The 72,089-nt window shown below is 46.2% G+C and overlaps 3 non-coding genes across 3 annotated transcripts; all 3 read left to right on the top strand.

Moving 5' to 3' along the window:
* The first annotated feature begins 28,920 nt into the window (after positions 1-28,920).
* Trnai-aau (transfer RNA isoleucine (anticodon AAU)) lies at positions 28,921-28,992 on the top strand. Its single transcript has one exon. It is a non-coding gene; the product is annotated as a tRNA-Ile (tRNA).
* A 7,518-nt stretch (positions 28,993-36,510) lies between these two features.
* On the top strand, positions 36,511-36,582 carry Trnai-aau (transfer RNA isoleucine (anticodon AAU)). The gene has a single exon. It is a non-coding gene; the product is annotated as a tRNA-Ile (tRNA).
* A 7,517-nt stretch (positions 36,583-44,099) lies between these two features.
* Positions 44,100-44,171, top strand: Trnai-aau (transfer RNA isoleucine (anticodon AAU)). The gene has a single exon. It is a non-coding gene; the product is annotated as a tRNA-Ile (tRNA).
* Positions 44,172-72,089: the final 27,918 nt, after the last annotated feature.

Below are 72,089 nucleotides of genomic sequence, written 5' to 3' on the forward strand. Positions count from 1 at the left end.
AAACGAAACATACCGTTTTAATGTAGCAATTGAGCAGTACGAAACCGTCTGAATGTTGCTGTTGACCATTTTTTGCTTGGAGATGCTCTTGAGCTTGAAACACACACAGCAAGACCGGTGTTAACTAGCGAAATGGTCGGCAGAGTGCCGACACAGCGAGTTTTGACTATCACTTGCACATCTAAAACAACGTCGGAAAGTAACTCGTTCGGCTTTTGAGTCACATAAAGTATGTGTGTTAATTTTGAAGCCACTAGCTCTGCTTGTTGTCATGCAATTTCTTTGCCTCTCAGAAATGATTATGACATATAAGTGAAGTATGTGACGAGTGTGACGTTAGGAAAACATTAGGCAGCATGGAGAGATTCTGTATGGGACCACCCAACCCAAACGAGTACTGTGTGACGTGCTACCCGGCAGGTATTCATCGAGGTAGCCGGCTAGCTCAGTCGGTAGAGCGTCAGACTCTTAATCCCAGGGTCGTGGGTTCGAGCCAGACGCTGGGCGGAACGGAATTTTGTTCCGCTGCAGGTGTAAATTACCGTTTTTCTGATTAACGAGATTTAATGGAAATAGCAACTTTAAACTTTGCCTACGTCTCTGTCAGTCGCAAGGAAACTGTATTTGAAGGTGAAGGTGATTTTGTAGACATGTGTGAAAGACATGTTCTGAAATGCAAGTGTTGTTGTTTGGAGAGCACATCGGTTACGTGTCAGATGTGTAGCCAAGCAGTAATTTGTCGCCATAGCTGCAAATATTAGCCGGTAATATGAAGTGTTGTCAGCTAAGGTCTGATGATGCTGACGACCGTAAGGACGAAGTACCCAATAGTACCGCCAGGCCCCCCTCTTTAGCTCAGTGGTAGAGCATTGGTCTAATAACCCAGGGGTCGTAAGTTCCATCCACACAGGAGAAAGATGAATTTTGGAAATCAGTTGCGCGTCGTGGCCGTATAGCAATCATTACCTGTGATGACGAACAATTAGCGACAGGCGTTTTTTTAAGAATTACTCTCAGATGCGATTAAGGCGAATGGCGCAGATAAAGCATTTGCCAAAGCGGTACAGCATAAGGTGGGACGAGGCAGTCTGAATTACATTTTATAGATGTATTTCTCACATATCTCAGAGCCTCTCGCGATATTCGTCGTCGTCGCCGCCGCCGCTTCTGCAGAAGTAGCAAATGGCCATCGTAGCAAATGCGGCGAGGGACGCCCTGCCTTCGATTCCGAATGCACAAAGTGTGTGGTCTTGTTTCTCAGTCTATATTTGGTCGGTCTCGTCAGAGGTTGAATGTAACGAATGGGTGGGAAAGAGCAAGGGGCAGCGGCTGTGTAGAACGAAAACACAAATCCTCAGGGGTGTGAGCGTTTCGAGATGAGTCGTATACATGTAAATGTTGGTCGTCAGTGACCGTGTGGCCTAATGGATAAGGCGTCGGACTTCGGATCTGAAGATTACAGGCTCGAATGCTGTCACGCTTGTGTTTTTCTAGTTCTGAAAAAGAAACATACCGTTTTAATGTAGCAATTGAGCAGTACGAAACCGTCTGAATGTTGCTGTTGACCATTTTTTGCTTGGAGATGCTCTTGAGCTTGAAACACACACAACAAGACCGGTGTTAACTAGCGAAATGGTCGGCAGAGTGCCGACACAGCGAGTTTTGACTATCACTTGCACATCTAAAACAACGTCGGAAAGTAACTCGTTCGGCTTTTGAGTCACATAAAGTATGTGTGTTAATTTTGAAGCCACTAGCTCTGCTTGTTGTCATGCAATTTCTTTGCCTCTCAGAAATGATTATGACATATAAGTGAAGTATGTGACGAGTGTGACGTTAGGAAAACATTAGGCAGCATGGAGAGATTCTGTATGGGACCACCCAACCCAAACGAGTTCTGTGTGACGTGCTACCCGGCAGGTATTCATCGAGGTAGCCGGCTAGCTCAGTCGGTAGAGCGTCAGACTCTTAATCCCAGGGTCGTGGGTTCGAGCCAGACGCTGGGCGGAACGGAATTTTGTTTCGCTGCAGATGTAAATTACCGTTTTTCTGATTATCGAGATTTAATGGAAATAGCAACTTTAAACTTTGCCTACGTCTCTGTCAGTCGCAAGGAAACTGTATTTGAAGGTGAAGGTAATTTTGTAGACATGTGTGAAAGACATGTTCTGAAATGCAAGTGTTGTTGTTTGGAGAGCACGTCGGTTACGTGTCAGAAGTGTAGCCAAGCAGTAATTTGTCGCCATAGCTGTAAATATTAGCCGGTAATATGAAGTGTTGTCAGCTAAAGTCTGATGATGCAGACGACCGTAAGGACGAAGTACCCAAGAGTACCGCTAGGCCGCGCCTCTTTAGCTCAGTGGTAGAGCACTGGTCTAATAAACCAGGGGTCGTAAGTTCCATCCTCACAGGAGAAAGATGAATTTTGGAAATCAGTTGCGCGTCGTGGCCGTATAGCAAACAGTACCTGTGATGACGAACAATTAGCGACAGGCGTTTATTTAAGAATTACTCTCAGATGTGATTAAGGCGAATGGCGCAGATAAAGCATTTGCCAAAGCGGTACAGCATAAGGTGGGACGAGGCAGTCTGAATTACATTTTATAGATGTATTTCTCACACATCTCAGAGCCTCTCGCGATATTCGTCGTCGTCGCCGCTGCCGCTTCTGCAGAAGTAGCAAATGGCCATCGTAGCAAATGCGGCGAGGGACGCCCTGCCTTCGATTCCGAATGCACAAAGTGTGTGGTCTTGTTTCTCAGTCTATATTTGGTTGGTCTCGTCAGAGGTTGAATGTAACGAATGGGTGGGAAAGAGCAAGGGGCAGCGGCTGTGTAGAACGAAAACACAAATCCTCAGGGGTGTGAGCGTTTCGAGATGAGTCGTATACGTGTAAATGTTTGTTGTCAGTGACCGTGTGGTCTAATGGATAAGGCGTCGGACTTCGGATCTGAATAATACAGGTTCGATGCTGTCTCACTCGTGTTTTCCAGTTCTGAAAAAGAAACATACCTTTTTAATGTAGCAATTGAGCAGTACGAAACCGTCTGAATGTTGCTGTTGACCATTTTTTGCTTGGAGATGCTCTTGAGCTTGAAACACACACAGCAAGACCGGTGTTAACTAGCGAAATGGTCGGCAGAGTGCCGACACCGCGAGTTTTTGACTGGCACTTACACATCTAAAACAACGTCGGAAAGTAACTCGTTCGGCTTTTGAGTCACATAAAGTATGTGTGTTAATTTTGACTTGCTCTGCTTGTTGTCATGCAATTTCTTTGCCTCTCAGAAATGATTATGACATAAAAGTGAAGTACGTGACGAGTGTGACGTTAGGAAAACATTAGGCAGCATGGAGAGATTCTGTATGGGACCACCCAACCCAAACGAGTACTGTGTGACGTGCTACCCGGCAGGTATTCATCGAGGTAGCCGGCTAGCTCAGTCGGTAGAGCGTCAGACTCTTAATCCCAGGGTCGTGGGTTCGAGCCAGACGCTGGGCGGAACGGAATTTTGTTCCGCTGCAGATGTAAATTACCGTTTTCTGATTAACGTGATTTAATAGAAATAGCAACATTAAACTTTGCCTACGTCTCTGTCAGTCGCAAGGAAACTGTATTTGAAGGTGAAGGTGATTTTGTAGACATGTGTGAAAGACATGTTCTGAAATGCAAGTGTTGTTGTTTGGAGAGCACATCGGTTACGTGTCAGATGTGTAGCCAAGCAGTAATTTGTCGCCATAGCTGCAAATATTAGCCGGTAATATGAAGTGTTGTCAGCTAAAGTCTGATGATGCAGACGACCGTAAGGACGAAGTACTCAAGAGTACCACTAGGCCGCGCCTATTTAGCTCAGTGGTTGAGCACTGGTCTAATAAACCAGGGGTCGTAAGTTCCATCCTCACAGGAGAAAGATGAATTTTGGAAATCAGTTGCGCGTCGTGGCCGTATAGCAAACAGTACCTGTGATGACGAACAATTAGAGACAGGCGTTTTTTTAAGAATTACTCTCAGATGTGATTAAGGCGAATGGCGCCGATAAAGCATTTGCCAAAGCGGTACAGCATAAGGTGGGACGATGGCCTAATGGATAAGGCGTCGGACTTAAGACTTGAAGATTACAGGTTCGAATGCTCTCACGCTTGTGTTTTTCCAGTTCTGAAAAAGAAACATACCGTTTTAATGTAGCAATTGAGCAGTACGAAACCGTCTGAATGTTGCTGTTGACCATTTTTTGCTTGGAGATGCTCTTGAGCTTGAAACACACACAACAAGACCGGTGTTAACTAGCGAAATGGTCGGCAGAGTCCCGACACAGCGAGTTTTGACTATCACTTGCACATCTAAAACAACGTCGGAAAGTAACTCGTTCGGCTTTTGAGTCACATAAAGTATGTGTGTTAATTTTGACGCCACTAGCTCTGCTTGTTGTCATGCAATTTCTTTGCCTCTCAGAAATGATTATGACATAAAAGTGAAGTACGTGACGAGTGTGACGATAGGAAAACATTAGGCAGCATGGAGAGATTCTGTATGGGACCACCCAACCCAAACGAGTTCTGTGTGACGTGCTACCCGGCAGGTATTCATCGAGGTAGCCGGCTAGCTCAGTCGGTAGAGCGTCAGACTCTTAATCCCAGGGTCGTGGGTTCGAGCCAGATGCTGGGCGGAACGGAATTTTGTTTCGCTGCAGATGTAAATTACCGTTTTTCTGATTATCGAGATTTAATGGAAATAGCAACTTTAAACTTTGCCTACGTCTCTGTCAGTCGCAAGGAAACTGTATTTGAAGGTGAAGGTAATTTTGTAGACATGTGTGAAAGACATGTTCTGAAATGCAAGTGTTGTTGTTTGGAGAGCACGTCGGTTACGTGTCAGATGTGTAGCCAAGCAGTAATTTGTCGCCATAGCTGTAAATATTAGCCGGTAATATGAAGTGTTGTCAGCTAAAGTCTGATGATGCAGACGACCGTAAGGACGAAGTACCCAAGAGTACCGCTAGGCCGCGCCTCTTTAGCTCAGTGGTAGAGCACTAGTCTAATAAACCAGGGGTCGTAAGTTCCATCCACACAGGAGAAAGATGAATTTTGGAAATCAGTTGCGCGTCGTGGCCGTATAGCAAACAGTACCTGTGATGACGAACAATTAGCGACAGGCTTTTTTTTAAGAATTACTCTCAGATGTGATTAAGGCGAATGGCGCAGATAAAGCATTTGCCAAAGCGGTACAGCATAAGGTGGGACGAGGCAGTCTGAATTACATTTTATAGATGTATTTCTCACACATCTCAGAGCCTCTCGCGATATTCGTCGTCGTCGCCGCTGCCGCTTCTGCAGAAGTAGCAAATGGCCATCGTAGCAAATGCGGCGAGGGACGCCCTGCCTTCGATTCCGAATGCACAAAGTGTGTGGTCTTGTTTCTCAGTCTATATTTGGTCGGTCTCGTCAGAGGTTGAATGTAACGAATGGGTGGGAAAGAGCAAGGGGCAGCGGCTGTGTAGAACGAAAACACAAATCCTCAGGGGTGTGAGCGTTTCGAGATGAGTCGTATACGTGTAAATGTTTGTTGTCAGTGACCGTGTGGCCTAATGGATAAGGCGTCGGACTTCGGATCTGAAGACTACAGGTTAGAATGCTGTCACGCTCGTGTTCTCCAGTTCTGAAAAAGAAACATACCGTTTTAATGTAGCAATTGAGCAGTACGAAACCGTCTGAATGTTGCTGTTGACCATTTTTTGCTTGGAGATGCTCTTGAGCTTGAAACACACACAGAAAGACCGGTGTTAACTAGCGAAATGGTCGGCAGAGTGCCGACACCGCGAAATTTGACTGGCACTTGCATATCTAAAACAACGTCGGAAAGTAAATCGTTCGGCTTTTGAGTCACATAAAGTATGTGTGGTAATTTTGACGCCACTAGCTCTGCTTGTTGTCATGCAATTTCTTTGCCTCTCAGAAATGATTATGACATAAAAGTGAAGTACGTGACGAGTGTGACGTTAGGAAAACATTAGGCAGCATGGAGAGATTCTGTATGAGACCACCCAACCCAAGCGAGTACTGTGTGACGTGCTACCCGGCAGGTATTCATCGAGGTAGCAGGCTAGCTCAGTCGGTAGAGCGTCAGACTGTTAGTCCCAGGGTCGGAGGTTCGAGGCAGACGCTGGGCGGAACGGAATTTTGTTCCGCTGCAGATTTAAATTACCGTTTTTCTGATTAACGAGATTTAATGGAAATAGCAACATTAAACTTTGCCTACGTCTCTGTCAGTCGCAAGGAAACTGTATTTGAAGGTGAAGGTGATTTTGTAGACATGTGTGAAAGACATGTTCTGAAATGCAAGTGTTGTTGTTTGGAGAGCACGTCGGTTACGTGTCAGAAGTGTAGCCAAGCAGTAATTTGTCGCCATAGCTGTAAATATTAGCCGGTAATATGAAGTGTTGTCAGCTAAAGTCTGATGATGCAGACGACCGTAAGGACGAAGTACCCAAGAGTACCGCTAGGCCGCGCCTCTTTAGCTCAGTGGTAGAGCACTGGTCTAATAAACCAGGGGTCGTAAGTTCCATCCTCACAGGAGAAAGATGAATTTTGGAAATCAGTTGCGCGTCGTGGCCGTATAGCAAACAGTACCTGTGATGACGAACAATTAGCGACAGGCGTTTATTTAAGAATTACTCTCAGATGTGATTAAGACGAATGGCGCAGATAAAGCATTTGCCAAAGCGGTACAGCATAAGGTGGGACGAGGCAGTCTGAATTACATTTTATAGATGTATTTCTCACACATCTCAGAGCCTCTCGCGATATTCGTCGTCGTCGCCGCTGCCGCTTCTGCAGAAGTAGCAAATGGCCATCGTAGCAAATGCGGCGAGGGACGCCCTGCCTTCGATTCCGAATGCACAAAGTGTGTGGTCTTGTTTCTCAGTCTATATTTGGTCGGTCTCGTCAGAGGTTGAATGTAACGAATGGGTGGGAAAGAGCAAGGGGCAGCGGCTGTGTAGAACGAAAACACAAATCCTCAGGGGTGTGAGCGTTTCGAGATAAGTCGTATACCTGTAAATGTTTGTTGTCAGTGACCGTGTGGTCTAATGGATAAGGCGTCGGACTTCGGATCTGCATAATACAGGTTCGATGCTGTCTCACTCGTGTTTTCCAGTTCTGAAAAAGGAACATACCGTTTTAATGTAGCAATTGAGCAGTACGAAACCGTCTGAATGTTGCTGTTGACCATTTTTTGCTTGGAGATGCTCTTGAGCTTGAAACACACACAGCAAGACCGGTGTTAACTAGCGAAATGGTCGGCAGAGTGCCGACACCGCGAGTTTTTGACTGGCACTTACACATCTAAAACAACGTCGGAAAGTAACTCGTTCGGCTTTTGAGTCACATAAAGTATGTGTGTTAATTTTGACGCCACTAGCTCTGCTTGTTGTCATGCAATTTCTTTGCCTCTCAGAAATGATTATGACATAAAAGTGAAGTACGTGACGAGTGTGACGTTAGGAAAACATTAGGCAGCATGGAGAGATTCTGTATGGGACCACCCAACCCAAACGAGTACTGTGTGACGTGCTACCCGGCAGGTATTCGTCGAGGTAGCCGGCTAGCTCAGTCGGTAGAGCGTCAGACTCTTAATCCCAGGGTCGTGGGTTCGAGCCAGACGCTGGGCGGAACGGAATTTTGTTCCGCTGCAGATGTAAATTACCGTTTTCTGATTAACGTGATTTAATAGAAATAGCAACATTAAACTTTGCCTACGTCTCTGTCAGTCGCAAGGAAACTGTATTTGAAGGTGAAGGTGATTTTGTAGACATGTGTGAAAGACATGTTCTGAAATGCAAGTGTTGTTGTTTGGAGAGCACATCGGTTACGTGTCAGATGTGTAGCCAAGCAGTAATTTGTCGCCATAGCTGCAAATATTAGCCGGTAATATGAAGTGTTGTCAGCTAAAGTCTGATGATGCAGACGACCGTAAGGACGAAGTACTCAAGAGTACCACTAGGCCGCGCCTATTTAGCTCAGTGGTAGAGCACTGGTCTAATAAACCAGGGGTCGTAAGTTCCATCCTCACAGGAGAAAGATGAATTTTGGAAATCAGTTGCGCGTCGTGGCCGTATAGCAAACAGTACCTGTGATGACGAACAATTAGAGACAGGCGTTTTTTTAAGAATTACTCTCAGATGTGATTAAGGCGAATGGCGCCGATAAAGCATTTGCCAAAGCGGTACAGCATAAGGTGGGACGATGGCCTAATGGATAAGGCGTCGGACTTAAGACTTGAAGATTACAGGTTCGAATGCTCTCACGCTTGTGTTTTTCCAGTTCTGAAAAAGAAACATACCGTTTTAATGTAGCAATTGAGCAGTACGAAACCGTCTGAATGTTGCTGTTGACCATTTTTTGCTTGGAGATGCTCTTGAGCTTGAAACACACACAACAAGACCGGTGTTAACTAGCGAAATGGTCGGCAGAGTCCCGACACAGCGAGTTTTGACTATCACTTGCACATCTAAAACAACGTCGGAAAGTAACTCGTTCGGCTTTTGAGTCACATAAAGTATGTGTGTTAATTTTGACTCCACTAGCTCTGCTTGTTGTCATGCAATTTCTTTGCCTCTCAGAAATGATTATGACATAAAAGTGAAGTACGTGACGAGTGTGACGTTAGGAAAATATTAGGCAGCATGGAGAGATTCTGTATGGGACCACCCAACCCAAACGAGTACTGTGTGACGTGCTACCCGGCAGGTATTCATCGAGGTAGCCGGCTAGCTCAGTCGGTAGAGCGTCAGACTCTTACTCCCAGGGTCGTGGGTTCGAGCCAGACGCTGGGCGGAACGGAATTTTGTTCCGCTGCAGATGTAAATTACCGTTTTCTGATTAACGTGATTTAATAGAAATAGCAACATTAAACTTTGCCTACGTCTCTGTCAGTCGCAAGGAAACTGTATTTGAAGGTGAAGGTGATTTTGTAGACATGTGTGAAAGACATGTTCTGAAATGCAAGTGTTGTTGTTTGGAGAGCACATCGGTTACGTGTCAGATGTGTAGCCAAGCAGTAATTTGTCGCCATAGCTGCAAATATTAGCCGGTAATATGAAGTGTTGTCAGCTAAAGTCTGATGATGCAGACGACCGTAAGGACGAAGTACTCAAGAGTACCACTAGGCCGCGCCTATTTAGCTCAGTGGTAGAGCACTGGTCTTATAAACCAGGGGTCGTAAGTTCCATCCTCACAGGAGAAAGATGAATTTTGGAAATCAGTTGCGCGTCGTGGCCGTATAGCAAACAGTACCTGTGATGACGAACAATTAGCAACAGGCGTTTTTTTAAGAATTACTCTCAGATGCGATTAAGGCGAATGGCGCAGATAAAGCATTTGCCAAAGCGGTACAGCATAAGGTGGGACGAGGCAGTCTGAATTACATTTTATAGATGTATTTCTCACATATCTCAAAGCCTCTCGCGATATTCGTCGTCGTCGTCGCCGCCGCCGCCGCTTTTGCAGAAGTAGCAAATGGCCATCATAGCAAATGCGGCGAGGGACGCCCTGCCTTCGATTCCGAATGCACAAAAGTGTGTGGTCTGGTTTCTCAGTCTATATTTGGTCGGTCTCGTCAGAGGTTGAATGTAAGGAATAAGTGGGAAAGAGCAAGGGGCAGCGGCTGTGTAGAACGAAAACACAAATCCTCAGGGGTGTGAGCGTTTCGAGATGAGTCGTATACATGTAAATGTTGGTCGTCAGTGACCGTGTGGCCTAATGGATAAGGCGTCGGACTTCGGCTCTGAAGATTAAAGGTTCGAATGCTGTCACGCTTGTGTTTTTCCAGTTCTGAAAAAGAAACATACCGTTTTAATGTAGCAATTGAGCAGTACGAAACCGTCTGAATGTTGCTGTTGACCATTTTTTGCTTGGAGATGCTCTTGAGGTTGAAACACACACAGCAAGACCGGTGTTAACTAGCGAAATGGTCGGCAGAGTGCCGACACCGCGAGTTTTGACTGGCACTTGCACATCTAAAACAACGTCGGAAAGTAACTCGTTCTGCTTTTGAGTCACATAAAGTATGTGTGTTAATTTTGACGCCACTAGCTCTGCTTGTTGTCATGCAATTTCTTTGCCTCTCAGAAATGATTATGACATAAAAGTGAAGTTCGTGACGAGTGTGACGTTAGGAAAACATTAGGCAGCATGGAGAGATGCTGTATGGGACCACCCAACCCAAACGAGTACTGTGTGACGTGCTACCCGGCAAGTATTCACCGAGGTAGCCGGCTATCTCAGTCGGTAGAGCGTCAGACACTTAATCCCATGGTCGTGGGTTCCAGCCAGACGCTGGGCGAAACGGAATTTTGTTCCGCTGCAGGTGTAAATTACCGTTTTTCTGATTAACGAGATTTAATGGAAATAGCAACTTTAAACTTTGCCTACGTCTCTGTCAGTCGCAAGGAAACTGTATTTGAAGGTGAAGGTGATTTTGTAGACATGTGTAAAAGACATGTTCTGAAATGCAAGTGTTGTGGTTTGGAGAGCACATCGGTTACGTGTCAGATGTGTAGCCAAGCAGTAATTTGTCGCCATAGCTGCAAATATTAGCCGATAATATGAATTGTTGTCAGCTAAAGTCTGATGATGCAGACGACCGTAAGGACGAAGTACCCAAGAGTACCGCTAGGCCGCGCCTCTTTAGCTCAGTGGTAGAGCACTGGTCTAATAAACCAGGGGTCGTAAGTTCCATCCTCACAGGAGAAAGATGAATTTTGGAAATCAGTTGCGCGTCGTGGCCGTATAGCAAACAGTACCTGTGATGACGAACAATTAGCGACAGGCGTTTTTTTAAGATTTACTCTCAGATGTGATTAAGGCGAATGGCGCAGATAAAGCATTTGCCAAAGCGGTACAGCATAAGGTGGGACGAGGCAGTCTGAATTACATTTTATAGATGAATTTCTCACATATCTCAGAGTCTCTCGCGATCTTCGTCGTCGTCGTCGTCGTCGTCGTCGTCGTCGTCGCCGCCGGAGCTTCTGCAGAAGTAGCAAATGGCAATCGTAGCAAATGCGGCGAGGGACGCCCTGCCTTCGATTCCGAATGCACAAAGTGTGTGGTCTTGTTTCTCAGTCTATATTTGGTCGGTCTCGTCAGAGGTTGAATGTAACGAATAAGTGGGAAAGAGCAAGGGGCAGCGGCTGTGTAGAACGAAAACACAAATCCTCAGGGGTGTGAGCGTTTCGAGATGAGTCGTATACATGTAAATGTTGGTCGTCAGTGACCGTGTGGCCTAATGGATAAGGCGTCGGACTTCGGCTCTGAAGATTACAGGTTCGAATGCTGTCACGGTTGTGTTTTTCCAGTTCTGAAAAAGAAACATACCGTTTTAATGTAGCAATTGAGCAGTACGAAACCGTCTGAATGTTGCTGTTGACCATTTTTTGCTTGGAGATGCTCTTGAGCTTGAAACACACACAGCAAGACCGGTGTTAACTAGCGAAATGGTCGGCAGAGTGCCGACACCGCGAGTTTTGACTGGCACTTGCACATCTAAAACAACGTCGGAAAGTAACTCGTTCGGCTTTTGAGTCACATAAAGTATGTGTGTTAATTTTGACGCCACTAGCTCTGCTTGTTGTCATGCAATTTCTTTGCCTCTCAGAAATGATTATGACATAAAAGTGAAGTACGTGACGAGTGTGACGTTAGGAAAACATTAGGCAGCATGGAGAGATGCTGTATGGGACCACCCAACCCAAACGAGTACTGTGTGACGTGCTACCCGGCAAGTATTCACCGAGGTAGCCGGCTATCTCAGTCGGTAGAGCGTCAGACACTTAATCCCATGGTCGTGGGTTCCAGCCAGACGCTGGGCGAAACGGAATTTTGTTCCGCTGCAGGTGTAAATTACCGTTTTTCTGATTAACGAGATTTAATGGAAATAGCAACTTTAAACTTTGCCTACGTCTCTGTCAGTCGCAAGGAAACTGTATTTGAAGGTGAAGGTGATTTTGTAGACATGTGTAAAAGACATGTTCTGAAATGCAAGTGTTGTGGTTTGGAGAGCACATCGGTTACGTGTCAGATGTGTAGCCAAGCAGTAATTTGTCGCCATAGCTGCAAATATTAGCCGATAATATGAATTGTTGTCAGCTAAAGTCTGATGATGCAGACGACCGTAAGGACGAACAACCCAAGAGTACCACTACGCCGCACCTCTTTAGCTCAGTGGTAGAGCACTGGTCTAATAAACCAGGGGTTGTAAGTTCCATCCTCACAGGAGAAAGATGAATTTTGGAAATCAGTTGGGCGTCGTGGCCGTATAGCAAACAGTACCTGTGATGACGAACAGTTAGCGACAGGCGTTTTTTTAAGATTTACTCTCAGATGTGATTAAGGCGAATGGCGCAGATAAAGCATTTGCCAAAGCGGTACAGCATAAGGTGGGACGAGGCAGTCTGAATTACATTTTATAGATGTATTTCTCACATATCTCAGAGTCTCTCGCGATCTTCGTCGTCGTCGTCGTCGTCGTCGTCGTCGCCGCCGCTTCTGCAGAAGTAGCAAATGGCCATCGTAGCAAATGCGGCGAGGGACGCCCTGCCTTCGATTCCGAATGCCCAAAGTGTGTGGTCTTGTTTCTCAGTCTATATTTGGTCGGTCTCGTCAGAGGTTGAATGTAACGAATAAGTGGGAAAGAGCAAGGGGCAGCGGCTGTGTAGAACGAAAACACAAATCCTCAGGGGTGTGAGCGTTTCGAGATGAGTCGTATATATGTAAATGTTGGTCGTCAGTGACCGTGTGGCCTAATGGATAAGGCGTCGGACTTCGTATCTGAAGATTACAGGTTCGAATGCTGTCACGCTTGTGTTTTTCCAGTTCTGAAAAAGAAACATACCGTTTTAATGTAGCAATTGAGCAGTACGAAACCGTCTGAATGTTGCTGTTGACCATTTTTTGCTTGGAGATGCTCTTGAGCTTGAAACACACACAGCAAGACCGGTGTTAACTAACGAAATGGTCGGCAGAGTGCCGACACCGCGAGTTTTGACTGGCACTTGCACATCTAAAACAACGTCGGAAAGTAACTCGTTCGGCTTTTGAGTGACATAAAGTATGTGTGTTAATTTTGACGCCACTAGCTCTGCTTGTTGTCATGCAATTTCTTTGCCTCTCAGAAATGATTATGACATAAAAGTGAAGTGCGTGACGAGTGTGACGTTAGGAAAACATTAGGCAGCATGGAGAGATGCTGTATGGGACCACCCAACCCAAACGAGTACTGTGTGACGTGCTACCCGGCAGGTATTCATCGAGGTAGCCGGCTAGCTCAGTCGGTAGAGGGTCAGACTCTTAATCCCAGGGTCGTGGGTTCGAGCCAGACGCTGGGCGGAACGGAATTTTGTTCCGCTGCAGATGTAAATTACCGTTTTCTGATTAACGTGATTTAATAGAAATAGCAACATTAAACTTTGCCTACGTCTCTGCCAGTCCCAAGGAAACTGTATTTGAAGGTGAAGGTGATTTTGTAGACATGTGTGAAAGACATGTTCTGAAATGCAAGTGTTGTTGTTTTGAGAGCACATCGGTTACGTGTCAGATGTCTAGCCAAGCAGTAATTTGTCGCCATAGCTGCAAATATTAGCCGGTAATATGAAGTGTTGTCAGCTAAAGTCTGATGATGCAGACGACCGTAAGGACGAAGTACCCAAGAGTACTGCTAGGCCGCGCCTATTTAGCTCAGTGGTAGAGCACTGGTCTAATAAACCATGGGTCGTAAGTTCCATCCTCACAGGAGAAAGATGAATTTTGGAAATCAGTTGCGCGTCGTGGCCGTATAGCAAACAGTACCTGCGATGACGAACAATCAGAGACAGGCGTTTTTTTAAGAATTACTCTCAGATGTGATTAAGGCGAATGGCGCCGATAAAGCATTTGCCATAGCGGTACAGCATAAGGTGGGACGAGGCAGTCTGAATTACATTTTATAGATGTATTTCTCACATATCTCAGAGCCTCTCGCGATCTTTGTCGTCGTCGTCGTCGTCGTCGTCGCCGCCGCCGCCGCTTCTGCAGAAGTAGCAAATGGCCATCGTAGCAAATGCGGCGAGGGACGCCCTGCCTTCGATTCCGAATGCACAAAGTGTGTGGTCTTGTTTCTCAGTCTATATTTGGTCGGTCTCGTCCGAGGTTGAATGTAACGAATGGGTGGGAAAGAGCAAGGGGCAGCGGCTGTGTAGAACGAAAACACAAATCCTCAGGGGTGTGAGCGTTTCGAGATGAGTCGTATACGTGTAAATGTTTGTTGTGAGTGACCGTGTGGCCTAATGGATAAGGCGTCGGACTTCAGACTTGAAGATTACAGGTTCGAATGCTCTCACGCTTGTGTTTTTCCAGTTCTGAAAAAGAAACATACCGTTTTAATGTAGCAATTGAGTAGTACGAAACCGTCTGAATGTTGCTGTTGACCATTTTTTGCTTGGAGATGCTCTTGAGCTTGAAACACACACAACAAGACCGGTGTTAACTAGCGAAATGGTCGGCAGAGTCCCGACACAGCGAGTTTTGGCTATCACTTGCACATCTAAAACAACGTCGGAAAGTAACTCGTTCGGCTTTTGAGTCACATAAAGTATGTGTGTTAATTTTGACGCCACTAGCTCTGCTTGTTGTCATGCAATTTCTTTGCCTCTCAGAAATGATTATGACATAAAAGTGAAGTACGTGACGAGTGTGACGTTAGGAAAACATTAGGCAGCATGGAGAGATTCTGTATGGGACCACCCAACCCAAACGAGTACTGTGTGACGTGCTACCCGGCAGGTATTCCCGAGGCAGCCGGCTAGTTCAGTCGGTGGAGCGTGAGAATCTTAATCGTAGGTTTGTTGGTTCGAGCCCCACGCTGGGCGCGAACGTTATTTTGTTCCGCTGCAGATGTAAATTACCGTTTTTCTGATTAACGAGATTTAATGGAAATAGCAACATTAAACTTTGCCTACGTCTCTGTCAGTCGCAAGGAAAATTGTATTTGAAGGTGAAGGTGATTTTGTAGACATGTATGAAAGACATGTTCTGAAATGCAAGTGTTGTGGTTTGGAGAGCACATCGGTTACGTGTCAGATGTGTAGCCAAGCAGTAATTTGTCGCCATAGCTGCAAATATTAGCCGATAATATGAATTGTTGTCAGCTAAAGTCTGATGATGCAGACGACCGTAAGGACGAAGTACCCAAGAGTACCGCTAGGCCGCGCCTCTTTAGCTCAGTGGCAGAGCACTGGTCTAATAAACCAGGGGTCGTAAGTTCCATCCTCACAGGAGAAAGATGAATTTTGGAAATCAGTTGCGCGTCGTGGCCGTATAGCAAACAGTACCTGTGATGACGAACAATTAGCGACAGGCGTTTTTTTAAGATTTACTCTCAGATGTGATTAAGGCGAATGGCGCAGATAAAGCATTTGCCAAAGCGGTACAGCATAAGGTGGGACGAGGCAGTCTGAATTACATTTTATAGATGTATTTCTCACATTTCTCAGAGTCTCTCGCGATCTTCGTCGTCGTCGTCGTCGTCGTCGCCGCCGCCGCCGCTTCTGCAGAAGTAGCAAATGGCCATCGTAGCAAATGCGGCGAGGGACGCCCTGCCTTCGATTCCGAATGCACAAAGTGTGTGGTCTTGTTTCTCAGTCTATATTTGGTCGGTCTCGTCAGAGGTTGAATGTAACGAATAAGTGGGAAAGAGCAAGGGGCAGCGGCTGTGTAGAACGAAAACACAAATCCTCAGGGGTTTGAGCGTTTCGAGATGAGTCGTATATATGTAAATGTTGGTCGTCAGTGACCGTGTGGCCTAATGGATAAGGCGTCGGACTTTGTATCTGAAGATTACAGGTTCGAATGCTGTCACGCTTGTGTTTTTCCAGTTCTGAAAAAGAAACATACCGTTTTAATGTAGCAATTGAGCAGTACGAAACCGTCTGAATGTTGCTGTTGACCATTTTTCGCTTGGAGATGCTCTTGAGCTTGAAACACACACAGCAAGACCGGTGTTAACTAGCGAAATGGTCGGCAGAGTGCCGACACCGCGAGTTTTGACTGGCACTTGCACATCTAAAACAACGTCGGAAAGTAACTCGTTCGGCTTTTGAGTCACATAAAGTATGTGTGTTAATTTTGACGCCACTAGCTCTGCTTGTTGTCATGCAATTTCTTTGCCTCTCAGAAATGATTATGACATAAAAGTGAAGTACGTGACGAGTGTGACGTTAGGAAAACATTAGGCAGCATGGAGAGATGCTGTATGGGACCACCCAACCCAAACGAGTACTGTGTGACGTGCTACCCGGCAAGTATTCACCGAGGTAGCCGGCTATCTCAGTCGGTAGAGCGTCAGACACTTAATCCCATGGTCGTGGGTTCCAGCCAGACGCTGGGCGAAACTGAATTTTGTTCCGCTGGAGGTGTAAATTACCGTTTTTCTGATTAACGAGATTTAATGGAAATAGCAACTTTAAACTTTGCCTACGTCTCTGTCAGTCGCAAGGAAACTGTATTTGAAGGTGAAGGTGATTTTGTAGACATGTGTAAAAGACATGTTCTGAAATGCAAGTGTTGTGGTTTGGAGAGCACATCGGTTACGTGTCAGATGTGTAGCCAAGCAGAAATTTGTCGCCATAGCTGCAAATATTAGCCGATAATATGAATTGTTGTCAGCTAAAGTCTGATGATGCAGACGACCGTAAGGACGAAGTACCCAAGAGTACCGCTAGGCCGCGCCTCTTTAGCTCAGTGGTAGAGCACTGGTCTAATAAACCAGGGGTCGTAAGTTCCATCCTCACAGGAGAAAGATGAATTTTGGAAATCAGTTGCGCGTCGTGGCCGTATAGCAAACAGTACCTGTGATGACGAACAATTAGCGACAGGCGTTTTTTTAAGATTTACTCTCAGATGTGATTAAGGCGAATGGCGCAGATAAAGCATTTGCCAAAGCGGTACAGCATAAGGTGGGACGAGGCAGTCTGAATTACATTTTATAGATGAATTTCTCACATATCTCAGAGTCTCTCGCGATCTTCGTCGTCGTCGTCGTCGTCGTCGTCGTCGTCGCCGCCGGAGCTTCTGCAGAAGTAGCAAATGGCAATCGTAGCAAATGCGGCGAGGGACGCCCTGCCTTCGATTCCGAATGCACAAAGTGTGTGGTCTTGTTTCTCAGTCTATATTTGGTCGGTCTCGTCAGAGGTTGAATGTAACGAATAAGTGGGAAAGAGCAAGGGGCAGCGGCTGTGTAGAACGAAAACACAAATCCTCAGGGGTGTGAGCGTTTCGAGATGAGTCGTATACATGTAAATGTTGGTCGTCAGTGACCGTGTGGCCTAATGGATAAGGCGTCGGACTTCGGCTCTGAAGATTACAGGTTCGAATGCTGTCACGGTTGTGTTTTTCCAGTTCTGAAAAAGAAACATACCGTTTTAATGTAGCAATTGAGCAGTACGAAACCGTCTGAATGTTGCTGTTGACCATTTTTTGCTTGGAGATGCTCTTGAGCTTGAAACACACACAGCAAGACCGGTGTTAACTAGCGAAATGGTCGGCAGAGTGCCGACACCGCGAGTTTAGACTGGCACTTGCACATCTAAAACAACGTCGGAAAGTAACTCGTTCGGCTTTTGAGTCACATAAAGTATGTGTGTTAATTTTGACGCCACTAGCTCTGCTTGTTGTCATGCAATTTCTTTGCCTCTCAGAAATGATTATGACATAAAAGTGAAGTACGTGACGAGTGTGACGTTAGGAAAACATTAGGCAGCATGGAGAGATGCTGTATGGGACCACCCAACCCAAACGAGTACTGTGTGACGTGCTACCCGGCAAGTATTCACCGAGGTAGCCGGCTATCTCAGTCGGTAGAGCGTCAGACACTTAATCCCATGGTCGTGGGTTCCAGCCAGACGCTGGGCGAAACGGAATTTTGTTCCGCTGCAGGTGTAAATTACCGTTTTTCTGATTAACGAGATTTAATGGAAATAGCAACTTTAAACTTTGCCTACGTCTCTGTCAGTCGCAAGGAAACTGTATTTGAAGGTGAAGGTGATTTTGTAGACATGTGTAAAAGACATGTTCTGAAATGCAAGTGTTGTGGTTTGGAGAGCACATCGGTTACGTGTCAGATGTGTAGCCAAGCAGTAATTTGTCGCCATAGCTGCAAATATTAGCCGATAATATGAATTGTTGTCAGCTAAAGTCTGATGATGCAGACGACCGTAAGGACGAACTACCCAAGAGTACCACTACGCCGCACCTCTTTAGCTCAGTGGTAGAGCACTGGTCTAATAAACCAGGGGTTGTAAGTTCCATCCTCACAGGAGAAAGATGAATTTTGGAAATCAGTTGGGCGTCGTGGCCGTATAGCAAACAGTACCTGTGATGACGAACAGTTAGCGACAGGCGTTTTTTTAAGATTTACTCTCAGATGTGATTAAGGCGAATGGCGCAGATAAAGCATTTGCCAAAGCGGTACAGCATAAGGTGGGACGAGGCAGTCTGAATTACATTTTATAGATGTATTTCTCACATATCTCAGAGTCTCTCGCGATCTTCGTTGTCGTCGTCGTCGTCGTCGTCGTCGCCGCCGCTTCTGCAGAAGTAGCAAATGGCCATCGTAGCAAATGCGGCGAGGGACGCCCTGCCTTCGATTCCGAATGCCCAAAGTGTGTGGTCTTGTTTCTCAGTCTATATTTGGTCGGTCTCGTCAGAGGTTGAATGTAACGAATAAGTGGGAAAGAGCAAGGGGCAGCGGCTGTGTAGAACGAAAACACAAATCCTCAGGGGTGTGAGCGTTTCGAGATGAGTCGTATATATGTAAATGTTGGTCGTCAGTGACCGTGTGGCCTAATGGATAAGGCGTCGGACTTCGGATCTGAAGATTACAGGTTCGAATGCTGTCACGCTTGTGTTTTTCCAGTTCTGAAAAAGAAACATACCGTTTTAATGTAGCAATTGAGCAGTACGAAACCGTCTGAATGTTGCTGTTGACCATTTTTTGCTTGGAGATGCTCTTGAGCTTGAAACACACACAGCAAGACCGGTGTTAACTAACGAAATGGTCGGCAGAGTGCCGACACCGCGAGTTTTGACTGGCACTTGCACATCTAAAACAACGTCGGAAAGTAACTCGTTCGGCTTTTGAGTCACATAAAGTATGTGTGTTAATTTTGACGCCACTAGCTCTGCTTGTTGTCATGCAATTTCTTTGCCTCTCAGAAATGATTATGACATAAAAGTGAAGTGCGTGACGAGTGTGACGTTAGGAAAACATTAGGCAGCATGGAGAGATGCTGTATGGGACCACCCAACCCAAACGAGTACTGTGTGACGTGCTACCCGGCAGGTATTCATCGAGGTAGCCGGCTAGCTCAGTCGGTAGAGGGTCAGACTCTTAATCCCAGGGTCGTGGGTTCGAGCCAGACGCTGGGCGGAACGGAATTTTGTTCCGCTGCAGATGTAAATTACCGTTTTCTGATTAACGTGATTTAATAGAAATAGCAACATTAAACTTTGCCTACGTCTCTGCCAGTCCCAAGGAAACTGTATTTGAAGGTGAAGGTGATTTTGTAGACATGTGTGAAAGACATGTTCTGAAATGCAAGTGTTGTTGTTTTGAGAGCACATCGGTTACGTGTCAGATGTCTAGCCAAGCAGTAATTTGTCGCCATAGCTGCAAATATTAGCCGGTAATATGAAGTGTTGTCAGCTAAAGTCTGATGATGCAGACGACCGTAAGGACGAAGTACCCAAGAGTACTGCTAGGCCGCGCCTATTTAGCTCAGTGGTAGAGCACTGGTCTAATAAACCAGGGGTCGTAAGTTCCATCCTCACAGGAGAAAGATGAATTTTGGAAATCAGTTGCGCGTCGTGGCCGTATAGCAAACAGTACCTGTGATGACGAACAATTAGCGAGAGGCGTTTTTTTAAGATTTACTCTCAGATGTGATTAAGGCGAATGCCGCAGATAAAGCATTTGCCAAAGCGGTACAGCATAAGGTGGGACGAGGCAGTCTGAATTACATTTTATAGATGAATTTCTCACATATCTCAGAGTCTCTCGCGATCTTCGTCGTCGTCGTCGTCGTCGTCGTCGTCGTCGCCGCCGGAGCTTCTGCAGAAGTAGCAAATGGCAATCGTAGCAAATGCGGCGAGGGACGCCCTGCCTTCGATTCCGAATGCACAAAGTGTGTGGTCTTGTTTCTCAGTCTATATTTGGTCGGTCTCGTCAGAGGTTGAATGTAACGAATAAGTGGGAAAGAGCAAGGGGCAGCGGCTGTGTAGAACGAAAACACAAATCCTCAGGGGTGTGAGCGTTTCGAGATGAGTCGTATACATGTAAATGTTGGTCGTCAGTGACCGTGTGGCCTAATGGATAAGGCGTCGGACTTCGGCTCTGAAGATTACAGGTTCGAATGCTGTCACGGTTGTGTTTTTCCAGTTCTGAAAAAGAAACATACCGTTTTAATGTAGCAATTGAGCAGTACGAAACCGTCTGAATGTTGCTGTTGACCATTTTTTGCTTGGAGATGCTCTTGAGCTTGAAACACACACAGCAAGACCGGTGTTAACTAGCGAAATGGTCGGCAGAGTGCCGACACCGCGAGTTTTGACTGGCACTTGCACATCTAAAACAACGTCGGAAAGTAACTCGTTCGGCTTTTGAGTCACATAAAGTATGTGTGTTAATTTTGACGCCACTAGCTCTGCTTGTTGTCATGCAATTTCTTTGCCTCTCAGAAATGATTATGACATAAAAGTGAAGTACGTGACGAGTGTGACGTTAGGAAAACATTAGGCAGCATGGAGAGATGCTGTATGGGACCACCCAACCCAAACGAGTACTGTGTGACGTGCTACCCGGCAAGTATTCACCGAGGTAGCCGGCTATCTCAGTCGGTAGAGCGTCAGACACTTAATCCCATGGTCGTGGGTTCCAGCAAGACGTTGGGCGAAACGGAATTTTGTTCCGCTGCAGGTGTAAATTACCGTTTTTCTGATTAACGAGATTTAATGGAAATAGCAACTTTAAACTTTGCCTACGTCTCTGTCAGTCGCAAGGAAACTGTATTTGAAGGTGAAGGTGATTTTGTAGACATGTGTAAAAGACATGTTCTGAAATGCAAGTGTTGTGGTTTGGAGAGCACATCGGTTACGTGTCAGATGTGTAGCCAAGCAGTAATTTGTCGCCATAGCTGCAAATATTAGCCGATAATATGAATTGTTGTCAGCTAAAGTCTGATGATGCAGACGACCGTAAGGACGAACTACCCAAGAGTACCACTACGCCGCACCTCTTTAGCTCGGTGGTAGAGCACTGGTCTAATAAACCAGGGGTTGTAAGTTCCATCCTCACAGGAGAAAGATGAATTTTGGAAATCGGTTGGGCGTCGTGGCCGTATAGCAAACAGTACCTGTGATGACGAACAGTTAGCGACAGGCGTTTTTTTAAGATTTACTCTCAGATGTGATTAAGGCGAATGGCGCAGATAAAGCATTTGCCAAAGCGGTACAGCATAAGGTGGGACGAGGCAGTCTGAATTACATTTTATAGATGTATTTCTCACATATCTCAGAGTCTCTCGCGATCTTCGTCGTCGTCGTCGTCGTCGTCGTCGTCGCCGCCGCTTCTGCAGAAGTAGCAAATGGCCATCGTAGCAAATGGCCATCGTAGCAAATGCGGCGAGGGACGCCCTGCCTTCGATTCCGAATGCCCAAAGTGTGTGGTCTTGTTTCTCAGTCTATATTTGGTCGGTCTCGTCAGAGGTTGAATGTAACGAATAAGTGGGAAAGAGCAAGGGGCAGCGGCTGTGTAGAACGAAAACACAAATCCTCAGGGGTGTGAGCGTTTCGAGATGAGTCGTATATATGTAAATGTTGGTCGTCAGTGACCGTGTGGCCTAATGGATAAGGCGTCGGACTTCGGATCTGAAGATTACAGGTTCGAATGCTGTCACGCTTGTGTTTTTCCAGTTCTGAAAAAGAAACATACCGTTTTAATGTAGCAATTGAGCAGTACGAAACCGTCTGAATGTTGCTGTTGACCATTTTTTGCTTGGAGATGCTCTTGAGCTTGAAACACACACAGCAAGACCGGTGTTAACTAACGAAATGGTCGGCAGAGTGCCGACACCGCGAGTTTTGACTGGCACTTGCACATCTAAAACAACGTCGGAAAGTAACTCGTTCGGCTTTTGAGTGACATAAAGTATGTGTGTTAATTTTGACGCCACTAGCTCTGCTTGTTGTCATGCAATTTCTTTGCCTCTCAGAAATGATTATGACATAAAAGTGAAGTGCGTGACGAGTGTGACGTTAGGAAAACATTAGGCAGCATGGAGAGATGCTGTATGGGACCACCCAACCCAAACGAGTACTGTGTGACGTGCTACCCGGCAGGTATTCATCGAGGTAGCCGGCTAGCTCAGTCGGTAGAGGGTCAGACTCTTAATCCCAGGGTCGTGGGTTCGAGCCAGACGCTGTGCGGAACTGAATTTTGTTCCGCTGCAGATGTAAATTACCGTTTTCTGATTAACGTGATTTAATAGAAATAGCAACATTAAACTTTGCCTACGTCTCTGCCAGTCCCAAGGAAACTGTATTTGAAGGTGAAGGTGATTTTGTAGACATGTGTGAAAGACATGTTCTGAAATGCAAGTGTTGTTGTTTTGAGAGCACATCGGTTACGTGTCAGATGTCTAGCCAAGCAGTAATTTGTCGCCATAGCTGCAAATATTAGCCGGTAATATGAAGTGTTGTCAGCTAAAGTCTGATGATGCAGACGACCGTAAGGACGAAGTACCCAAGAGTACTGCTAGGCCGCGCCTATTTAGCTCAGTGGTAGAGCACTGGTCTAATAAACCAGGGGTCGTAAGTTCCATCCTCACAGGAGAAAGATGAATTTTGGAAATCAGTTGCGCGTCGTGGCCGTATAGCAAACAGTACCTGCGATGACGAACAATCAGAGACAGGCGTTTTTTTAAGAATTACTCTCAGATGTGATTAAGGCGAATGGCGCCGATAAAGCATTTGCCATAGCGGTACAGCATAAGGTGGGACGAGGCAGTCTGAATTACATTTTATAGATGTATTTCTCACATATCTCAGAGCCTCTCGCGATCTTTGTCGTCGTCGTCGTCGTCGTCGTCGTCGCCGCCGCCGCTTCTGCAGAAGTAGCAAATGGCCATCGTAGCAAATGCGGCGAGGGACGCCCTGCCTTCGATTCCGAATGCACAAAGTGTGTGGTCTTGTTTCTCAGTCTATATTTGGTCGGTCTCGTCCGAGGTTGAATGTAACGAATGGGTGGGAAAGAGCAAGGGGCAGCGGCTGTGTAGAACGAAAACACAAATCCTCAGGGGTGTGAGCGTTTCGAGATGAGTCGTATACGTGTAAATGTTTGTTGTGAGTGACCGTGTGGCCTAATGGATAAGGCGTCGGACTTCAGACTTGAAGATTACAGGTTCGAATGCTCTCACGCTTGTGTTTTTCCAGTTCTGAAAAAGAAACATACCGTTTTAATGTAGCAATTGAGTAGTACGAAACCGTCTGAATGTTGCTGTTGACCATTTTTTGCTTGGAGATGCTCTTGAGCTTGAAACACACACAACAAGACCGGTGTTAACTAGCGAAATGGTCGGCAGAGTCCCGACACAGCGAGTTTTGACTATCACTTGCACATCTAAAACAACGTCGGAAAGTAACTCGTTCGGCTTTTGAGTCACATAAAGTATGTGTGTTAATTTTGACGCCACTAGCTCTGCTTGTTGTCATGCAATTTCTTTGCCTCTCAGAAATGATTATGACATAAAAGTGAAGTACGTGACGAGTGTGACGTTAGGAAAACATTAGGCAGCATGGAGAGATTCTGTATGGGACCACCCAACCCAAACGAGTACTGTGTGACGTGCTACCCGGCAGGTATTCCCGAGGCAGCCGGCTAGTTCAGTCGGTGGAGCGTGAGAATCTTAATCGTAGGTTTGTTGGTTCGAGCCCCACGCTGGGCGCGAACGTTATTTTGTTCCGCTGCAGATGTAAATTACCGTTTTTCTGATTAACGAGATTTAATGGAAATAGCAACATTAAACTTTGCCTACGTCTCTGTCAGTCGCAAGGAAAATTGTATTTGAAGGTGAAGGTGATTTTGTAGACATGTATGAAAGACATGTTCTGAAATGCAAGTGTTGTGGTTTGGAGAGCACATCGGTTACGTGTCAGATGTGTAGCCAAGCAGTAATTTGTCGCCATAGCTGCAAATATTAGCCGATAATATGAATTGTTGTCAGCTAAAGTCTGATGATGCAGACGACCGTAAGGACGAAGTACCCAAGAGTACCGCTAGGCCGCGCCTCTTTAGCTCAGTGGCAGAGCACTGGTCTAATAAACCAGGGGTCGTAAGTTCCATCCTCACAGGAGAAAGATGAATTTTGGAAATCAGTTGCGCGTCGTGGCCGTATAGCAAACAGTACCTGTGATGACGAACAATTAGCGACAGGCGTTTTTTTAAGATTTACTCTCAGATGTGATTAAGGCGAATGGCGCAGATAAAGCATTTGCCAAAGCGGTACAGCATAAGGTGGGACGAGGCAGTCTGAATTACATTTTATAGATGTATTTCTCACATTTCTCAGAGTCTCTCGCGATCTTCGTCGTCGTCGTCGTCGTCGTCGTCGTCGTCGTCGTCGTCGCCGCCGCCGCTTCTGCAGAAGTAGCAAATGGCCATCGTAGCAAATGCGGCGAGGGACGCCCTGCCTTCGATTCCGAATGCACAAAGTGTGTGGTCTTGTTTCTCAGTCTATATTTGGTCGGTCTCGTCAGAGGTTGAATGTAACGAATAAGTGGGAAAGAGCAAGGGGCAGCGGCTGTGTAGAACGAAAACACAAATCCTCAGGGGTGTGAGCGTTTCGAGATGAGTCGTATATATGTAAATGTTGGTCGTCAGTGACCGTGTGGCCTAATGGATAAGGCGTCGGACTTTGTATCTGAAGATTACAGGTTCGAATGCTGTCACGCTTGTGTTTTTCCAGTTCTGAAAAAGAAACATACCGTTTTAATGTAGCAATTGAGCAGTACGAAACCGTCTGAATGTTGCTGTTGACCATTTTTTGCTTGGAGATGCTCTTGAGCTTGAAACACACACAGCAAGACCGGTGTTAACTAACGAAATGGTCGGCAGAGTGCCGACACCGCGAGTTTTGACTGGCACTTGCACATCTAAAACAACGTCGGAAAGTAACTCGTTCGGCTTTTGAGTCACATAAAGTATGTGTGTTAATTTTGACGCCACTAGCTCTGCTTGTTGTCATGCAATTTCTTTGCCTCTCAGAAATGATTATGACATAAAAGTGAAGTGCGTGACGAGTGTGACGTTAGGAAAACATTAGGCAGCATGGAGAGATGCTGTATGGGACCACCCAACCCAAACGAGTACTGTGTGACGTGCTACCCGGCAAATATTCTCCGAGGTAGCCGGCTATCTCAGTCGGTAGAGCGTCAGACACTTAATCCCAGGGTCGTGGGTTCGAGCCAGACGCTGGGCGAAACGGAATTTTGTTCCGCTGCAGGTGTAAATTACCGTTTTTCTGATTAACGAGATTTAATGGAAATAGCAACTTTAAACTTTGCCTACGTCTCTGTCAGTCGCAAGGAAACTGTATTTGAAGGTGAAGGTGATTTTGTAGACATGTGTAAAAGACATGTTCTGAAATGCAAGTGTTGTGGTTTGGAGAGCACATCGGTTACGTGTCAGATGTGTAGCCAAGCAGTAATTTGTCGCCATAGCTGCAAATATTAGCCGATAATATGAATTGTTGTCAGCTAAAGTCTGATGATGCAGACGACCGTAAGGACGAAGTACCCAAGAGTACCGCTAGGCCGCGCCTCTTTAGCTCAGTGGTAGAGCACTGGTCTAATAAACCAGGGGTCGTAAGTTCCATCCTCACAGGAGAAAGATGAATTTTGGAAATCAGTTGCGCGTCGTGGCCGTATAGCAAACAGTACCTGTGATGACGAACAATTAGCGACAGGCGTTTTTTTAAGATTTACTCTCAGATGTGAATAAGGCGAATGGCGCAGATAAAGCATTTGCCAAAGCGGTACAGCATAAGGTGGGACGAGGCAGTCTGAATTACATTTTATAGATGTATTTCTCACATATCTCAGAGCCTCTCGCGATCGTCGTCGTCGTCGTCGTCGTCGTCGTCGCCGCCGCTTCTGCAGAAGTAGCAAATGGCCATCGTAGCAAATGCGGCGAGGGACGCCCTGCCTTCGATTCCGAATGCACAAAGTGTGTGGTCTTGTTTCTCAGTCTATATTTGGTCGGTCTCGTCAGAGGTTGAATGTAACGAATAAGTGGGAAAGAGCAAGGGGCAGCGGCTGTGTAGAACGAAAACACAAATCCTCAGGGGTGTGAGCGTTTCGCGATGAGTCGTATACATGTAAATGTTGGTCGTCAGTGTCCGTGTGGCCTAATGGATAAGGCGTCGGACTTCGGCTCTGAAGATTACAGGTTCGAATGCTGTCACGCTTGTGTTTTTCCAGTTCTGAAAAAGAAACATACCGTTTTAATGTAGCAATTGAGCAGTACGAAACCGTCTGAATGTTGCTGTTGACCATTTTTTGCTTGGAGATGCTCTTGAGCTTGAAACACACACAGCAAGACCGGTGTTAACTAGCGAAATGGTCGGCAGAGTGCCGACACCGCGAGTTTTGACTGGCACTTGCACATCTAAAACAACGTCGGAAAGTAACTCGTTCGGCTTTTGAGTCACATAAAGTATGTGTGTTAATTTTGACGCCACTAGCTCTGCTTGTTGTCATACAATTTCTTTGCCTCTCAGAAATGATTATGACATAAAAGTGAAGTGCGTGACGAGTGTGACGTTAGGAAAACATTAGGCAGCATGGAGAGATGCTGTATGGGACCACCCAACCCAAACGAGTACTGTGTGACGTGCTACCCGGCAAGTATTCACCGAGGTAGCCGGCTATCTCAGTCGGTAGAGCGTCAGACACTTAATCCCATGGTCGTGGGTTCCAGCCAGACGCTGGGCGAAACGGAATTTTGTTCCGCTGCAGGTGTAAATTACCGTTTTTCTGATTAACGAGATTTAATGGAAATAGCAACTTTAAACTTTGCCTACGTCTCTGTCAGTCGCAAGGAAACTGTATTTGAAGGTGAAGGTGATTTTGTAGACATGTGTAAAAGACATGTTCTGAAATGCAAGTGTTGTGGTTTGGAGAGCACATCGGTTACGTGTCAGATGTGTAGCCAAGCAGTAATTTGTCGCCATAGCTGCAAATATTAGCCGATAATATGAATTGTTGTCAGCTAAAGTCTGATGATGCAGACGACCGTAAGGACGAAGTACCCAAGAGTACCGCTAGGCCGCGCCTCTTTAGCTCAGTGGTAGAGCACTGGTCTAATAAACCAGGGGTCGTATGTTCCATCCTCACAGGAGAAAGATGAATTTTGGAAATCAGTTGCGCGTCGGGGCCGTATAGCAAACAGTACCTGTGATGACGAACAATTAGCGACAGGCGTTTTTTTAAGATTTACTCTCAGATGTGAATAAGGCGAATGGCGCAGATAAAGCATTTGCCAAAGCGGTACAGCATAAGGTGGGACGAGGCAGTCTGAATTACATTTTATAGATGTATTTCTCACATATCTCAGAGCCTCTCGCGATCTTCGTCGTCGTCGTCGTCGTCGTCGTCGCCGCCGCTTCTGCAGAAGTAGCAAATGGCCATCGTAGCAAATGCGGCGAGGGACGCCCTGCCTTCGATTCCGAATGCACAAAGTGTGTGGTCTTGTTTCTCAGTCTATATTTGGTCGGTCTCGTCAGAGGTTGAATGTAACGAATAAGTGGGAAAGAGCAAGGGGCAGCGGCTGTGTAGAACGAAAACACAAATCCTCAGGGGTGTGAGCGTTTCGAGATGAGTCGTATATATGTAAATGTTGGTCGTCAGTGACCGTGTGGCCTAATGGATAAGGCGTCGGACTTTGTATCTGAAGATTACAGGTTCGAATGCTGTCACGCTTGTGTTTTTCCAGTTCTGAAAAAGAAACATACCGTTTTAATATAGCAATTGAGCAGTACGAAACCGTCTGAATGTTGCTGTTGACCATTTTTTGCTTGGAGATGCTCTTGAGCTTGAAACACACACAGCAAGACCGGTGTTAACTAACGAAATGGTCGGCAGAGTGCCGACACCGCGAGTTTTGACTGGCACTTGCACATCTAAAACAACGTCGGAAAGTAACTCGTTCGGCTTTTGAGTCACATAAAGTATGTGTGTTAATTTTGACGCCACTAGCTCTGCTTGTTGTCATGCAATTTCTTTGCCTCTCAGAAATGATTATGACATAAAAGTGAAGTGCGTGACGAGTGTGACGTTAGGAAAACATTAGGCAGCATGGAGAGATGCTGTATGGGACCACCCAACCCAAACGAGTACTGTGTGACGTGCTACCCGGCAAATATTCTCCGAGGTAGCCGGCTATCTCAGTCGGTAGAGCGTCAGACACTTAATCCCAGGGTCGTGGGTTCGAGCCAGACGCTGGGCGAAACGGAATTTTGTTCCGCTGCAGGTGTAAATTACCGTTTTTCTGATTAACGAGATTTAATGGAAATAGCAACTTTAAACTTTGCCTACGTCTCTGTCAGTCGCAAGGAAACTGTATTTGAAGGTGAAGGTGATTTTGTAGACATGTGTAAAAGACATGTTCTGAAATGCAAGTGTTGTGGTTTGGAGAGCACATCGGTTACGTGTCAGATGTGTAGCCAAGCAGTAATTTGTCGCCATAGCTGCAAATATTAGCCGATAATATGAATTGTTGTCAGCTAAAGTCTGATGATGCAGACGACCGTAAGGACGAAGTACCCAAGAGTACCGCTAGGCCGCGCCTCTTTAGCTCAGTGGTAGAGCACTGGTCTAATAAACCAGGGGTCGTAAGTTCCATCCTCACAGGAGGAAAATGAATTTTGGAAATCAGTTGCGCGTCGTGGCCGTATAGCAAACAGTACCTGTGATGACGAACAATTAGCGACAGGCGTTTTTTTAAGATTTACTCTCAGATGTGATTAAGGCGAATGGCGCAGATAAAGCATTTGCCAAAGCGGTACAGCATAAGGTGGGACGAGGCAGTCTGAATTACATTTTATAGATGTATTTCTCACATATCTCAGAGCCTCTCGCGATATTCGTCGTCGTCGCCGCCGCCGCTTCTGCAGAAGTAGCAAATGGCCATCGTAGCAAATGCGGCGAGGGACGCCCTGCCTTCGATTCCGAATGCACAAAGTGTGTGGTCTTGTTTCTCAGTCTATATTTGGTCGGTCTCGTCAGAGGTTGAATGTAACGAATGGGTGGGAAAGAGCAAGGGGCAGCGGCTGTGTAGAACGAAAACACAAATCCTCAGGGGTGTGAGCGTTTCGAGATGAGTCGTATATATGTAAATGTTGGTCGTCAGTGACCGTGTGGCCTAATGGATAAGGCGTCGGACTTCGTATCTGAATATTACAGGTTCGAATGCTGTCACGCTTGTGTTTTTCCAGTTCTGAAAAAGAAACATACCGTTCTAATGTAGCAATTGAGCAGTACGAAACCGTCTGAATGTTGCTGTTGACCATTTTTTGCTTGGAGATGCTCTTGAGCTTGAAACACACACAGCAAGACCGGTGTTAACTAACGAAATGGTCGGCAGAGTGCCGACACCGCGAGTTTTGACTGGCACTTGCACATCTAAAACAACGTCGGAAAGTAACTCGTTCGGCTTTTGAGTCACATAAAGTATGTGTGTTAATTTTGACGCCACTAGCTCTGCTTGTTGTCATGCAATTTCTTTGCCTCTCAGAAATGATTATGACATAAAAGTGAAGTGCGTGACGAGTGTGACGTTAGGAAAACATTAGGCAGCATGGAGAGATGCTGTATGGGACCACCCAACCCAAACGAGTACTGTGTGACGTGCTACCCGGCAGGTATTCATCGAGGTAGCCGGCTAGCTCGGTCGGTAGAGGGTCAGACTCTTAATCCCAGGGTCGTGGGTTCGAGCCAGACGCTGGGCGGAACGGAATTTTGTTCCGCTGCAGATGTAAATTACCGTTTTCTGATTAACGTGATTTAATAGAAATAGCAACATTAAACTTTGCCTACGTCTCTGCCAGTCGCAAGGAAACTGTATTTGAAGGTGAAGGTGATTTTGTAGACATGTGTGAAAGACATGTTCTGAAATGCAAGTGTTGTTGTTTTGAGAGCACATCGGTTACGTGTCAGATGTGTAGCCAAGCAGTAATTTGTCGCCATAGCTGCAAATATTAGCCGATAATATGAATTGTTGTCAGCTAAAGTCTGATGATGCAGACGACCGTAAGGACGAAGTACCCAAGAGTACCGCTAGGCCGCGACTATTTAGCTCAGTGGTAGAGCACTGGTCTAATAAACCAGGGGTCGTAAGTTCCATCCTCACAGGAGAAAGATGAATTTTGGAAATCAGTTGCGCGTCGTGGCCGTATAGCAAACAGTACCTGCGATGACGAACAATCAGAGACAGGCGTTTTTTTAAGAATTACTCTCAGATGTGATTAAGGCGAATGGCGCCGATAAAGCATTTGCCAAAGCGGTACAGCATAAGGTGGGACGAGGCAGTCTGAATTACATTTTATAGATGTATTTCTCACATATCTCAGAGCCTCTCGCGATCTTTGTCGTCGTCGTCGTCGTCGTCGTCGTCGTCGCCGCCGCCGCTTCTGCAGAAGTAGCAAATGGCCATCGTAGCAAATGCGGCGAGGGACGCCCTGCCTTCGATTCCGAATGCACAAAGTGTGTGGTCTTGTTTCTCAGTCTATATTTGGTCGGTCTCGTCCGAGGTTGAATGTAACGAATGGGTGGGAAAGAGCAAGGGGCAGCGGCTGTGTAGAACGAAAACACAAATCCTCAGGGGTGTGAGCGTTTCGAGATGACTCGTATACGTGTAAATGTTTGTTGTGAGTGACCGTGTGGCCTAATGGATAAGGCGTCGGACTTCAGACTTGAAGATTACAGGTTCGAATGCTGTCACGCTTGTGTTTTTCCAGTTCTGAAAAAGAAACATACCGTTTTAATGTAGCAATTGAGCAGTACGAAACCGTCTGAATGTTGCTGTTGACCATTTTTTGCTTGGAGATGCTCTTGAGCTTGAAACACACACAGCAAGACCGGTGTTAACTAACGAAATGGTCGGCAGAGTGCCGACACCGCGAGTTTTGACTGGCACTTGCACATCTAAAACAACGTCGGAAAGTAACTCGTTCGGCTTTTGAGTCACATAAAGTATGTGTGTTAATTTTGACGCCACTAGCTCTGCTTGTTGTCATGCAATTTCTTTGCCTCTCAGAAATGATTATGACATAAAAGTGAAGTGCGTGACGAGTGTGACGTTAGGAAAACATTAGGCAGCATGGAGAGATGCTGTATGGGACCACCCAACCCAAACGAGTACTGTGTGACGTGCTACCCGGCAGGTATTCATCGAGGTAGCCCGCTAGCTCAGTCGGTAGAGGGTCAGACTCTTAATCCCAGGGTCGTGGGTTCGAGCCAGACGCTGGGCGGAACGGAATTTTGTTCCGCTGCAGATGTAAATTACCGTTTTCTGATTAACGTGATTTAATAGAAATAGCAACATTAAACTTTGCCTACGTCTCTGCCAGTCGCAAGGAAACTGTATTTGAAGGTGAAGGTGATTTTGTAGACATGTATGAAAGACATGTTCTGAAATGCAAGTGTTGTGGTTTGGAGAGCACATCGGTTACGTGTCAGATGTGTAGCCAAGCAGTAATTTGTCACCATAGCTGCAAATATTAGCCGATAATATGAATTGTTGTCAGCTAAAGTCTGATGATGCAGACGACCGTAAGGACGAAGTACCCAAGAGTACCGCTAGGCCGCGCCTCTTTAGCTCAGTGGCAGAGCACTGGTCTAATAAACCAGGGGTCGTAAGTTCCATCCTCACAGGAGAAAGATGAATTTTGGAAATCAGTTGCGCGTCGTGGCCGTATAGCAAACAGTACCTGTGATGACGAACAATTAGCGACAGGCGTTTTTTTAAGATTTACTCTCAGATGTGATTAAGGCGAATGGCGCAGATAAAGCATTTGCCAAAGCGGTACAGCATAAGGTGGGACGAGGCAGTCTGAATTACATTTTATAGATGTATTTCTCACATATCTCAGAGTCTCTCGCGATCTTCGTCGTCGTCGTCGTCGTTGTAGTTGTCGTCGTCGTCGTCGCCGCCGCCGCTTCTGCAGAAGTAGCAAATGGCCATCATAGCAAATGCGGCGAGGGACGCCCTGCCTTCGATTCCGAATGCACAAAGTGTGTGGTCTTGTTTCTCAGTCTATATTTGGTCGGTCTCGTCAGAGGTTGAATGTAACAAATAAGTGGGAAAGAGCAAGGGGCAGCGGCTGTGTAGAACGAAAACACAAATCCTCAGGGGTGTGAGCGTTTCGAGATGAGTCGTATACATGTAAATGTTGGTCGTCAGTGACCGTGTGGCCTAATGGATAAGGCGTCGGACTTCGGCTCTGAAGATTACAGGTTCGAATGCTGTCACGCTTGTGTTTTTCCAGTTCTGAAAAAGAAACATACCGTTTTAATGTAGCAATTGAGCAGTACGAAACCGTCTGAATGTTGCTGTTGACCATTTTTTGCTTGGAGATGCTCTTGAGCTTGAAACACACACAGCAAGACCGGTGTTAACTAACGAAATGGTCGGCAGAGTGCCGACACCGCGAGTTTTGACTGGCACTTGCACATCTAAAACAACGTCGGAAAGTAACTCGTTCGGCTTTTGAGTCACATAAAGTATGTGTGTTAATTTTGACGCCACTAGCTCTGCTTGTTGTCATGCAATTTCTTTGCCTCTCAGAAATGATTATGACATAAAAGTGAAGTGCGTGACGAGTGTGACGTTAGGAAAACATTAGGCAGCATGGAGAGATGCTGTATGGGACCACCCAACCCAAACGAGTACTGTGTGACGTGCTACCCGGCAAATATTCTCCGAGGTAGCCGGCTATCTCAGTCGGTAGAGCGTCAGACACTTAATCCCAGGGTCGTGGGTTCGAGCCAGACGCTGGGCGAAACGGAATTTTGTTCCGCTGCAGGTGTAAATTACCGTTTTTCTGATTAACGAGATTTAATGGAAATAGCAACTTTAAACTTTGCCTACGTCTCTGTCAGTCGCAAGGAAACTGTATTTGAAGGTGAAGGTGATTTTGTAGACATGTGTAAAAGACATGTTCTGAAATGCAAGTGTTGTGGTTTGGAGAGCACATCGGTTACGTGTCAGATGTGTAGCCAAGCAGTAATTTGTCGCCATAGCTGCAAATATTAGCCGATAATATGAATTGTTGTCAGCTAAAGTCTGATGATGCAGACGACCGTAAGGACGAAGTACCCAAGAGTACCGCTAGGCCGCGCCTCTTTAGCTCAGTGGTAGAGCACTGGTCTAATAAACCAGGGGTCGTAAGTTCCATCCTCACAGGAGAAAGATGAATTTTGGAAATCAGTTGCGCGTCGTGGCCGTATAGCAAACAGTACCTGTGATGACGAACAATTAGCGACAGGCGTTTTTTTAAGATTTACTCTCAGATGTGAATAAGGCGAATGGCGCAGATAAAGCATTTGCCAAAGCGGTACAGCATAAGGTGGGACGAGGCAGTCTGAATTACATTTTATAGATGTATTTCTCACATATCTCAGAGCCTCTCGCGATCGTCGTCGTCGTCGTCGTCGTCGTCGTCGTCGTCGCCGCCGCTTCTGCAGAAGTAGCAAATGGCCATCGTAGCAAATGCGGCGAGGGACGCCCTGCCTTCGATTCCGAATGCACAAAGTGTGTGGTCTTGTTTCTCAGTCTATATTTGGTCGGTCTCGTCAGAGGTTGAATGTAACGAATAAGTGGGAAAGAGCAAGGGGCAGCGGCTGTGTAGAACGAAAACACAAATCCTCAGGGGTGTGAGCGTTTCGCGATGAGTCGTATACATGTAAATGTTGGTCGTCAGTGTCAGTGTGGCCTAATGGATAAGGCGTCGGACTTCGGCTCTGAAGATTACAGGTTCGAATGCTGTCACGCTTGTGTTTTTCCAGTTCTGAAAAAGAAACATACCGTTTTAATGTAGCAATTGAGCAGTACGAAACCGTCTGAATGTTGCTGTTGACCATTTTTTGCTTGGAGATGCTCTTGAGCTTGAAACACACACAGCAAGACCGGTGTTAACTAGCGAAATGGTCGGCAGAGTGCCGACACCGCGAGTTTTGACTGGCACTTGCACATCTAAAACAACGTCGGAAAGTAACTCGTTCGGCTTTTGAGTCACATAAAGTATGTGTGTTAATTTTGACGCCACTAGCTCTGCTTGTTGTCATACAATTTCTTTGCCTCTCAGAAATGATTATGACATAAAAGTGAAGTGCGTGACGAGTGTGACGTTAGGAAAACATTAGGCAGCATGGAGAGATGCTGTATGGGACCACCCAACCCAAACGAGTACTGTGTGACGTGCTACCCGGCAAGTATTCACCGAGGTAGCCGGCTATCTCAGTCGGTAGAGCGTCAGACACTTAATCCCATGGTCGTGGGTTCCAGCCAGACGCTGGGCGAAACGGAATTTTGTTCCGCTGCAGGTGTAAATTACCGTTTTTCTGATTAACGAGATTTAATGGAAATAGCAACTTTAAACTTTGCCTACGTCTCTGTCAGTCGCAAGGAAACTGTATTTGAAGGTGAAGGTGATTTTGTAGACATGTGTAAAAGACATGTTCTGAAATGCAAGTGTTGTGGTTTGGAGAGCACATCGGTTACGTGTCAGATGTGTAGCCAAGCAGTAATTTGTCGCCATAGCTGCAAATATTAGCCGATAATATGAATTGTTGTCAGCTAAAGTCTGATGATGCAGACGACCGTAAGGACGAAGTACCCAAGAGTACCGCTAGGCCGCGCCTCTTTAGCTCAGTGGTAGAGCACTGGTCTAATAAACCAGGGGTCGTATGTTCCATCCTCACAGGAGAAAGATGAATTTTGGAAATCAGTTGCGCGTCGGGGCCGTATAGCAAACAGTACCTGTGATGACGAACAATTAGCGACAGGCGTTTTTTTAAGATTTACTCTCAGATGTGAATAAGGCGAATGGCGCAGATAAAGCATTTGCCAAAGCGGTACAGCATAAGGTGGGACGAGGCAGTCTGAATTACATTTTATAGATGTATTTCTCACATATCTCAGAGCCTCTCGCGATCGTCGTCGTCGTCGTCGTCGTCGTCGTCGTCGTCGCCGCCGCTTCTGCAGAAGTAGCAAATGGCCATCGTAGCAAATGCGGCGAGGGACGCCCTGCCTTCGATTCCGAATGCACAAAGTGTGTGGTCTTGTTTCTCAGTCTATATTTGGTCGGTCTCGTCAGAGGTTGAATGTAACGAATAAGTGGGAAAGAGCAAGGGGCAGCGGCTGTGTAGAACGAAAACACAAATCCTCAGGGGTGTGAGCGTTTCGAGATGAGTCGTATATATGTAAATGTTGGTCGTCAGTGACCGTGTGGCCTAATGGATAAGGCGTCGGACTTTGTATCTGAAGATTACAGGTTCGAATGCTGTCACGCTTGTGTTTTTCCAGTTCTGAAAAAGAAACATACCGTTTTAATATAGCAATTGAGCAGTACGAAACCGTCTGAATGTTGCTGTTGACCATTTTTTGCTTGGAGATGCTCTTGAGCTTGAAACACACACAGCAAGACCGGTGTTAACTAACGAAATGGTCGGCAGAGTGCCGACACCGCGAGTTTTGACTGGCACTTGCACATCTAAAACAACGTCGGAAAGTAACTCGTTCGGCTTTTGAGTCACATAAAGTATGTGTGTTAATTTTGACGCCACTAGCTCTGCTTGTTGTCATGCAATTTCTTTGCCTCTCAGAAATGATTATGACATAAAAGTGAAGTGCGTGACGAGTGTGACGTTAGGAAAACATTAGGCAGCATGGAGAGATGCTGTATGGGACCACCCAACCCAAACGAGTACTGTGTGACGTGCTACCCGGCAAATATTCTCCGAGGTAGCCGGCTATCTCAGTCGGTAGAGCGTCAGACACTTAATCCCAGGGTCGTGGGTTCGAGCCAGACGCTGGGCGAAACGGAATTTTGTTCCGCTGCAGGTGTAAATTACCGTTTTTCTGATTAACGAGATTTAATGGAAATAGCAACTTTAAACTTTGCCTACGTCTCTGTCAGTCGCAAGGAAACTGTATTTGAAGGTGAAGGTGATTTTGTAGACATGTGTAAAAGACATGTTCTGAAATGCAAGTGTTGTGGTTTGGAGAGCACATCGGTTACGTGTCAGATGTGTAGCCAAGCAGTAATTTGTCGCCATAGCTGCAAATATTAGCCGATAATATGAATTGTTGTCAGCTAAAGTCTGATGATGCAGACGACCGTAAGGACGAAGTACCCAAGAGTACCGCTAGGCCGCGCCTCTTTAGCTCAGTGGTAGAGCACTGGTCTAATAAACCAGGGGTCGTAAGTTCCATCCTCACAGGAGGAAAATGAATTTTGGAAATCAGTTGCGCGTCGTGGCCGTATAGCAAACAGTACCTGTGATGACGAACAATTAGCGACAGGCGTTTTTTTAAGATTTACTCTCAGATGTGATTAAGGCGAATGGCGCAGATAAAGCATTTGCCAAAGCGGTACAGCATAAGGTGGGACGAGGCAGTCTGAATTACATTTTATAGATGTATTTCTCACATATCTCAGAGCCTCTCGCGATATTCGTCGTCGTCGCCGCCGCCGCTTCTGCAGAAGTAGCAAATGGCCATCGTAGCAAATGCGGCGAGGGATGCCCTGCCTTCGATTCCGAATGCACAAAGTGTGTGGTCTTGTTTCTCAGTCTATATTTGGTCGGTCTCGTCAGAGGTTGAATGTAACGAATGGGTGGGAAAGAGCAAGGGGCAGCGGCTGTGTAGAACGAAAACACAAATCCTCAGGGGTGTGAGCGTTTCGAGATGAGTCGTATATATGTAAATGTTGGTCGTCAGTGACCGTGTGGCCTAATGGATAAGGCGTCGGACTTCGTATCTGAATATTACAGGTTCGAATGCTGTCACGCTTGTGTTTTTCCAGTTCTGAAAAAGAAACATACCGTTCTAATGTAGCAATTGAGCAGTACGAAACCGTCTGAATGTTGCTGTTGACCATTTTTTGCTTGGAGATGCTCTTGAGCTTGAAACACACACAGCAAGACCGGTGTTAACTAACGAAATGGTCGGCAGAGTGCCGACACCGCGAGTTTTGACTGGCACTTGCACATCTAAAACAACGTCGGAAAGTAACTCGTTCGGCTTTTGAGTCACATAAAGTATGTGTGTTAATTTTGACGCCACTAGCTCTGCTTGTTGTCATGCAATTTCTTTGCCTCTCAGAAATGATTATGACATAAAAGTGAAGTGCGTGACGAGTGTGACGTTAGGAAAACATTAGGCAGCATGGAGAGATGCTGTATGGGACCACCCAACCCAAACGAGTACTGTGTGACGTGCTACCCGGCAGGTATTCATCGAGGTAGCCGGCTAGCTCGGTCGGTAGAGGGTCAGACTCTTAATCCCAGGGTCGTGGGTTCGAGCCAGACGCTGGGCGGAACGGAATTTTGTTCCGCTGCAGATGTAAATTACCGTTTTCTGATTAACGTGATTTAATAGAAATAGCAACATTAAACTTTGCCTACGTCTCTGCCAGTCGCAAGGAAACTGTATTTGAAGGTGAAGGTGATTTTGTAGACATGTGTGAAAGACATGTTCTGAAATGCAAGTGTTGTTGTTTTGAGAGCACATCGGTTACGTGTCAGATGTGTAGCCAAGCAGTAATTTGTCGCCATAGCTGCAAATATTAGCCGATAATATGAATTGTTGTCAGCTAAAGTCTGATGATGCAGACGACCGTAAGGACGAAGTACCCAAGAGTACCGCTAGGCCGCGACTATTTAGCTCAGTGGTAGAGCACTGGTCTAATAAACCAGGGGTCGTAAGTTCCATCCTCACAGGAGAAAGATGAATTTTGGAAATCAGTTGCGCGTCGTGGCCGTATAGCAAACAGTACCTGCGATGACGAACAATCAGAGACAGGCGTTTTTTTAAGAATTACTCTCAGATGTGATTAAGGCGAATGGCGCCGATAAAGCATTTGCCAAAGCGGTACAGCATAAGGTGGGACGAGGCAGTCTGAATTACATTTTATAGATGTATTTCTCACATATCTCAGAGCCTCTCGCGATCTTTGTCGTCGTCGTCGTCGTCGTCGTCGTCGTCGCCGCCGCCGCTTCTGCAGAAGTAGCAAATGGCCATCGTAGCAAATGCGGCGAGGGACGCCCTGCCTTCGATTCCGAATGCACAAAGTGTGTGGTCTTGTTTCTCAGTCTATATTTGGTCGGTCTCGTCCGAGGTTGAATGTAACGAATGGGTGGGAAAGAGCAAGGGGCAGCGGCTGTGTAGAACGAAAACACAAATCCTCAGGGGTGTGAGCGTTTCGAGATGACTCGTATACGTGTAAATGTTTGTTGTGAGTGACCGTGTGGCCTAATGGATAAGGCGTCGGACTTCAGACTTGAAGATTACAGGTTCGAATGCTGTCACGCTTGTGTTTTTCCAGTTCTGAAAAAGAAACATACCGTTTTAATGTAGCAATTGAGCAGTACGAAACCGTCTGAATGTTGCTGTTGACCATTTTTTGCTTGGAGATGCTCTTGAGCTTGAAACACACACAGCAAGACCGGTGTTAACTAACGAAATGGTCGGCAGAGTGCCGACACCGCGAGTTTTGACTGGCACTTGCACATCTAAAACAACGTCGGAAAGTAACTCGTTCGGCTTTTGAGTCACATAAAGTATGTGTGTTAATTTTGACGCCACTAGCTCTGCTTGTTGTCATGCAATTTCTTTGCCTCTCAGAAATGATTATGACATAAAAGTGAAGTGCGTGACGAGTGTGACGTTAGGAAAACATTAGGCAGCATGGAGAGATGCTGTATGGGACCACCCAACCCAAACGAGTACTGTGTGACGTGCTACCCGGCAGGTATTCATCGAGGTAGCCGGCTAGCTCAGTCGGTAGAGGGTCAGACTCTTAATCCCAGGGTCGTGGGTTCGAGCCAGACGCTGGGCGGAACGGAATTTTGTTCCGCTGCAGATGTAAATTACCGTTTTCTGATTAACGTGATTTAATAGAAATAGCAACATTAAACTTTGCCTACGTCTCTGCCAGTCGCAAGGAAACTGTATTTGAAGGTGAAGGTGATTTTGTAGACATGTATGAAAGACATGTTCTGAAATGCAAGTGTTGTGGTTTGGAGAGCACATCGGTTACGTGTCAGATGTGTAGCCAAGCAGTAATTTGTCACCATAGCTGCAAATATTAGCCGATAATATGAATTGTTGTCAGCTAAAGTCTGATGATGCAGACGACCGTAAGGACGAAGTACCCAAGAGTACCGCTAGGCCGCGCCTCTTTAGCTCAGTGGCAGAGCACTGGTCTAATAAACCAGGGGTCGTAAGTTCCATCCTCACAGGAGAAAGATGAATTTTGGAAATCAGTTGCGCGTCGTGGCCGTATAGCAAACAGTACCTGTGATGACGAACAATTAGCGACAGGCGTTTTTTTAAGATTTACTCTCAGATGTGATTAAGGCGAATGGCGCAGATAAAGCATTTGCCAAAGCGGTACAGCATAAGGTGGGACGAGGCAGTCTGAATTACATTTTATAGATGTATTTCTCACATATCTCAGAGTCTCTCGCGATCTTCGTCGTCGTCGTCGTCGTTGTAGTTGTCGTCGTCGTCGTCGCCGCCGCCGCTTCTGCAGAAGTAGCAAATGGCCATCATAGCAAATGCGGCGAGGGACGCCCTGCCTTCGATTCCGAATGCACAAAGTGTGTGGTCTTGTTTCTCAGTCTATATTTGGTCGGTCTCGTCAGAGGTTGAATGTAACAAATAAGTGGGAAAGAGCAAGGGGCAGCGGCTGTGTAGAACGAAAACACAAATCCTCAGGGGTGTGAGCGTTTCGAGATGAGTCGTATACATGTAAATGTTGGTCGTCAGTGACCGTGTGGCCTAATGGATAAGGCGTCGGACTTCGGCTCTGAAGATTACAGGTTCGAATGCTGTCACGCTTGTGTTTTTCCAGTTCTGAAAAAGAAACATACCGTTTTAATGTAGCAATTGAGCAGTACGAAACCGTCTGAATGTTGCTGTTGACCATTTTTTGCTTGGAGATGCTCTTGAGCTTGAAACACACACAGCAAGACCGGTGTTAACTAACGAAATGGTCGGCAGAGTGCCGACACCGCGAGTTTTGACTGGCACTTGCACATCTAAAACAACGTCGGAAAGTAACTCGTTCGGCTTTTGAGTCACATAAAGTATGTGTGTTAATTTTGACGCCACTAGCTCTGCTTGTTGTCATGCAATTTCTTTGCCTCTCAGAAATGATTATGACATAAAAGTGAAGTGCGTGACGAGTGTGACGTTAGGAAAACATTAGGCAGCATGGAGAGATGCTGTATGGGACCACCCAACCCAAACGAGTACTGTGTGACGTGCTACCCGGCAGGTATTCATCGAGGTAGCCGGCTAGCTCGGTCGGTAGAGGGTCAGACTCTTAATCCCAGGGTCGTGGGTTCGAGCCAGACGCTGGGCGGAACGGAATTTTGTTCCGCTGCAGATGTAAATTACCGTTTTCTGATTAACGTGATTTAATAGAAATAGCAACATTAAACTTTGCCTACGTCTCTGCCAGTCGCAAGGAAACTGTATTTGAAGGTGAAGGTGATTTTGTAGACATGTGTGAAAGACATGTTCTGAAATGCAAGTGTTGTTGTTTTGAGAGCACATCGGTTACGTGTCAGATGTGTAGCCAAGCAGTAATTTGTCGCCATAGCTGCAAATATTAGCCGGTAATATGAAGTGTTGTCAGCTAAAGTCTGATGATGCAGACGACCGTAAGGACGAAGTACCCAAGAGTACCGCTAGGCCGCGCCTATTTAGCTCAGTGGTAGAGCACTGGTCTAATAAACCAGGGGTCGTAAGTTCCATCCTCACAGGAGAAAGATGAATTTTGGAAATCAGTTGCGCGTCGTGGCCGTATAGCAAACAGTACCTGCGATGACGAACAATTAGCGACAGGCGTTTTTTTAAGATTTACTCTCAGATGTGATTAAGGCGAATGGCGCAGATAAAGCATTTGCCAAAGCGGTACAGCATAAGGTGGGACGAGGCAGTCTGAATTACATTTTATAGATGTATTTCTCACATATCTCAGAGCCTCTCGCGATCTTCGTCGTCGTCGTCGTCGTCGTCGTCGCCGCCGCTTCTGCAGAAGGAGCAAATGGCCATCGTAGCAAATGCGGCGATGGACGCCCTGCCTTCGATTCCGAATGCACAAAGTGTGTGGTCTTGTTTCTCAGTCTATACTTGGTCGGTCTCGTCAGAGGTTGAATGTAACGAATAAGTGGGAAAGAGCAAGGGGCAGCGGCTGTGTAGAACGAAAACACAAATCCTCAGGGGTGTGAGCGTTTCGAGATGAGTCGTATATATGTAAATGTTGGTCGTCAGTGACCGTGTGGCCTAATGGATAAGGCGTCGGACTTTGTATCTGAAGATTACAGGTTCGAATGCTGTCACGCTTGTGTTTTTCCAGTTCTGAAAAAGAAACATACCGTTTTAATGTAGCAATTGAGCAGTACGAAACCGTCTGAATGTTGCTGTTGACCATTTTTTGCTTGGAGATGCTCTTGAGCTTGAAACACACACAGCAAGACCGGTGTTAACTAACGAAATGGTCGGCAGAGTGCCGACACCGCGAGTTTTGACTGGCACTTGCACATCTAAAACAACGTCGGAAAGTAACTCGTTCGGCTTTTGAGTCACATAAAGTATGTGTGTTAATTTTGACGCCACTAGCTCTGCTTGTTGTCATGCAATTTCTTTGCCTCTCAGAAATGATTATGACATAAAAGTGAAGTGCGTGACGAGTGTGACGTTAGGAAAACATTAGGCAGCATGGAGAGATGCTGTATGGGACCACCCAACCCAAACGAGTACTGTGTGACGTGCTACCCGGCAGGTATTCATCGAGGTAGCCGGCTAGCTCGGTCGGTAGAGGGTCAGACTCTTAATCCCAGGGTCGTGGGTTCGAGCCAGACGTTGGGTGAAACGGAATTTTGTTCCGCTGCAGGTGTAAATTACCGTTTTTCTGATTAACGAGATTTAATGGAAATAGCAACTTTAAACTTTGCCTACGTCTCTGTCAGTCGCAAGGAAACTGTAATTGAAGGTGAAGGTGATTTTGTAGACATGTGTAAAAGACATGTTCTGAAATGCAAGTGTTGTGGTTTGGAGAGCACATCGGTTACGTGTCAGATGTGTAGCCAAGCAGTAATTTGTCGCCATAGCTGCAAATATTAGCCGATAATATGAATTGTTGTCAGCTAAGGTCTGATGATGCAGACGACCGTAAGGACGAAGTACCCAAGAGTACCGCTAGGCCGCGCCTCTTTAGCTCAGTGGTAGAGCACTGGTCTAATAAACCAGGGGTCGTAAGTTCCATCCTCACAGGAGAAAGATGAATTTTGGAAATCAGTTGCGCGTCGTGGCCGTATAGCAAACAGTACCTGTGATGACGAACAATTAGCGACAGGCGTTTTTTTAAGATTTACTCTCAGATGTGATTAAGGCGAATGGCGCAGATAAAGCATTTGCCAAAGCGGTACAGCATAAGGTGGGACGAGGCAGTCTGAATTACATTTTATAGATGTATTTCTCACATATCTCAGAGCCTCTCGCGATCTTCGTCGTCTTCGTCGTCGTCGTCGTCGTCGTCGTCTCCGCCGCCGCTTCTGCAGAAGTAGCAAATGGCCATCGTAGCAAATGCGGCGAGGGACGCCCTGCCTTCGATTCCGAATGCACAAAGTGTGTGGTCTTGTTTCTCAGTCTATATTTGGTCGGTCTCGTCAGAGGTTGAATGTAACGAATAAGTGGGAAAGAGCAAGGGGCAGCGGCTGTGTAGAACGAGAACACAAATCCTCAGGGGTGTGAGCGTTTCGAGATGAGTCGTATATATGTAAATGTTGGTCGTCAGTGACCGTGTGGCCTAATGGATAAGGCGTCGGACTTTGTATCTGAAGATTACAGGTTCGAATGCTGTCACGCTTGTGTTTTTCCAGTTCTGAAAAAGAAACATACCGTTTTAATGTAGCAATTGAGCAGTACGAAACCGTCTGAATGTTGCTGTTGACCATTTTTTGCTTGGAGATGCTCTTGAGCTTGAAACACACACAGCAAGACCGGTGTTAACTAACGAAATGGTCGGCAGAGTGCCGACACCGCGAGTTTTGACTGGCACTTGCACATCTAAAACAACGTCGGAAAGTAACTCGTTCGGCTTTTGAGTCACATAAAGTATGTGTGTTAATTTTGACGCCACTAGCTCTGCTTGTTGTCATGCAATTTCTTTGCCTCTCAGAAATGATTATGACATAAAAGTGAAGTGCGTGACGAGTGTGACGTTAGGAAAACATTAGGCAGCATGGAGAGATGCTGTATGGGACCACCCAACCCAAACGAGTACTGTGTGACGTGCTACCCGGCAAATATTCTCCGAGGTAGCCGGCTATCTCAGTCGGTAGAGCGTCAGACACTTAATCCCAGGGTCGTGGGTTCGAGCCAGACGCTGGGCGAAACGGAATTTTGTTCCGCTGCAGGTGTAAATTACCGTTTTTCTGATTAACGAGATTTAATGGAAATAGCAACTTTAAACTTTGCCTACGTCTCTGTCAGTCGCAAGGAAACTGTATTTGAAGGTGAAGGTGATTTTGTAGACATGTGTAAAAGACATGTTCTGAAATGCAAGTGTTGTGGTTTGGAGAGCACATCGGTTACGTGTCAGATGTGTAGCCAAGCAGTAATTTGTCGCCATAGCTGCAAATATTAGCCGATAATATGAATTGTTGTCAGCTAAAGTCTGATGATGCAGACGACCGTAAGGACGAAGTACCCAAGAGTACCGCTAGGCCGCGCCTCTTTAGCTCAGTGGTAGAGCACTGGTCTAATAAACCAGGGGTCGTAAGTTCCATCCTCACAGGAGGAAAATGAATTTTGGAAATCAGTTGCGCGTCGTGGCCGTATAGCAAACAGTACCTGTGATGACGAACAATTAGCGACAGGCGTTTTTTTAAGATTAACTCTCAGATGTGATTAAGGCGAATGGCGCAGATAAAGCATTTGCCAAAGCGGTACAGCATAAGGTGGGACGAGGCAGTCTGAATTACATTTTATAGATGTATTTCTCACATATCTCAGAGCCTCTCGCGATATTCGTCGTCGTCGCCGCCGCCGCTTCTGCAGAAGTAGCAAATGGCCATCGTAGCAAATGCGGCGAGGGACGCCCTGCCTTCGATTCCGAATGCACAAAGTGTGTGGTCTTGTTTCTCAGTCTATATTTGGTCGGTCTCGTCAGAGGTTGAATGTAACGAATAAGTGGGAAAGAGCAAGGGGCAGCGGCTGTGTAGAACGAGAACACAAATCCTCAGGGGTGTGAGCGTTTCGAGATGAGTCGTATATATGTAAATGTTGGTCGTCAGTGACCGTGTGGCCTAATGGATAAGGCGTCGGACTTTGTATCTGAACATTACAGGTTCGAATGCTGTCACGCTTGTGTTTTTCCAGTTCTGAAAAAGAAACATACCGTTTTAATGTAGCAATTGAGCAGTACGAAACCGTCTGAATGTTGCTGTTGACCATTTTTTGCTTGGAGATGCTCTTGAGCTTGAAACACACACAGCAAGACCGGTGTTAACTAACGAAATGGTCGGCAGAGTGCCGACACCGCGAGTTTTGACTGGCACTTGCACATCTAAAACAACGTCGGAAAGTAACTCGTTCGGCTTTTGAGTCACATAAAGTATGTGTGTTAATTTTGACGCCACTAGCTCTGCTTGTTGTCATGCAATTTCTTTGCCTCTCAGAAATGATTATGACATAAAAGTGAAGTGCGTGACGAGTGTGACGTTAGGAAAACATTAGGCAGCATGGAGAGATGCTGTATGGGACCACCCAACCCAAACGAGTACTGTGTGACGTGCTACCCGGCAAATATTCACCGAGGTAGCCGGCTATCTCAGTCGGTAGAGCGTCAGACACTTAATCCCAGGGTCGTGGGTTCGAGCCAGACGCTGGGCGAAACGGAATTTTGTTCCGCTGCAGGTGTAAATTACCGTTTTTCTGATTAACGAGATTTAATGGAAATAGCAACTTTAAACTTTGCCTACGTCTCTGTCAGTCGCAAGGAAACTGTATTTGAAGGTGAAGGTGATTTTGTAGACATGTGTAAAAGACATGTTCTGAAATGCAAGTGTTGTGGTTTGGAGAGCACATCGGTTACGTGTCAGATGTGTAGCCAAGCAGTAATTTGTCGCCATAGCTGCAAATATTAGCCGATAATATGAATTGTTGTCAGCTAAAGTCTGATGATGCAGACGACCGTAAGGACGAAGTACCCAAGAGTACCGCTAGGCCGCGCCTCTTTAGCTCAGTGGTAGAGCACTGGTCTAATAAACCAGGGGTCGTAAGTTCCATCGTCGCAGGAGAAAGATGAATTTTGGAAATCATTAGCGCGTCGTGGCCATATAGCAAACAGTACCTGTGATGACGAACAATTAGCGACAGGCGTTTTTTTAAGATTCACTCTCAGATGTGATTAAGGCGAATGGCGCAGATAAAGCATTTGCCAAAGCGGTACAGCATAAGGAGGGACGAGGCAGTCTGAATTACATTTTATAGACGTATTTCTCACATATCTCAGAGCCTCTCGCGATCTTTGTCGTCGTCGTCGTCGTCGTCGTCGTCGTCGTCGCCGCCGCCGCTTCTGCAGAAGTAGCAAATGGCCATCGTAGCAAATGCGGCGAGGGACGCCCTGCCTTCGATTCCGAATGCACAAAGTGTGTGGTCTTGTTTCTCAGTCTATATTTGGTCGGTCTCGTCAGAGGTTGAATGTAACGAATAAGTGGGAAAGAGCAAGGGGCAGCGGCTGTGTAGAACGAAAACACAAATCCTCAGGGGTGTGAGCGTTTCGAGATGAGTCGTATATATGTAAATGTTGGTCGTCAGTGACCGTGTGGCCTAATGGATAAGGCGTCGGACTTTGTATCTGAAGATTACAGGTTCGAATGCTGTCACGCTTGTGTTTTTCCAGTTCTGAAAAAGAAACATACCGTTTTAATGTAGCAATTGAGCAGTACGAAACCGTCTGAATGTTGCTGTTGACCATTTTTTGCTTGGAGATGCTCTTGAGCTTGAAACACACACAGCAAGACCGGTGTTAACTAACGAAATGGTCGGCAGAGTGCCGACACCGCGAGTTTTGACTGGCACTTGCACATCTAAAACAACGTAGGAAAGTAACTCGTTCGGCTTTTGAGTCACATAAAGTATGTGTGTTAATTTTGACGCCACTAGCTCTGCTTGTTGTCATGCAATTTCTTTGCCTCTCAGAAATGATTATGACATAAAAGTGAAGTGCGTGACGAGTGTGACGTTAGGAAAACATTAGGCAGCATGGAGAGATGCTGTATGGGACCACCCAACCCAAACGAGTACTGTGTGACGTGCTACCCGGCAAATATTCTCCGAGGTAGCCGGCTATCTCAGTCGGTAGAGCGTCAGACACTTAATCCCAGGGTCGTGGGTTCGAGCCAGACGCTGGGCGAAACGGAATTTTGTTCCGCTGCAGGTGTAAATTACCGTTTTTCTGATTAACGAGATTTAATGGAAATAGCAACTTCAAACTTTGCCTACGTCTCTGTCAGTCGCAAGGAAACTGTATTTGAAGGTGAAGGTGATTTTGTAGACATGTGTAAAAGACATGTTCTGAAATGCAAGTGTTGTGGTTTGGAGAGCACATCGGTTACGTGTCAGATGTGTAGCCAAGCAGTAATTTGTCGCCATAGCTGCAAATATTAGCCGGTAATATGAAGTGTTGTCAGCTAAAGTCTGATGATGCAGACGACCGTAAGGACGAAGTACCCAAGAGTACCGCTAGGCCGCGCCTATTTAGCTCAGTGGTAGAGCACTGGTCTAATAAACCAGGGGTCGTAAGTTCCATCCTCACAGGAGAAAGATGAATTTTGGAAATCAGTTGCGCGTCGTGGCCGTATAGCAAACAGTACCTGCGATGACGAACAATCAGAGACAGGCGTTTTTTTAAGAATTACTGTCAGATGTGATTAAGGCGAATGGCGCCGATAAAGCATTTGCCAAAGCGGTACAGCATAAGGTGGGACGAGGCAGTCTGAATTACATTTTATAGATGTATTTCTCACATATCTCAGAGCCTCTCGCGATCTTTGTCGTCGTCGTCGTCGTCGTCGTCGTCGTCGTCGCTGCCGCTTCTGCAGAAGTAGCAAATGGCCATCGTAGCAAATGCGGCGAGGGACGCCCTGCCTTCGATTCCGAATGCACAAAGTGTGTGGTCTTGTTTCTCAGTCTATATTTGGTCGGTCTCGTCAGAGGTTGAATGTAACGAATGGGTGGGAAAGAGCAAGGGGCAGCGGCTGTGTAGAACGAAAACACAAATCCTCAGGGGTGTGAGCGTTTCGAGATGAGTCGTATACGTGTAAATGTTTGTTGTGAGTGACCGTGTGGCCTAATGGATAAGGCGTCGGACTTCAGACTTGAAGATTACAGGTTAGAATGCTCTCACGCTTGTGTTTTTCCAGTTCTGAAAAAGAAACATACCGTTTTAATGTAGCAATTGAGCAGTACGAAACCGTCTGAATGTTGCTGTTGACCATTTTTTGCTTGGAGATGCTCTTGAGCTTGAAACACACACAGCAAGACCGGTGTTAACTAACGAAATGGTCGGCAGAGTGCCGACACCGCGAGTTTTGACTGGCACTTGCACATCTAAAACAACGTCGGAAAGTAACTCGTTCGGCTTTTGAGTCACATAAAGTATGTGTGTTAATTTTGACGCCACTAGCTCTGCTTGTTGTCATGCAATTTCTTTGCCTCTCAGAAATGATTATGACATAAAAGTGAAGTACGTGACGAGTGTGACGTTAGGAAAACATTAGGCAGCATGGAGAGATTCTGTATGGGACCACCCAACCCAAACGAGGACTGTTTGTCGTGCTACCCGGCAGGTATTCCCGAGGCAGCCGGCTACTTCGGACGGTGGAGCGTGAGAATCTTAATCGTAGGTTTGTTGGTTCGAGCCCCACGCTGGGCGCGAACGTTATTTTGTTCCGCTGCAGGTGTAAATTACCGTTTTTCTGATTAACGAGATTTAATGGAAATAGCAACATTAAACTTTGCCTACGTCTCTGTCAGTCGCAAGGAAAATTGTATTTGAAGGTGAAGGTGATTTTGTAGTCATGTATGAAAGACATGTTCTGAAATGCAAGTGTTGTGGTTTGGAGAGCACATCGGTTACGTGTCAGATGTGTAGCCAAGCAGTAATTTGTCGCCATAGCTGCAAATATTAGCCGATAATATGAATTGTTGTCAGCTAAAGTCTGATGATGCAGACGACCGTAAGGACGAAGTACCCAAGAGTACCGCTAGGCCGCGCCTCTTTAGCTCAGTGGCAGAGCACTGGTCTAATAAACCAGGGGTCGTAAGTTCCATCCTCACAGGAGAAAGATGAATTTTGGAAATCAGTTGCGCGTCGTGGCCGTATAGCAAACAGTACCTGTTATGACGAACAATTAGCGACAGGCGTTTTTTTAAGATTTACTCTCAGATGTAATTAAGGCGAATGGCGCAGATAAAGCATTTGCCAAAGCGGTACAGCATAAGGTGGGACGAGGCAGTCTGAATTACATTTTATAGATGAATTTCTCACATATCTCAGAGTCTCTCGCGATCTTCGTCGTCGTCGTCGTCGTCGTCGTCGTCGTCGCCGCCGGAGCTTCTGCAGAAGTAGCAAATGGCCATCGTAGCAAATGCGGCGAGGGACGGCCTGCCTTCGATTCCGAATGCACAAAGTGTGTGGTCTTGTTTCTCAGTCTATATTTGGTCGGTCTCGTCAGAGGTTGAATGTAACGAATAAGTGGGAAAGAGCAAGGGGCAGCGGCTGTGTAGAACGAAAACACAAATCCTCAGGGGTGTGAGCGTATCGAGATGAGTCGTATACATGTAAATGTTGGTCGTCAGTGACCGTGTGGCCTAATGGATAAGGCGTCGGACTTCGGCTCTGAAGATTACAGGTTCGAATGCTGTCACGCTTGTGTTTTTCCAGTTCTGAAAAAGAAACATACTGTTTTAATGTAGCAACTGAGCAGTACGAAACCGTCTGAATGTTGCTGTTGACCATTTTTTGCTTGGAGATGCTCTTGAGCTTGAAACACACACAGCAAGACCGGTGTTAACTAGCGAAATGGTCGGCAGAGTGCCGACACCGCGAGTTTTGACTGGCACTTGCACATCTAAAACAACGTCGGAAAGTAACTCGTTCGGCTTTTGAGTCACATAAAGTATGTGTGTTAATTTTGACGCCACTAGCTCTGCTTGTTGTCATGCAATTTCTTTGCCTCTCAGAAATGATTATGACATAAAAGTGAAGTACGTGACGAGTGTGACGTTAGGAAAACATTAGGCAGCATGGAGAGATGCTGTATGGGACCACCCAACCCAAACGAGTACTGTGTGACGTGCTACCCGGCAAGTATTCACCGAGGTAGCCGGCTATCTCAGTCGGTAGAGCGTCAGACACTTAATCCCATGGTCGTGGGTTCCAGCCAGACGCTGGGCGAAACGGAATTTTGTTCCGCTGGAGGTGTAAATTACCGTTTTTCTGATTAACGAGATTTAATGGAAATAGCAACTTTAAACTTTGCCTACGTCTCTGTCAGTCGCAAGGAAACTGTATTTGAAGGTGAAGGTGATTTTGTAGACATGTGTAAAAGACATGTTCTGAAATGCAAGTGTTGTGGTTTGGAGAGCACATCGGTTACGTGTCAGATGTGTAGCCAAGCAGTAATTTGTCGCCATAGCTGCAAATATTAGCCGATAATATGAATTGTTGTCAGCTAAAGTCTGATGATGCAGACGACCGTAAGGACGAGGTACCCAAGAGTACCGCTAGGCCGCGCCTCTTTAGCTCAGTGGTAGAGCACTGGTCTAATAAACCAGGTGTCGTAAGTTCCATTCTCACAGGAGAAAGATGAATTTTGGAAATCAGTTGCGCGTCGTGGCCGTATAGCAAACAGTACCTGTGATGACGAACAATTAGCGACAGGCGTTTTTTTAAGATTTACTCTCAGATGTGATTAAGGCGAATGGCGCAGATAAAGCATTTGCCAAAGCGGTACAGCATAAGGTGGGACGAGGCAGTCTGAATTACATTTTATAGATGAATTTCTCACATATCTCAGAGTCTCTCGCGATCTTCGTCGTCGTCGTCGTCGTCGTCGTCGTCGTCGCCGCCGCTTCTGCAGAAGTAGCAAATGGCCATCGTAGCAAATGCGGCGAGGGACGCCCTGCCTTCGATTCCGAATGCACAAAGTGTGTGGTCTTGTTTCTCAGTCTTTATTTGGTCGGTCTCGTCAGAGGTTGAATGTAACGAATAAGTGGGAAAGAGCAAGGGGCAGCGGCTGTGTAGAACGAAAACACAAATCCTCAGGGGTGTGAGCGTTTCGAGATGAGTCGTATATATGTAAATGTTGGTCGTCAGTGACCGTGTGGCCTAATGGATAAGGCGTCGGACTTCGTATCTGAAGATTACAGGTTCGAATGCTGTCACGCTTGTGTTTTTCCAGTTCTGAAAAAGAAACATACCGTTTTAATGTAGCAATTGAGCAGTACAAAACCGTCTGAATGTTGCTGTTGACCATTTTTTGCTTGGAGATGCTCTTGAGCTTGAAACACACACAGCAAGACCGGTGTTAACTAACGAAATGGTCGGCAGAGTGCCGACACCGCGAGTTTTGACTGGCACTTGCACATCTAAAACAACGTCGGAAAGTAACTCGTTCGGCTTTTGAGTCACATAAAGTATGTGTGTTAATTTTGACGCCACTAGCTCTGCTTGTTGTCATGCAATTTCTTTGCCTCTCAGAAATGATTATGACATAAAAGTGAAGTGCGTGACGAGTGTGACGTTAGGAGAACATTAGGCAGCATGGAGAGATGCTGTATGGGTCCACCCAACCCAAACGAGTACTGTGTGACGTGCTACCCGGCAAATATTCACCGAGGTAGCCGGCTATCTCAGTCGGTAGAGCGTCAGACACTTAATCCCAGGGTCGTGGGTTCGAGCCAGACGCTGGGCGAAACGGAATTTTGTTCCGCTGCAGGTGTAAATTACCGTTTTTCTGATTAACGAGATTTAATGGAAATAGCAACTTTAAACTTTGCCTACGTCTCTGTCAGTCGCAAGGAAACTGTATTTGAAGGTGAAGGTGATTTTGTAGACATGTGTAAAAGACATGTTCTGAAATGCAAGTGTTGTGGTTTGGAGAGCACATCGGTTACGTGTCAGATGTGTAGCCAAGCAGTAATTTGTCGCCATAGCTGCAAATATTAGCCGATAATATGAATTGTTGTCAGCTAAAGTCTGATGATGCAGACGACCGTAAGGACGAAATACCCAAGAGTACCGCTAGGCCGCGCCTCTTTAGCTCAGTGGTAGAGCACTGGTCTAATAAACCAGGGGTCGTAAGTTCCATCCTCACAGGAGAAAGATGAGTTTTGGAAATCAGTTGCGCGTCGTGGCCGTATAGCAAACAGTACCTGTGATGACGAACAATTAGCGACAGGCGCTTTTTAAGATTTACTCTCAGATGTGATTAAGGCGAATGGCGCAGATAAAGCATTTGCCAAAGCGGTACAGCATAAGGTGGGACGAGGCAGTCTGAATTACATTTTATAGATGAATTTCTCACATATCTCAGAGTCTCTCGCGATCTTCGTCGTCGTCGTCGTCGTCGTCGTCGTCGTCGTCGTCGTCTCCGCCGCCGCTTCTGCAGAAGTAGCAAATGGCCATCGTAGCAAATGCGGCGAGGGACGCCCTGCCTTCGATTCCGAATGCACAAAGTGTGTGGTCTTGTTTCTCAGTCTATATTTGGTCGGTCTCGTCAGAGGTTGAATGTAACGAATGGGTGGGAAAGAGCAAGGGGCAGCGGCTGTGTAGAACGAAAACACAAATCCTCAGGGGTGTGAGCGTTTCGAGATGAGTCGTATACATGTAAATGTTGGTCGTCAGTGACCGTGTGGCCTAATGGATAAGGCGTCGGACTTCGGCTCTGAAGATTACAGGTTCGAATGCTGTCACGCTTGTGTTTTTCCAGTTCTGAAAAAGAAACATACCGTTTTAATGTAGCAATTGAGCAGTACGAAACCGTCTGAATGTTGCTGTTGACCATTTTTTGCTTGGAGATGCTCTTGAGCTTGAAACACACACAGCAAGACCGGTGTTAACTAGCGAAATGGTCGGCAGAGTGCCGACACCGCGAGTTTTGACTGGCACTTGCACATCTAAAACAACGTCGGAAAGTAACTCGTTCGGCTTTTGAGTCACATAAAGTATGTGTGTTAATTTTGACGCCACTAGCTCTGCTTGTTGTCATGCAATTTCTTTGCCTCTCAGAAATGATTATGACATAAAAGTGAAGTGCGTGACGAGTGTGACGTTAGGAAAACATTAGGCAGCATGGAGAGATGCTGTATGGGACCACCCAACCCAAACGAGTACTGTGTGACATGCTACCCGGCAAATATTCACCGAGGTAGCCGGCTATCTCAGTCGGTAGAGCGTCAGACACTTAATCCCAGGGTCGTGGGTTCGAGCCAGACGCTGGGCGAAACGGAATTTTGTTCCGCTGCAGGTGTAAATTACCGTTTTTCTGATTAACGAGATTTAATGGAAATAGCAACTTTAAACTTTGCCTACGTCTCTGTCAGTCGCAAGGAAACTGTATTTGAAGGTGAAGGTGATTTTGTAGACATGTGTAAAAGACATGTTCTGAAATGCAAGTGTTGTGGTTTGGAGAGCACATCGGTTACGTGTCAGATGTGTAGCCAAGCAGTAATTTGTCGCCATAGCTGCAAATATTAGCCGATAATATGAATTGTTGTCAGCTAAAGTCTGATGATGCAGACGACCGTAAGGACGAGGTACCCAAGAGTACCGCTAGGCCGCGCCTCTTTAGCTCAGTGGTAGAGCACTGGTCTAATAAACCAGGTGTCGTAAGTTCCATTCTCACAGGAGAAAGATGAATTTTGGAAATCAGTTGCGCGTCGTGGCCGTATAGCAAACAGTACCTGTGATGACGAACAATTAGCGACAGGCGTTTTTTTAAGATTTACTCTCAGATGTGATTAAGGCGAATGGCGCAGATAAAGCATTTGCCAAAGCGGTACAGCATAAGGTGGGACGAGGCAGTCTGAATTACATTTTATAGATGAATTTCTCACATATCTCAGAGTCTCTCGCGATCTTCGTCGTCGTCGTCGTCGTCGTCGTCGTCGTCGTTGCCGCCGGAGCTTCTGCAGAAGTAGCAAATGGCCATCGTAGCAAATGCGGCGAGGGACGCCCTGCCTTCGATTCCGAATGCACAAAGTGTGTGGTCTTGTTTCTCAGTCTATATTTGGTCGGTCTCGTCAGAGGTTGAATGTAACGAATAAGTGGGAAAGAGCAAGGGGCAGCGGCTGTGTAGAACGAAAACACAAATCCTCAGGGGTGTGAGCGTTTCGAGATGAGTCGTATATATGTAAATGTTGGTCGTCAGTGACCGTGTGGCCTAATGGATAAGGCGTCGGACTTCGTATCTGAAGATTACAGGTTCGAATGCTGTCACGCTTGTGTTTTTCCAGTTCTGAAAAAGAAACATACCGTTTTAATGTAGCAATTGAGCAGTACGAAACCGTCTGAATGTTGCTGTTGACCATTTTTTGCTTGGAGATGCTCTTGAGCTTGAAACACACACAGCAAGACCGGTGTTAACTAACGAAATGGTTGGCAGAGTGCCGACACCGCGAGTTTTGACTGGCACTTGCACATCTAAAACAACGTCGGAAAGTAACTCGTTCGGCTTTTGAGTCACATAAAGTATGTGTGTTAATTTTGACGCCACTAGCTCTGCTTGTTGTCATGCAATTTCTTTGCCTCTCAGAAATGATTATGACATAAAAGTGAAGTGCGTGACGAGTGTGACGTTAGGAGAACATTAGGCAGCATGGAGAGATGCTGTATGGGACCACCCAACCCAAACGAGTACTGTGTGACGTGCTACCCGGCAAATATTCACCGAGGTAGCCGGCAATCTCAGTCGGTAGAGCGTCAGACACTTAATCCCAGGGTCGTGGGTTCGAGCCAGACGCTGGGCGAAACGGAATTTTGTTCCGCTGCAGGTGTAAATTACCGTTTTTCTGATTAACGAGATTTAATGGAAATAGCAACTTTAAACTTTGCCTACGTCTCTGTCAGTCGCAAGGAAACTGTATTTGAAGGTGAAGGTGATTTTGTAGACATGTGTAAAAGACATGTTCTGAAATGCAAGTGTTGTGGTTTGGAGAGCACATCGGTTACGTGTCAGATGTGAAGCCAAGCAGTAATTTGTCGCCATAGCTGCAAATATTAGCCGATAATATGAATTGTTGTCAGCTAAAGTCTGATGATGAAGACGACCGTAAGGACGAAGTACCCAAGAGTACCGCTAGGCCGCGCCTCTTTAGCTCAGTGGTAATAAACCAGGGGTCGTAAGTTCCATACTCACAGGAGAAAGATGTGTTTTGGAAATCAGTTGCGCGTCGTGGCCGTATAGGAAACAGTACCTGTGATGACGAACAATTAGCGACAGGCGTTTTTTTAAGATTTACTCTCAGATGTGATTAAGGCGAATGGCGCAGATAAAGCATTTGCCAAAGCGGTACAGCATAAGGTGGGACGAGGCAGTCTGAATTACATTTTATAGATGAATTTCTCACATATCTCAGAGTCTCTCGCGATCTTCGTCGTCGTCGTCGTCGTCGTCGCGTCGTCGTCGTCGTCGCCGCCGCTTCTGCAGAAGTAGCAAATGGCCATCGTAGCAAATGCGGCGAGGGACGCCCTGCCTTCGATTCCGAATGCACAAAGTGTGTGGTCTTGTTTCTCAGTCTTTATTTGGTCGGTCTCGTCAGAGGTTGAATGTAACGAATAAGTGGGAAAGAGCAAGGGGCAGCGGCTGTGTAGAACGAAAACACAAATCCTCAGGGGTGTGAGCGTTTCGAGATGAGTCGTATATATGTAAATGTTGGTCGTCAGTGACCGTGTGGCCTAATGGATAAGGCGTCGGACTTCGTATCTGAAGATTACAGGTTCGAATGCTGTCACGCTTGTGTTTTTCCAGTTCTGAAAAAGAAACATACCGTTTTAATGTAGCAATTGAGCAGTACAAAACCGTCTGAATGTTGCTGTTGACCATTTTTTGCTTGGAGATGCTCTTGAGCTTGAAACACACACAGCAAGACCGGTGTTAACTAACGAAATGGTCGGCAGAGTGCCGACACCGCGAGTTTTGACTGGCACTTGCACATCTAAAACAACGTCGGAAAGTAACTCGTTCGGCTTTTGAGTCACATAAAGTATGTGTGTTAATTTTGACGCCACTAGCTCTGCTTGTTGTCATGCAATTTCTTTGCCTCTCAGAAATGATTATGACATAAAAGTGAAGTGCGTGACGAGTGTGACGTTAGGAGAACATTAGGCAGCATGGAGAGATGCTGTATGGGACCACCCAACCCAAACGAGTACTGTGTGACGTGCTACCCGGCAAATATTCACCGAGGTAGCCGGCTATCTCAGTCGGTAGAGCGTCAGACACTTAATCCCAGGGTCGTGGGTTCGAGCCAGACGCTGGGCGAAACGGAATTTTGTTCCGCTGCAGGTGTAAATTACCGTTTTTCTGATTAACGAGATTTAATGGAAATAGCAACTTTAAACTTTGCCTACGTCTCTGTCAGTCGCAAGGAAACTGTATTTGAAGGTGAAGGTGATTTTGTAGACATGTGTAAAAGACATGTTCTGAAATGCAAGTGTTGTGGTTTGGAGAGCACATCGGTTACGTGTCAGATGTGTAGCCAAGCAGTAATTTGTCGCCATAGCTGCAAATATTAGCCGATAATATGAATTGTTGTCAGCTAAAGTCTGATGGTGCAGACGACCGTAAGGACGAAGTACCCAAGAGTACCGCTAGGCCGCGCCTCTTTAGCTCAGTGGTAGAGCACTGGTCTAATAAACCAGGGGTCGTAAGTTCCATCCTCACAGGAGAAAGATGAGTTTTGGAAATCAGTTGCGCGTCGTGGCCGTATAGCAAACAGTACCTGTGATGACGAACAATTAGCGACAGGCGCTTTTTAAGATTTACTCTCAGATGTGATTAAGGCGAATGGCGCAGATAAAGCATTTGCCAAAGCGGTACAGCATAAGGTGGGACGAGGCAGTCTGAATTACATTTTATAGATGAATTTCTCACATATCTCAGAGTCTCTCGCGATCTTCGTCGTCGTCGTCGTCGTCGTCGTCGTCGCTTCTGCAGAAGTAGCAAATGGCCATCGTAGCAAATGCGGCGAGGGACGCCCTGCCTTCGATTCCGAATGCACAAAGTGTGTGGTCTTGTTTCTCAGTCTATATTTGGTCGGTCTCGTCAGAGGTTGAATGTAACGAATGGGTGGGAAAGAGCAAGGGGCAGCGGCTGTGTAGAACGAAAACACAAATCCTCAGGGGTGTGAGCGTTTCGAGATGAGTCGTATACATGTAAATGTTGGTCGTCAGTGACCGTGTGGCCTAATGGATAAGGCGTCGGACTTCGTATCTGAAGATTACAGGTTCGAATGCTGTCACGCTTGTGTTTTTCCAGTTCTGAAAAAGAAACATACCGTTTTAATGTAGCAATTGAGCAGTACGAAACCGTCTGAATGTTGCTGTTGACCATTTTTTGCTTGGAGATGCTCTTGAGCTTGAAACACACACAGCAAGACCGGTGTTAACTAGCGAAATGGTCGGCAGAGTGCCGACACCGCGAGTTTTGACTGGCACTTGCACATCTAAAACAACGTCGGAAAGTAACTCGTTCGGCTTTTGAGTCACATAAAGTATGTGTGTTAATTTTGACGCCACTAGCTCTGCTTGTTGTCATGCAATTTCTTTGCCTCTCAGAAATGATTATGACATAAAAGTGAAGTGCGTGACGAGTGTGACGTTAGGAGAACATTAGGCAGCATGGAGAGATGCTGTATGGGACCACCCAACCCAAACGAGTACTGTGTGACGTGCTACCCGGCAAATATTCACCGAGGTAGCCGGCAATCTCAGTCGGTAGAGCGTCAGACACTTAATCCCAGGGTCGTGGGTTCGAGCCAGACGCTGGGCGAAACGGAATTTTGTTCCGCTGCAGGTGTAAATTACCGTTTTTCTGATTAACGAGATTTAATGGAAATAGCAACTTTAAACTTTGCCTACGTCTCTGTCAGTCGCAAGGAAACTGTATTTGAAGGTGAAGGTGATTTTGTAGACATGTGTAAAAGACATGTTCTGAAATGCAAGTGTTGTGGTTTGGAGAGCACATCGGTTACGTGTCAGATGTGAAGCCAAGCAGTAATTTGTCGCCATAGCTGCAAATATTAGCCGATAATATGAATTGTTGTCAGCTAAAGTCTGATGATGAAGACGACCGTAAGGACGAAGTACCCAAGAGTACCGCTAGGCCGCGCCTCTTTAGCTCAGTGGTAATAAACCAGGGGTCGTAAGTTCCATACTCACAGGAGAAAGATGTGTTTTGGAAATCAGTTGCGCGTCGTGGCCGTATAGGAAACAGTACCTGTGATGACGAACAATTAGCGACAGGCGTTTTTTTAAGATTTACTCTCAGATGTGATTAAGGCGAATGGCGCAGATAAAGCATTTGCCAAAGCGGTACAGCATAAGGTGGGACGAGGCAGTCTGAATTACATTTTATAGATGAATTTCTCACATATCTCAGAGTCTCTCGCGATCTTCGTCGTCGTCGTCGTCGTCGTCGCGTCGTCGTCGTCGTCGCCGCCGCTTCTGCAGAAGTAGCAAATGGCCATCGTAGCAAATGCGGCGAGGGACGCCCTGCCTTCGATTCCGAATGCACAAAGTGTGTGGTCTTGTTTCTCAGTCTTTATTTGGTCGGTCTCGTCAGAGGTTGAATGTAACGAATAAGTGGGAAAGAGCAAGGGGCAGCGGCTGTGTAGAACGAAAACACAAATCCTCAGGGGTGTGAGCGTTTCGAGATGAGTCGTATATATGTAAATGTTGGTCGTCAGTGACCGTGTGGCCTAATGGATAAGGCGTCGGACTTCGTATCTGAAGATTACAGGTTCGAATGCTGTCACGCTTGTGTTTTTCCAGTTCTGAAAAAGAAACATACCGTTTTAATGTAGCAATTGAGCAGTACAAAACCGTCTGAATGTTGCTGTTGACCATTTTTTGCTTGGAGATGCTCTTGAGCTTGAAACACACACAGCAAGACCGGTGTTAACTAACGAAATGGTCGGCAGAGTGCCGACACCGCGAGTTTTGACTGGCACTTGCACATCTAAAACAACGTCGGAAAGTAACTCGTTCGGCTTTTGAGTCACATAAAGTATGTGTGTTAATTTTGACGCCACTAGCTCTGCTTGTTGTCATGCAATTTCTTTGCCTCTCAGAAATGATTATGACATAAAAGTGAAGTGCGTGACGAGTGTGACGTTAGGAGAACATTAGGCAGCATGGAGAGATGCTGTATGGGACCACCCAACCCAAACGAGTACTGTGTGACGTGCTACCCGGCAAATATTCACCGAGGTAGCCGGCTATCTCAGTCGGTAGAGCGTCAGACACTTAATCCCAGGGTCGTGGGTTCGAGCCAGACGCTGGGCGAAACGGAATTTTGTTCCGCTGCAGGTGTAAATTACCGTTTTTCTGATTAACGAGATTTAATGGAAATAGCAACTTTAAACTTTGCCTACGTCTCTGTCAGTCGCAAGGAAACTGTATTTGAAGGTGAAGGTGATTTTGTAGACATGTGTAAAAGACATGTTCTGAAATGCAAGTGTTGTGGTTTGGAGAGCACATCGGTTACGTGTCAGATGTGTAGCCAAGCAGTAATTTGTCGCCATAGCTGCAAATATTAGCCGATAATATGAATTGTTGTCAGCTAAAGTCTGATGGTGCAGACGACCGTAAGGACGAAGTACCCAAGAGTACCGCTAGGCCGCGCCTCTTTAGCTCAGTGGTAGAGCACTGGTCTAATAAACCAGGGGTCGTAAGTTCCATCCTCACAGGAGAAAGATGAGTTTTGGAAATCAGTTGCGCGTCGTGGCCGTATAGCAAACAGTACCTGTGATGACGAACAATTAGCGACAGGCGCTTTTTAAGATTTACTCTCAGATGTGATTAAGGCGAATGGCGCAGATAAAGCATTTGCCAAAGCGGTACAGCATAAGGTGGGACGAGGCAGTCTGAATTACATTTTATAGATGAATTTCTCACATATCTCAGAGTCTCTCGCGATCTTCGTCGTCGTCGTCGTCGTCGTCGTCGTCGCTTCTGCAGAAGTAGCAAATGGCCATCGTAGCAAATGCGGCGAGGGACGCCCTGCCTTCGATTCCGAATGCACAAAGTGTGTGGTCTTGTTTCTCAGTCTATATTTGGTCGGTCTCGTCAGAGGTTGAATGTAACGAATGGGTGGGAAAGAGCAAGGGGCAGCGGCTGTGTAGAACGAAAACACAAATCCTCAGGGGTGTGAGCGTTTCGAGATGAGTCGTATACATGTAAATGTTGGTCGTCAGTGACCGTGTGGCCTAATGGATAAGGCGTCGGACTTCGGCTCTGAAGATTACAGGTTCGAATGCTGTCACGCTTGTGTTTTTCCAGTTCTGAAAAAGAAACATACCGTTTTAATGTAGCAATTGAGCAGTACGAAACCGTCTGAATGTTGCTGTTGACCATTTTTTGCTTGGAGATGCTCTTGAGCTTGAAACACACACAGCAAGACCGGTGTTAACTAGCGAAATGGTCGGCAGAGTGCCGACACCGCGAGTTTTGACTGGCACTTGCACATCTAAAACAACGTCGGAAAGTAACTCGTTCGGCTTTTGAGTCACATAAAGTATGTGTGTTAATTTTGACGCCACTAGCTCTGCTTGTTGTCATGCAATTTCTTTGCCTCTCAGAAATGATTATGACATAAAAGTGAAGTGCGTGACGAGTGTGACGTTAGGAAAACATTAGGCAGCATGGAGAGATGCTGTATGGGACCACCCAACCCAAACGAGTACTGTGTGACGTGCTACCCGGCAAATATTCACCGAGGTAGCCGGCTATCTCAGTCGGTAGAGCGTCAGACACTTAATCCCAGGGTCGTGGGTTCGAGCCAGACGCTGGGCGAAACGGAATTTTGTTCCGCTGCAGGTGTAAATTACCGTTTTTCTGATTAACGAGATTTAATGGAAATAGCAACTTTAAACTTTGCCTACGTCTCTGTCAGTCGCAAGGAAACTGTATTTGAAGGTGAAGGTGATTTTGTAGACATGTGTAAAAGACATGTTCTGAAATGCAAGTGTTGTGGTTTGGAGAGCACATCGGTTACGTGTCAGATGTGTAGCCAAGCAGTAATTTGTCGCCATAGCTGCAAATATTAACCGATAATATGAATTGTTGTCAGCTAAAGTCTGATGATGCAGACGACCGTAAGGACGAAGTACCCAAGAGTACCGCTAGGCCGCACCTCTTTAGCTCAGTGGTAGAGCACTGGTCTAATAAACCAGGGGTCGTAAGTACCATCCTCACAGGAGAAAGATGAATTTTGGAAATCAGTTGCGCGTCGTGGCCGTATAGCAAACAGTACCTGTGATGACGAACAATTAGCGACAGGCGTTTTTTTAAGATTTACTCTCAGATGTGATTAAGGCGAATGGCGCAGATAAAGCATTTGCCAAAGCGGTACAGCATAAGGTGGGACGAGGCAGTCTGAATTACATTTTATAGATGTATTTCTCACATATCTCAGAGCCTCTCGCGATCTTCGTCGTCGTCGTCGTCGTCGTCGTCGTCGTCGCCGCCGCCGCTTCTGCAGAAGTAGCAAATGGCCATCGTAGCAAATGCGGCGAGGGACGGCCTGCCTTCGATTCCGAATGCACAAAGTGTGTGGTCTTGTTTCTCAGTCCATATTTGGTCGGTCTCGTCAGAGGTTGAATGTAACGAATGGGTGGGAAAGAGCAAGGGGCAGCGGCTGTGTAGAACGAAAACACAAATCCTCAGGGGTGTGAGCGTTTCGAGATGAGTCGTATACATGTAAATGTTGATCGTCAGTGACCGTGTGGTCTAATGGATAAGGCGTCGGACTTCGTATCTGAAGATTACAGGTTCGAATGCTGTCACGCTTGTGTTTTTCCAGTTCTGAAAAAGAAACATACCGTTTTAATGTAGCAATTGAGCAGTACGAAACCGTCTGAATGTTGCTGTTGACCATTTTTTGCTTGGAGATGCTCTTGAGCTTGAAACACACACAGCAAGACCGGTGTTAACTAACGAAATGGTCGGCAGAGTGCCGACACCGCGAGTTTTGACTGGCACTTGCACATCTAAAACAACGTCGGAAAGTAACTCGTTCGGCTTTTGAGTCACATAAAGTATGTGTGTTAATTTTGACGCCACTAGCTCTGCTTGTTGTCATGCAATTTCTTTGCCTCTCAGAAATGATTATGACATAAAAGTGAAGTGCGTGACGAGTGTGACGTTAGGAAAACATTAGGCAGCATGGAGAGATGCTGTATGGGACCACCCAACCCAAACGAGTACTGTGTGACGTGCTACCCGGCAAATATTCACCGAGGTAGCCGGCTATCTCAGTCGGTAGAGCGTCAGACACTTAATCCCAGGGTCGTGGGTTCGAGCCAGACGCTGGGCGAAACGGAATTTTGTTCCGCTGCAGGTGTAAATTACCGTTTTTCTGATTAACGAGATTTAATGGAAATAGCAACTTTAAACTTTGCCTACGTCTCTGTCAGTCGCAAGGAAACTGTATTTGAAGGTGAAGGTGATTTTGTAGACATGTGTAAAAGACATGTTCTGAAATGCAAGTGTTGTGGTTTGGAGAGCACATCGGTTACGTGTCAGATGTGTAGCCAAGCAGTAATTTGTCGCCATAGCTGCAAATATTAGCCGATAATATGAATTGTTGTCAGCTAAAGTCTGATGATGCAGACGACCGTAAGGACGAAGTACCCAAGAGTGCCGCTAGGCCGCGCCTCTTTAGCTCAGTGGTAGAGCACTGGTCTAATAAACCAGGGGTCGTAAGTTCCATCCTCACAGGAGAAAGATGAATTTTGGAAATCAGTTGCGCGTCGTGGCCGTATAGCAAACAGTACCTGTGATGACGAACAATTAGCGACAGGCGTTTTTTTAAGATTTACTCTCAGATGTGATTAAGGCGAATGGCGCAGATAAAGCATTTGCCAAAGCGGTACAGCATAAGGTGGGACGAGGCAGTCTGAATTACATTTTATAGATGTATTTCTCACATATCTCAGAGCCTCTCGCGATCTTCGTCGTCTTCGTCGTCGTCGTCGTCGTCGTCTCCGCCGCCGCTTCTGCAGAAGTAGCAAATGGCCATCGTAGCAAATGCGGCGAGGGACGGCCTGCCTTCGATTCCGAATGCACAAAGTGTGTGGTCTTGTTTCTCAGTCTATATTTGGTCGGTCTCGTCAGAGGTTGAATGTAACGAATAAGTGGGAAAGAGCAAGGGGCAGCGGCTGTGTAGAACGAAAACACAAATCCTCAGGGGTGTGAGCGTTTCGAGATGAGTCGTATACATGTAAATGTTGGTCGTCAGTGACCGTGTGGCCTAATGGATAAGGCGTCGGACTTTGTATCTGAAGATTACAGGTTCGAATGCTGTCACGCTTGTGTTTTTCCAGTTCTGAAAAAGAAACATACCGTTTTAATGTAGCAATTGAGCAGTACGAAACCGTCTGAATGTTGCTGTTGACCATTTTTTGCTTGGAGATGCTCTTGAGCTTGAAACACACACAGCAAGACCGGTGTTAACTAACGAAATGGTCGGCAGAGTGCCGACACCGCGAGTTTTGACTGGCACTTGCACATCTAAAACAACGTCGGAAAGTAACTCGTTCGGCTTTTGAGTCACATAAAGTATGTGTGTTAATTTTGACGCCACTAGCTCTGCTTGTTGTCATGCAATTTCTTTGCCTCTCAGAAATGATTATGACATAAAAGTGAAGTGCGTGACGAGTGTGACGTTAGGAAAACATTAGGCAGCATGGAGAGATGCTGTATGGGACCACCCAACCCAAACGAGTACTGTGTGACGTGCTACCCGGCAAATATTCACCGAGGTAGCCGGCTATCTCAGTCGGTAGAGCGTCAGACACTTAATCCCAGGGTCGTGGGTTCGAGCCAGACGCTGGGCGAAACGGAATTTTGTTCCGCTGCAGGTGTAAATTACCGTTTTTCTGATTAACGAGATTAAATGGAAATAGCAACTTTAAACTTTGCCTACGTCTCTGTCAGTCGCAAGGAAACTGTATTTGAAGGTGAAGGTGATTTTGTAGACATGTGTAAAAGACATGTTCTGAAATGCAAGTGTTGTGGTTTCGAGAGCACATCGGTTACGTGTCAGATGTGTAGCCAAGCAGTAATTTGTCGCCATAGCTGCAAATATTAGCCGATAATATGAATTGTTGTCAGCTAAAGTCTGATGATGCAGACGACCGTAAGGACGAAGTAAGCAAGAGTACCGCTAGGCCGCGCCTCTTTAGCTCAGTGGTAGAGCACTGGTCTAATAAACCAGGGGTCGTAAGTTCCATTCTCACAGGAGAAAGATGAATTTTGGAAATCAGTTGCGCGTCGTGGCCGTATAGCAAACAGTACCTGTGATGACGAACAATTAGCGACAGGCGTTTTTTTAAGATTTACTCTCAGATGTGATTAAGGCGAATGGCGCAGATAAAGCATTTGCCAAAGCGGTACAGCATAAGGTGGGACGAGGCAGTCTGAATTACATTTTATAGATGTATTTCTCACATATCTCAGAGCCTCTCGCGATCTTCGTCGTCGTCGTCGTCGTCGTCGCCGCCGCCGCTTCTGCAGAAGTAGCAAATGGCCATCGTAGCAAATGCGGCGAGGGACGGCCTGCCTTCGATTCCGAATGCACAAAGTGTGTGGTCTTGTTTCTCAGTCCATATTTGGTCGGTCTCGTCAGAGGTTGAATGTAACGAATGGGTGGGAAAGAGCAAGGGGCAGCGGCTGTGTAGAACGAAAACACAAATCCTCAGGGGTGTGAGCGTTTCGAGATGAGTCGTATACATGTAAATGTTGATCGTCAGTGACCGTGTGGTCTAATGGATAAGGCGTCGGACTTCGTATCTGAAGATTACAGGTTCGAATGCTGTCACGCTTGTGTTTTTCCAGTTCTGAAAAAGAAACATACCGTTTTAATGTAGCAATTGAGCAGTACGAAACCGTCTGAATGTTGCTGTTGACCATTTTTTGCTTGGAGATGCTCTTGAGCTTGAAACACACACAGCAAGACCGGTTTTAACTAACGAAATGGTCGGCAGAGTGCCGACACCGCGAGTTTTGACTGGCACTTGCACATCTAAAACAACGTCGGAAAGTAACTCGTTCGGCTTTTGAGTCACATAAAGTATGTGTGTTAATTTTGACGCCACTAGCTCTGCTTGTTGTCATGCAATTTCTTTGCCTCTCAGAAATGATTATGACATAAAAGTGAAGTGCGTGACGAGTGTGACGTTAGGAAAACATTAGGCAGCATGGAGAGATGCTGTATGGGACCACCCAACCCAAACGAGTACTGTGTGACGTGCTACCCGGCAAATATTCACCGAGGTAGCCGGCTATCTCAGTCGGTAGAGCGTCAGACACTTAATCCCAGGGTCGTGGGTTCGAGCCAGACGCTGGGCGAAACGGAATTTTGTTCCGCTGCAGGTGTAAATTACCGTTTTTCTGATTAACGAGATTTAATGGAAATAGCAACTTTAAACTTTGCCTACGTCTCTGTCAGTCGCAAGGAAACTGTATTTGAAGGTGAAGGTGATTTTGTAGACATGTGTAAAAGACATGTTCTGAAATGCAAGTGTTGTGGTTTCGAGAGCACATCGGTTACGTGTCAGATGTGTAGCCAAGCAGTAATTTGTCGCCATAGCTGCAAATATTAGCCGATAATATGAATTGTTGTCAGCTAAAGTCTGATGATGCAGACGACCGTAAGGACGAAGTACCCAAGAGTGCCGCTAGGCCGCGCCTCTTTAGCTCAGTGGTAGAGCACTGGTCTAATAAACCAGGGGTCGTAAGTTCCATCCTCACAGGAGAAAGATGAATTTTGGAAATCAGTTGCGCGTCGTGGCCGTATAGCAAACAGTACCTGTGATGACGAACAATTAGCGACAGGCGTTTTTTTAAGATTTACTCTCAGATGTGATTAAGGCGAATGGCGCAGATAAAGCATTTGCCAAAGCGGTACAGCATAAGGTGGGACGAGGCAGTCTGAATTACATTTTATAGATGTATTTCTCACATATCTCAGAGCCTCTCGCGATCTTCGTCGTCTTCGTCGTCGTCGTCGTCGTCGTCTCCGCCGCCGCTTCTGCAGAAGTAGCAAATGGCCATCGTAGCAAATGCGGCGAGGGACGGCCTGCCTTCGATTCCGAATGCACAAAGTGTGTGGTCTTGTTTCTCAGTCTATATTTGGTCGGTCTCGTCAGAGGTTGAATGTAACGAATAAGTGGGAAAGAGCAAGGGGCAGCGGCTGTGTAGAACGAAAACACAAATCCTCAGGGGTGTGAGCGTTTCGAGATGAGTCGTATACATGTAAATGTTGGTCGTCAGTGACCGTGTGGCCTAATGGATAAGGCGTCGGACTTTGTATCTGAAGATTACAGGTTCGAATGCTGTCACGCTTGTGTTTTTCCAGTTCTGAAAAAGAAACATACCGTTTTAATGTAGCAATTGAGCAGTACGAAACCGTCTGAATGTTGCTGTTGACCATTTTTTGCTTGGAGATGCTCTTGAGCTTGAAACACACACAGCAAGACCGGTGTTAACTAACGAAATGGTCGGCAGAGTGCCGACACCGCGAGTTTTGACTGGCACTTGCACATCTAAAACAACGTCGGAAAGTAACTCGTTCGGCTTTTGAGTCACATAAAGTATGTGTGTTAATTTTGACGCCACTAGCTCTGCTTGTTGTCATGCAATTTCTTTGCCTCTCAGAAATGATTATGACATAAAAGTGAAGTGCGTGACGAGTGTGACGTTAGGAAAACATTAGGCAGCATGGAGAGATGCTGTATGGGACCACCCAACCCAAACGAGTACTGTGTGACGTGCTACCCGGCAAATATTCACCGAGGTAGCCGGCTATCTCAGTCGGTAGAGCGTCAGACACTTAATCCCAGGGTCGTGGGTTCGAGCCAGACGCTGGGCGAAACGGAATTTTGTTCCGCTGCAGGTGTAAATTACCGTTTTTCTGATTAACGAGATTAAATGGAAATAGCAACTTTAAACTTTGCCTACGTCTCTGTCAGTCGCAAGGAAACTGTATTTGAAGGTGAAGGTGATTTTGTAGACATGTGTAAAAGACATGTTCTGAAATGCAAGTGTTGTGGTTTCGAGAGCACATCGGTTACGTGTCAGATGTGTAGCCAAGCAGTAATTTGTCGCCATAGCTGCAAATATTAGCCGATAATATGAATTGTTGTCAGCTAAAGTCTGATGATGCAGACGACCGTAAGGACGAAGTAAGCAAGAGTACCGCTAGGCCGCGCCTCTTTAGCTCAGTGGTAGAGCACTGGTCTAATAAACCAGGGGTAGTAAGTTCCATTCTCACAGGAGAAAGATGAATTTGGGAAATCAGTTGCGCGTCGTGGCCGTATAGCAAACAGTACCTGTGATGACGAACAATTAGCGACAGGCGTTTTTTTAAGATTTACTCTCAGATGTGATTAAGGCGAATGGCGCAGATAAAGCATTTGCCAAAGCGGTACAGCATAAGGTGGGACGAGGCAGTCTGAATTACATTTTATAGATGTATTTCTCACATATCTCAGAGCCTCTCGCGATCTTCGTCGTCGTCGTCGTCGTCGTCGTCGTCGCCGCCGCCGCTTCTGCAGAAGTAGCAAATGGCCATCGTAGCAAATGCGGCGAGGGACGGCCTGCCTTCGATTCCGAATGCACAAAGTGTGTGGTCTTGTTTCTCAGTCCATATTTGGTCGGTCTCGTCAGAGGTTGAATGTAACGAATGGGTGGGAAAGAGCAAGGGGCAGCGGCTGTGTAGAACGAAAACACAAATCCTCAGGGGTGTGAGCGTTTCGAGATGAGTCGTATACATGTAAATGTTGATCGTCAGTGACCGTGTGGTCTAATGGATAAGGCGTCGGACTTCGTATCTGAAGATTACAGGTTCGAATGCTGTCACGCTTGTGTTTTTCCAGTTCTGAAAAAGAAACATACCGTTTTAATGTAGCAATTGAGCAGTACGAAACCGTCTGAATGTTGCTGTTGACCATTTTTTGCTTGGAGATGCTCTTGAGCTTGAAACACACACAGCAAGACCGGTGTTAACTAACGAAATGGTCGGCAGAGTGCCGACACCGCGAGTTTTGACTGGCACTTGCACATCTAAAACAACGTCGGAAAGTAACTCGTTCGGCTTTTGAGTCACATAAAGTATGTGTGTTAATTTTGACGCCACTAGCTCTGCTTGTTGTCATGCAATTTCTTTGCCTCTCAGAAATGATTATGACATAAAAGTGAAGTGCGTGACGAGTGTGACGTTAGGAAAACATTAGGCAGCATGGAGAGATGCTGTATGGGACCACCCAACCCAAACGAGTACTGTGTGACGTGCTACCCGGCAAATATTCACCGAGGTAGCCGGCTATCTCAGTCGGTAGAGCGTCAGACACTTAATCCCAGGGTCGTGGGTTCGAGCCAGACGCTGGGCGAAACGGAATTTTGTTCCGCTGCAGGTGTAAATTACCGTTTTTCTGATTAACGAGATTTAATGGAAATAGCAACTTTAAACTTTGCCTACGTCTCTGTCAGTCGCAAGGAAACTGTATTTGAAGGTGAAGGTGATTTTGTAGACATGTGTAAAAGACATGTTCTGAAATGCAAGTGTTGTGGTTTGGAGAGCACATCGGTTACGTGTCAGATGTGTAGCCAAGCAGTAATTTGTCGCCATAGCTGCAAATATTAGCCGATAATATGAATTGTTGTCAGCTAAAGTCTGATGATGCAGACGACCGTAAGGACGAAGTACCCAAGAGTACCGCTAGGCCGCGCCTCTTTAGCTCAGTGGTAGAGCACTGGTCTAATAAACCAGGGGTCGTAAGTTCCATCCTCACAGGAGAAAGATGAATTTTGGAAATCAGTTGCGCGTCGTGGCCGTATAGCAAACAGTACCTGTGATGACGAACAATTAGCGACAGGCGTTTTTTTAAGATTTACTCTCAGATGTGATTAAGGCGAATGGCGCAGATAAAGCATTTGCCAAAGCGGTACAGCATAAGGTGGGACGAGGCAGTCTGAATTACATTTTATAGATGTATTTCTCACATATCTCAGAGCCTCTCGCGATCTTCGTCGTCTTCGTCGTCGTCGTCGTCTCCGCCGCCGCTTCTGCAGAAGTAGCAAATGGCCATCGTAGCAAATGCGGCGAGGGACGCCCTGCCTTCGATTCCGAATGCACAAAGTGTGTGGTCTTGTTTCTCAGTCTATATTTGGTCGGTCTCGTCAGAGGTTGAATGTAACGAATAAGTGGGAAAGAGCAAGGGGCAGCGGCTGTGTAGAACGAAAACACAAATCCTCAGGGGTGTGAGCGTTTCGAGATGAGTCGTATACATGTAAATGTTGGTCGTCAGTGACCGTGTGGCCTAATGGATAAGGCGTCGGACTTTGTATCTGAAGATTACAGGTTCGAATGCTGTCACGCTTGTGTTTTTCCAGTTCTGAAAAAGAAACATACCGTTTTAATGTAGCAATTGAGCAGTACGAAACCGTCTGAATGTTGCTGTTGACCATTTTTTGCTTGGAGATGCTCTTGAGCTTGAAACACACACAGCAAGACCGGTGTTAACTAACGAAATGGTCGGCAGAGTGCCGACACCGCGAGTTTTGACTGGCACTTGCACATCTAAAACAACGTCGGAAAGTAACTCGTTCGGCTTTTGAGTCACATAAAGTATGTGTGTTAATTTTGACGCCACTAGCTCTGCTTGTTGTCATGCAATTTCTTTGCCTCTCAGAAATGATTATGACATAAAAGTGAAGTGCGTGACGAGTGTGACGTTAGGAAAACATTAGGCAGCATGGAGAGATGCTGTATGGGACCACCCAACCCAAACGAGTACTGTGTGACGTGCTACCCGGCAAATATTCACCGAGGTAGCCGGCTATCTCAGTCGGTAGAGCGTCAGACACTTAATCCCAGGGTCGTGGGTTCGAGCCAGACGCTGGGCGAAACGGAATTTTGTTCCGCTGCAGGTGTAAATTACCGTTTTTCTGATTAACGAGATTTAATGGAAATAGCAACTTTAAACTTTGCCTACGTCTCTGTCAGTCGCAAGGAAACTGTATTTGAAGGTGAAGGTGATTTTGTAGACATGTGTAAAAGACATGTTCTGAAATGCAAGTGTTGTGGTTTGGAGAGCACATCGGTTACGTGTCAGACGTGTAGCCAAGCAGTAATTTGTCGCCATAGCTGCAAATATTAGCCGATAATATGAATTGTTGTCAGCTAAAGTCTGATGATGCAGACGACCGTAAGGACGAAGTACCCAAGAGTACCGCTAGGCCGCGCCTCTTTAGCTCAGTGGTAGAGCACTGGTCTAATAAACCAGGGGTCGTAAGTTCCATCCTCGCAGGAGAAAGATGAATTTTGGAAATCAGTTGCGCGTCGTGGCCATATAGCAAACAGTACCTGTGATGACGAACAATTAGCGACAGGCGTTTTTTTAAGATTTACTCTCAGATGTGATTAAGGCGAATGGCGCAGATAAAGCATTTGCCAAAGCGGTACAGCATAAGGAGGGACGAGCCAGTCTGAATTACATTTTATAGATGTATTTCTCACATATCTCAGAGCCTCTCGCGATCTTCGTCGTCGTCGTCGTCGTCGTCGTCGTCGTCGTCGTCGTCGTCGTCGTCGCCGCCGCCGCTTCTGCAGAAGTAGCAAATGGCCATCGTAGCAAATGCGGCGAGGGACGCCCTGCCTTCGATTCCGAATGCACAAAGTGTGTGGTCTTGTTTCTCAGTCTATATTTGGTCGGTCTCGTCAGAGGTTGAATGTAACGAATAAGTGGGAAAGAGCAAGGGGCAGCGGCTGTGTAGAACGAAAACACAAATCCTCAGGGGTGTGAGCGTTTCGAGATGAGTCGTATATATGTAAATGTTGGTCGTCAGTGACTGTGTGGCCTAATGGATAAGGCGTCGGACTTCGTATCTGAAGATTACAGGTTCGAATGCTGTCACGCTTGTGTTTTTCCAGTTCTGAAAAAGAAACATACCGTTTTAATGTAGCAATTGAGCAGTACGAAACCGTCTGAATGTTGCTGTTGACCATTTTTTGCTTGGAGATGCTCTTGAGCTTGAAACACACACAGCAAGACCGGTGTTAACTAACGAAATGGTCGGCAGAGTGCCGACACCGCGAGTTTTGACTGGCACTTGCACATCTAAAACAACGTCGGAAAGTAACTCGTTCGGCTTTTGAGTCACATAAAGTATGTGTGTTAATTTTGACGCCACTAGCTCTGCTTGTTGTCATGCAATTTCTTTGCCTCTCAGAAATGATTATGACATAAAAGTGAAGTGCGTGACGAGTGTGACGTTAGGAAAACATTAGGCAGCATGGAGAGATGCTGTATGGGACCACCCAACCCAAACGAGTACTGTGTGACGTGCTACCCGGCAAATATTCACCGAGGTAGCCGGCTATCTCAGTCGGTAGAGCGTCAGACACTTAATCCCAGGGTCGTGGGTTCGAGCCAGACGCTGGGCGAAACGGAATTTTGTTCCGCTGCAGGTGTAAATTACCGTTTTTCTGATTAACGAGATTTAATGGAAATAGCAACTTTAAACTTTGCCTACGTCTCTGTCAGTCGCAAGGAAACTGTATTTGAAGGTGAAGGTGATTTTGTAGACATGTGTAAAAGACATGTTCTGAAATGCAAGTGTTGTGGTTTGGAGAGCACATCGGTTACGTGTCAGATGTGTAGCCAAGCAGTAATTTGTCGCCATAGCTGCAAATATTAGCCGATAATATGAATTGTTGTCAGCTAAAGTCTGATGATGCAGACGACCGTAAGGACGAAGTACCCAAGAGTACCGCTAGGCCGCGCCTCTTTAGCTCAGTGGTAGAGCACTGGTCTAATAAACCAGGGGTCGTAAGTTCCATCCTCACAGGAGAAAGATGAATTTTGGAAATCAGTTGCGCGTCGTGGCCGTATAGCAAACAGTACCTGTGATGACGAACAATTAGCGACAGGCGTTTTTTTAAGATTTACTCTCAGATGTGATTAAGGCGAATGGCGCAGATAAAGCATTTGCCAAAGCGGTACAGCATAAGGTGGGACGAGGCAGTCTGAATTACATTTTATAGATGTATTTCTCACATATCTCAGAGCCTCTCGCGATCTTCGTCGTCTTCGTCGTCGTCGTCGTCGTCGTCTCCGCCGCCGCTTCTGCAGAAGTAGCAAATGGCCATCGTAGCAAATGCGGCGAGGGACGGCCTGCCTTCGATTCCGAATGCACAAAGTGTGTGGTCTTGTTTCTCAGTCTATATTTGGTCGGTCTCGTCAGAGGTTGAATGTAACGAATAAGTGGGAAAGAGCAAGGGGCAGCGGCTGTGTAGAACGAAAACACAAATCCTCAGGGGTGTGAGCGTTTCGAGATGAGTCGTATACATGTAAATGTTGGTCGTCAGTGACCGTGTGGCCTAATGGATAAGGCGTCGGACTTTGTATCTGAAGATTACAGGTTCGA

This window comes from Schistocerca gregaria, unplaced genomic scaffold (assembly GCF_023897955.1).
Source record: "Schistocerca gregaria isolate iqSchGreg1 unplaced genomic scaffold, iqSchGreg1.2 ptg000169l, whole genome shotgun sequence".
In the NCBI taxonomy this organism is placed as follows: Eukaryota; Metazoa; Arthropoda; class Insecta; order Orthoptera; family Acrididae; genus Schistocerca; species Schistocerca gregaria.